Raw genomic sequence first — 72,089 nt, 5'->3', positions numbered from 1 at the left:
GTTATGGATTTGCATCCAGCTTTTGCCATATTTAGCTCCAGTAGTCTTTTAAGCTCGAATTAACAATATTTCTTCGATTAATATCAGAAAGTTCAGAAGCAGAGAAATTGTTCACAAGATTTGGTTTCTCATTTTGAGTTTCGCCGCACAAATCAAACGATGGTACTGAGAAAACACCAAGAGATGGCTCTTCAATATGTTTGAATTAATCATTCTAATCTTGTTCCACAACATCAGTTTCCACGTCATCATCAAGTGGAAAATAAAAAACAACAACATCACCAAGAATCTCCTCCGACACACCGTTAAAATTGTTGTCGAAAAACCAACAGTTCTTCATATTAACATTATCCGGAACTGAACTGGAAGTTTAAACGGCAGCGGCGATTTGGTGCGGTATACGGTTACCGACGGTAGCATGGATGAAGCACTTTGGCATTCATGGACTTATGTTAGAACTCACTTTGAGTCTTCTTCCTCCCCTAATAGGTGCATCTACAGTCCTTGACTGCATAAGGGCTGTCAAATGATCAATCTCAGACCTGGTGAAAGTCTTCTGCTTTAACAGTTTCTCAAGTTCAATTAATCCACCTTGATCTGAGTCAGAACAATTAATTTGAAGATTACTTTCACCAACTGCTCCTTGCTGATTTCCAGGAGATTCATTAGCAACTTGTCTAGCTTCTTCTTGAGGACTGTCCTGCCAGTAACTTCAGTAATATTTCCACTCCTCCAGGTTGAATTGTTGAGTTCCAGAATCCCTCAGCACTGCTGGAGAGATTTTTCAATGTTCCTGTCAATAAACTTTCAACTACAATTTCCATTTTCAAACCAATTCGCAACTGCTCCCAAAGCACGGCTACTACTCCTTCAGTTGAAAATATTTTGGAACCAACGTAACCTTTTTCACCACCTTGAGAGACATCATATATAGTCTTTGCAGCGACAATTCCCGTTTTTCCTTCCATAAGCCATCACAATAATTACAAGCTCATCACCTTTGTTTCTGTTTGAAGTTATTACAACCGGATTCTCCTTTATGATCTTGCTCTCCTGTACCATGAGCATGGCATCCATCAAGTATACTAGACTTATCACTTTGTTTCTGTAACTGGCCAGAGAGGGTAGTAACAATAGGAATTTTGGAAGCACCAAGAGTCATACTGAGCTCATTTGTTGTAGGTACTACAACTGGAACAGTAGACAAACTACATGGCATCCCTCTGTCTGAGTTTTTCTTCTACAGAAGCCCGAGCATCATTGTCGGATGATTTATTCAAGTCCTTTTCTTTTTCTAAAGCAACTATCTTAGAATTATCAAAATGATTTACATCAACAAAGCTATGACTAGTGTCAGTCGTGTCACTTCCAGAGGAACTTCCAACTTCTTTTCTGATAGAATTGCGTGCAGGGGTGGGTATGCTAGAGATTCCATATTGAACAGAAGGAGTAGTTCCAACTCGGCCAATTGACATCTGAGGCAAAGCAGGAAGTGTTCCAAACGGATTTGTAATGGGTGCTGCTTGTGCAACCACATAATTCTGGGGAACAGGCTGAAGTCCAAAATTATTCCGACCAAACATGCCTGGAGTCCCACCGAAGCTACTTGCACCAGCAGGTTGCGTCTGGCCAAAGTTACTAAAGGAAAAGGCACCACTTGACTGAGTAGGTTGCGCAGATTGGAATGGTGTTGACATTGACGGCGCTGTTTGACCAAAACCTGTCATAGCATTGGACGTGAGTGGTGCGCTGTTGACGTTGAAGAACCAAAAGCCGATGAACTGAAAGCAGGAGCTGAAGTTCCAAATCCAGAAGAAAATGTTGAAGTCTTTGGTGCAAATGGGTTAGAATTAGGTGTTGTGCTAGAGAAAAGATTGGCTGATGATTGACCAAATACAGGTGATGGAGAAAAGGCATTTGTTTGTGTCGTAGATGAATTAAAGCCTGCCATACCAGTTGGCTGTGGTGCAGAGGCAAGTGGTCCTCCTTTATCTCCCAATTGATAGTCCTCCCATCTTAGCTCCTTTGCAACCAGTTCACATTCCTTCCTGATTTTGGAGATGGGTTGGATTTTGTCCAAATGCTAATTTTTGTAAATTATGTATGTTTTTTTTGGATAATCTTATGATTTGCAATGATTGAAAATTGGTGTTTCTTGTAGCAAGACAAAGATCTCTCTTTGCATCTTAGAAACTTCAAGTATTCATGTGATGAGATGTTTTTTGATTATAAGTTATTCATATGCCATGTACATGGATGATTATGATTGAATGAATGAACGAAGGAATCGAACTATGAACGAGTATGTGGAAATTCTTGAATATGAATGGAATTTTTTTCAATGTGAATGAAGAAAATAAGAATGTAAATTTGGAATGTGAAAAATGTAAAAAATATGAAATAGTAAACATGAACATGAATGAAGAAAGAATGCAAACGAGTGATTGATGGGGAAAAATCTTCAGGGCCAAAATCGGGGTATGACAGTTGCCCCTATTTAAACATCCTCCACCAGAGGAAAATGAAGCAGCAATTTTCATCGGATCACAGTGGGGGATGGTTAAATACTATGGAGACCCAGATTTTGATCCTGAAAAATGCAAATGTTATGATATGATATGCATGGATGCATGACTCTTTATTTTTTGAATTTATCTGTTAGGGATACGGAGAACCTTTAACAAGAGATGTTATAACCGACAAACCACTCTGTGGGGAACTCTGATGGTACACAGGGAGACAGACGAATGGTAAAAACCAACTCGCCGGGGAAAACAATCCTGTTGGAGAGTCAGACACACATTGGAGAGTACTCAAAGTGAAATTCGATGAACGACACTTAGAATACAAGAGATTTCGGCAGTAAGTTCACACATGACTTACTAAACCCGAATAAGAAAAATTTCTACAACAGGTTCATACATGACCTGATAACACTGAAATGAAAGCTCAACAACAGGTTCATACATGACCTAACAATATCAGAAAAATCAAAGAGAGTGTATCAACAAGTTCATACATGACCTGTCAACACTGAAATAATCATAGAGAAAGATTCTTCAAAACAGGTTCAGACATGACCTGGTAACACTTGGAATAAAAGCTCAACAGCGGGTTCATACATGACCTGACAATGCTGGGGAATACCAAGAACGGTTCTGACAGCAAGTTCAAACATGACTTGACAACAATCGGAAAAATCAAAAAGAGTGTATCAATAAGTTCATACATGACCTGACAACACTAAAATAAACATAGAGAAAGATTCTTCAAAATAGGTTCATACATGACCTGGTAATACTGGAAAGAAAACTCAACAACAGGTTCATACATGACCTGACAATGTTGGGGAATATCAAGAATTTCTGACAGCAGGTTCAGACATGACCTAACAAACTCAGAAAAATTCAAAAAGAGTATATCAACAGGTTCATACATGACCCGATGACAAACTTAAATACTTTGAGAAAATTTCCACAACAAGTTCATACATGACTTGACAACATTGGAACAAAAGGTTCAGCAACAGGTTCATACATGACCTGATAACACTGGAATATATCAAGAAGTTCTGACAGCAGGTTCATACATGACCTAACAAGCTCAGAAAAATTCCAAAAGAGTATATCAACAGGTTCATACGTGACCTGATAACAAACTTGAACATTTTGAGAAAATTTCCACAACAAGTTCATATATGACTTGACAACATTGGAAATATTCTTCAAAAACAGGTTCAGACATGACCTGGGAATATTGGAATAAAAGCTCAACAACAACAGGTTCATACATGACCTAACAATGCTGGAACATCCAAAGAATTTTCAACAACAGGTTCATACATGACCTGACAACACTTGATTATTCAAAGAATTTTTAAAACAGGCAGGTTCATACATGACCTGACGACACTTGATTATTCAAAGAATTTCGATTAACAGGTTCATACATGACCTGACATCGCTTGGGAAAAATCCAAGGGAGTTTTACCAATAGGTTCATACATGACCTGAGAATATTGGAAAACATACAAAGCAAGTTTCATCAATAGGTTCATACATGACCTGACATCACTTGGGAAAAAAATCAAAGGGAGTTTTACCAATAGGTTCATACATGACCTGAGAATATTGGAAAACATACAAAGCAAGTTTCAATAATAGGTTCATACATGACCTGACACTTTAGAATACATATGATGGTTCTGGAGATTTCTCACAAGAAATTCATCCAATCACAGATTTTGGAGATTCCTAACAGGGAATTTATGCAAAACAAAGATAAGCGGGAGTCTTCTTATAAGTAGATCATCCACGCAAAAAGGCTACGATGATTCTTTATAGAGAAATCAAACAAAACCAACATCATTGGAGTTTTCTAACACGAAAAACCTCCAAGCTTCTAGGAACTCCTCAAGATGATGAGTCATACATGACTTTCACGGAACCATCAGGAAAGACAAGGTATTCAAACTCTATGTACGTGCCAACAACAATTGGACTTTGACTGTAGGCAATGGATTACAACAAGATTCTTTAACGGATTTTGCCAACAAAAATTAGACTTGATGAAGGTCAATAGTAAATAATTACCAGCCACAATGGAGTTTTCCAGCAACAACTGGACTTGAAATGATGTTGGCGACAACCAAACTTCAGATATCAATCACAAATGTATTTACAAACAGACTGACAGTGATGCCAACGACAATTGGGTTTAAGATAAATGCTGGTTACAACCCGACCTTAAAGGATAAAAGTTACAACTGGATTTGGTCAAAGACGCTGGTGACAACCAGACTTAACAGATGATGCCAGTAACAACTGGTCTCAGAGGTCAAGGGATACAATCAACAACGAGACATGAGATTATGCAAATGAGCGCGAAGCACTTCGGCTATGCATGATTTGAATTTTGCTTATATGCATGATGTATGAATGATCATGAAATGCAAATGCTAACAATATACAGACTGGAAATTAGGGAAAGCTTTATGGAGGTACTGAATCCTCAACACCAATAACTCAACTGAAGGAGTGAGTAAATGCATCAAAGGAGGATCTATCAAGCTGAACAGTTACAACTGGCCCAATAATCCTTCCAGAGAATGATAAATTTGTGCTCTCTGGAGATAGATGTTGATCATCCAAGGGGAGTCTTGCAACTTGATACATGCGGGGAAAGACGAAAGATTTCCTTTTAATATTTCCACATGTCAAAGCAAAATTGTGTTCCTCAATATGTTGAAAAATTCTTTTTTGAGTTCAAAATTTCATTATTAACAAATAAATGACATTTTACATAACAAAGAAAATTAGAGAAAAACAACAAATGATAGAATTTGATGGGCAAACTTGTATTTATTCAAGAATGGTAGCACACAAATGGCGTAGCTCCATGGAATGTTACAAATTTGAAAATGGCAATAGGGAAAGGTTTACATTGAATCACAATGACTACTACTATCCCTAATAACAATGACTCCACGAGACCTCGCTTCTGAAGGGAGTAACTAGATTGATCTTCCATTTTTAGCTCTTCTGTGTTGATCAGTGACGAACCGATGCAGTCTATGCCCTTTGTCCCTAATTTTTGCCTGGATCGCCCTTTCGGGTTTTCAATCCACCGGGACGCTCTTTTTTGCCTAAGTCGCCCTTTCAGGTTTTCGACTTAGCGAGCTACCATTTTTTATTATCCCTAACTTTTGCCTGGACCGCCCTTTCGGGTTTTCAGTCCACCGGGATTTGTCAGGCATAATATCTTTTGACTGCATCAGAGTTCACAGGGTGAATGAACTCTTCGCCATCCATAGTTGTGAGAAATAGAGCACCTCCAGAGTATGCTCTCTTTACAACATATGGGCCTTCATAGTTGGGAGTCCATTTCCCACGTAAGTCTTTGTGTACTGGCAAGATCTTCTTGAGCACGAGATCTCCTTCCTTGAACTCTCGAGGACGAACCTTTTTGTCAAATGCCTTCTTGATTCGTTGCTGGTACAATTGTCCATGGCACAGAGCGGTCATCCGCTTCTCATCAATGAGATTAAGTTGGTCATAGTTATTCTGGATCCATTCAGCTCCATCCAGCTTGGCCTCCATCAATATTCTCATTGAAGGTATCTCTACTTCGACTGGGAGAACTGCGTCCATCCCATACACTAAGGAGAATGGGGTTGCCCCTGTTGAAGTGCGGACTGAGGTCCGGTATCCATGCAAAGCAAAGGGTAGCATCTCGTGCCAATCCTTATAAGTTTTCACCATCTTTTGCAGGATCTTCTTGATATTTTTGTTGGCAGCTTCAACAGCACCGTTCATCTTTGGACGGTATGGAGAAGAATTATGGTGGTCAATCTTGAAACTCTCACATAATTCTGTCATTGTCTTATTGTTCAAGTTTGAACCGTTGTCGGTGATGATCTTGCTTGGGATTCCATAGCGACAGATAATCTCTTTCTTGATAAAGCGAGCAACCACATGTCTCATCACATTGGTGTAGGAAGCAACCTCTACCCATTTAGTAAAGTAATCGATGGCAACCAGGATGAAGCGGTGACCATTGGAAGCCTTAGGTTCTATAGCACCAATCATGTCGATGCCCCACATTGAGAAAGGCCAAGGTGATGTTAAAACATTCAACAGTGTTGGCGGTACATGCACCTTATCAGCATAAATTTGGCATTTATGACATTTTCTAGCATAGCTGAAACAATCGGATTCCATGGTCGACCAGTAATAGCCAGCTCTCAAAATATTCTTCGCCATGGCATGTCCATTGGCATGGGTCCCAAAGGATCCTTCATGAATTTCCTTGAATAACATGTCTGCTTCGTGTCTATCCACGCATCTGAGCAGAACCATGTCGTGGTTTCTCTTGTAAAGCACATCATTGCTCAAAAAGAATTTGGACGATAACCTCCTCAGAGTTTTCTTATCCAACAATGTAGCATCTTCTGGATACTCTTGACTTAAAAGATATCGCTTGATGTCATGAAACCATGGTTTACCATCAGTTTCTTATCCAATCAATTGACATTAGGTAGACTCATCTCTTTGCTCGATTCGAATAAGTGGAGCTTCATTATGGAATCTGACTTGGTACATGGATGCTAATGTTGCCAAAGCGTCAGTCACTTGATTTTCTACTCTTGGGATGTGATGGAAAGTGATATCGTCGAAGTATTCTATCATCTTCACAACATGAGCGCGATACGAGATCAGCTTCGCATCGCGAGTTTCCCATTCTCCTTTGACTTGATAGATCACTAAGGCTGAATCTCCATACACCTCAAGGATCTTGATTCGGAGATCAATTGCAGCTTCAAGACCAAGGATACAAGCTTCATATTATGCGACATTATTTGTACAATCAAAGCATAACCTCGCTGTAAAAGGAGTAAAGCCACCATTTGGATTCATCAAAACAGCCCCCACACTATGACCATTGTAATTGGAAGAACCATCGAACGCGAGCTTCCATCGAGATCCTGGTTCTGGTCCTTCATCTGGGCCGGGGGTCTCACAATCTTTTATCACCATTATATCCTCATCGGGGAAATCAAACTTCAATGGCTGATAGTCTTCAACTGGTTGATGAGCAAGATACTCTGCTAACACACTTCCCTTGATTTCTTTTTGGGTTACGTACTGGATGTCGTACTCTAACAAAAGCATCTGCCAACGGGCAAGTCTTCCAGTCAAGGCAGGTTTCTCAAAGATATACTTTATTGGATCCATCTTTGAGATCAACAAAGTAGTATGGCAAATCATGTACTGCCTCAAACGACGAGCGGCCCATGCTAGCGCACAACATGTTTTCTCCAAAAGTGAATATCGACTTTCACAATCGGTAAACTTTTTACTCAGATAGTAAATAGCATATTCTTTCCGACCAGTTTCGTCATGTTGCCCCAGCACGCATCCCATTGATCCTTCAAGCACATTCATATACATGATTAATGGCTTTCCCGTGACAGGTGGAATCAAAATAGGAGGCTCTTGCAAGTAGTGACGAATCTTCTCAAAAGCATTTTGACAATCAAAATTCCATTCAACAACTTGATCTTTTCGAAGCAATTTGAAGATAGGCTCACACGTGGCCGTCATATGTGAGATAAACCTTGAGATGTAATTCAAACGTCCAAGGAAACCTCTAACCTCTCGCTCGGTGCGTGGAGGAGGCATTTCTTGTATAGCTCGGACCTTGTCAGGGTCCACCTCAATTCCTCGTTGACTAACGATGAAACCAAGCAACTTCCCTGAACGGACACCGAATGTGCATTTTGCAGGGTTTAATCGTAATCTAAATTTTCTGAGGCGTTCAAAAAGCTTCTTCAGATGGCTCATATGATCTTCTTCATTCTGAGATTTAGCGATCATGTCGTCAACATAGACCTCTATCTCCTTGTGCATCATATCATGGAAAAGAGTGACCATAGCTCTCTGGTAAGTTGCCCCAGCATTTTTGAGACCGAAAGGCATCACCTTGTAGCAAAAAGTGCCCCAAGGGGTGATAAAAGTGGTCTTCTCCATGTCGTCTGGTGCCATCTTGATTTGGTTGTATCCCGAAAAACCGTCCATAAAGGAGAAGACAGCAAATCTTGCAGTGTTGTCTACCAGAGTATCAATGTGTGGTAGAGGGAAATCGTCCTTTGGACTAGCTTTGTTCAGATCCCTATAGTCAACACACATCCTCACATTTCCATCCTTTTTGGGCATAGGTACAATGTTAGCTACCCATTGTGGGTACTTCGCCACTGCGAGAAAACCAGCGTCAAATTGTCGTTTGACTTCTTCACGAATTTTCAGAGCCATATCTGGTCTTGTTCTTCGGAGTTTCTGTTTTACTGGCGGGCAATCTGGCTGAAGTGGCAGCTTGTGCTCAACGATGTCGGTATCTAGACCTGGCATATCCTGGTATGACCATGCAAATACATCCACATATTCTTGTAGCAGCCTGACCAATCTCTCCTTGACGCTTGCTTCAAGTGTGATGCCGATTTTGACTTCTTTCTTCTCTTCCTCTGTGCCAAGGTTGATTGTTTCCACCGGTTCTTCATGTGGCTGAAGGGCTTTTGACTCGTGCTCGAGCTGCCTTGCCAATTCGTCGGGGATGTAACAATCTTCTTCACCCTCTTCTTCCGCTTGGTAGATAGGGGAGTCAAAGTTATGAGAGGTAGTAAAGTCATTGGATTCAACGGGGTTATCATTTATTCTGCATATTTGAATGATTGATTTTTAGAAAAGTAAAAATAAAAGATGCATAAATGAAGAGTTTTTTGGTTTTTGAAAAGATTGCCATTTTCTTAAGAGAAAGCAAAATAAATGAATAAGAAGAATTTAACAAAATTCCTTTCATTCATTGATAATGATTATTTGAAAATGAAAAGGGGCCCTACAACATGATCCATTAGCCTTGGGCAGAGCTAAGGATTTGAAAGGAAAAAAAAACAACAATTATTACTTTGACAAAGGAAAAATTTCGGGGATCTCAACCGCCTTCCAGTTGTTCAAAGTTGTCTCACACCGGTAAACCAAACATGGCTCATCTTCATTTTCGGTGTTGTCTTCAATGGCGTTCACCGCAGGATCTCCATGGGGAGGAAGAGGATTGTTCTTCACATTCGGTCCCATGTCCTTAAAAGACAAGACCTTGCTCTCAATCAATTCACGGACCCTATGCTTCAGAGCGTAACAACCCTCTAAGTCATGCCCGGGGGCACCTTCATGGAAAGGGCAGTGTGCATTAGGGTTGTACCATGGAGGAAGACGATCAAGTGGAGGTCCCATAGGTCTGGGAACCACCAACCCCTTTTGCAATAGGGAGGGATACAACTCAGTGTACGACATTGGAATTGGATTGAAGGTTGCCCTCTCCCCTTGCCTCCTATTTTGGTTTTGAGCATTTTGCTTTGGCGCTTGAGCTCTCGGCTGTTGATAAACAGGAGCTGCTGGTGCTTGCTGATAAGCTGGAGGAGCCGTAGCACGTTGCTGAACTGGAGCTGGTCGGTAAGCTGGAGGCGCTTGATAAGCCTGAGCAGGCTGTTGATTGAATGCAGGCGTCACAGCAGCCACGTATGGTTGCGGAGCATACTGGACGGGATACATGGGTTGCTGATAGGGAATTGGTTGTTGAACATACTGCTGAGGTGGATATTATTGTGGTCTCCTTCTTGGAGGAGCTCTTCCTCGACCATCAGTCACAACATTCGTTTCCCCTTCCTTCTTTCTAGGAAACCCTCCAGAGAACTTCTTTGGATTAGCACTTGAAGTTCCAGCTACAACCGCCAGTTTTCCATTCCTTACACCATATTCAACACGAGCTCCTATAGCAACAAGCTCGGAGAATCCCAAAGAAGCACTTCCAACCATCTTCTCGTAGAATTGGGGTTGGACAGTGTCGATAAACAGTTCGGCCAATTCTTTTTCAGCAAGAGGTGGTTCAACCTGAGAAGCCAGTTCCCTCCATCTTTGAGCATACTCCTTGAAGGACTCCTTATCATGCTGAAACATGCTCTGCAACTGTCTTCTGTCAGGCGCCATGTCCATATTATATTTGTAATGTTTTATGAACGCGTCTGACAGGTCTTGGAAACACTTGATCCTGTTCTGATCCAGACTTAGATACCACTTGGAAGGAGCCCCACTCAAGCTGTCTTGAAAGCAGTGGATCATCAGCTTGTCATCCTCCACGTGTGCAGCCATTTTTCGGTAATACATGATGAGATGGCTCTTTGGACAAGTATGCCCCTTGTATTTGTCGATGTCTGGAGTTTTGAATTTGGCCGGAATCACCAACCCGGATACAAGGCACATTTCTTTGGCAGCAGATCCAAAGACGTGGTCTCCTTCTAGATCTCGGAATTTCTTCTCAAGGAGCTGCATGTTCTCCTTTACCTCCCTGAAGTCCTCAAATCTCACTTCGTCACCAGCAACAGTTGAGTCGACAGTCTGATACATGTGGTTTTGATCTTCATAATGAGGAACATGCCTAGCATAGGCAGTTGGTGGAACCACAGTATGGATGACTGGACGTGCGTCAGTGTGAACCGGTAATGGCACGGCTTGTTGGACAGATTGCCCCATGTCGTGCACCACCTCCACTCGGGGGACGAAGTCATAGGGTAGCCCATATGGAGGAATGGTTGAGGGTAACGTCCTCTGAGGTGGGACTTCTACTGCTGGGCCCGTGGTCTCTGAAATCACGGTCGCTTGTGGAACCTCAAACCTGAAGGTTAAAGCTTGCAGCATCTCTCGCATCTGGGACATGCCTCCTTTGATTTCGTCTAGTTCAGCTCTAACTCGGGCGCTCTCTTGTTCTTGTTCAGCCATTCTCTGTCTTGCTCTGGCGCGAGTATTATACTGGTGTTGAAAATTCAGCGTGAAACTGGTGGAAGAAAAGGCGGAGTGAGACTCTATTTTGGAAAATGTATGAATGCATGTATGGATGCATTTTGTTTGATAAAAACCAAGAGTTTTTCTTTTTATGCATATGCAATGAATGGATGGATGCAATGTTTTTTTTGGATAGGTTCAAAGGTCCGAGGTATGGATAAATTTGATTGCTTTCCAAAACGGGGTTCTCACCGGGTGTGATCTAGTGCTTTGTTACAAAGGATTCCCAGAGTCATTGATTCACAAGAATGTTTGACGCTTACGGGAAATACTTTCCGGTCGTTAACTCCATCAAGGGAATCTATTCTGAGTGAGGTTCTCGTACCGACTCTTAGAAGTATTCACCTCGGGAGTCCGTACTACGCAACCATCGACTAGGTTCTAGACAGGGTACTCAGAGTCATGGATTCAAAAGACTGTTTGACGCTTACGGAAAATACTTTCCGATCGTCAACTCCATCTAGAGAATCTATTCTGAGCGAGGTTCTCGTATTGATCCTTACGAAGTATTCACCTCGGGAATCCATACTACGTGTAGCACCTCAAATTTTCACCTACCCTTTGTACATACATTCTCATATTAGGTCATAACATTAACATAGTCCACTGCATAACATTGCATTGTCCCTTTTGCCCAAGTGCAAGCCATTCAGAAGAATTAGGTCAAACTGGTCAGGAGATCAGTCAATCAAGCAAGTCAGTGCATTTTCCTTTGAGGCAAGGCCCTAGGGTTTGTCCAACATGTTCACATGACCTAGGGGTCCTTTTGAAGTGTTTTGGTCAAAGATTGGGTGCCCAGAAGTCATCAGTCATGGCTCAGTTCACCAGAAACCCTAAAAAGTCAACCATGGTCAACTGTGGTCAACTGTGCCTGATTTTATGGATTTCAAGGTGGGAAATGGTTTGAAGGGGTTCATTCATGTCCATATAGGCCTCATATAACATGTCAAACATCATCATGGAAGAATTTGAAGTCAAACAAGAAATTTCCAAAAATAGAAAGTTGACCTGTAATTGGAATTTGCCAAAAATGGAAAGTCTTGATCCTCAAAATTACATCATGATACAAGCTTCAAATGAATTTTTGCCCAACATGAAAGTTGAAGATCTTGTTCTCCCATTTTCAAAAAGTCCAAGAACACTCAATTCCCATGAATGGTTGGCAAGTTATGATCAAATCATTCTCAAAAAAAAATTTGAACTTCAAAGTGGCATATCTTCCAAACCATTTGGCCAAATTGGGTGGGGTTTTTTGCTACAAGTCACATTTGATGCCCTCTTTCCAAATATGTCATCACAATTTACCAAAAACTCACCAATCAAAATGGCACTTTTTGAAGTGACTTGAATTATTTCAAGTGAGGTGAAAAAGTGATTTTACAATTTAAGCCTTTCCAATATATTTTGCCAATTGAAATTGCTAAGAAATCATATTTGGAGTGTGTACAAGGCCCACTTTCGCAGCTGTAACCACAGACCTTGCCATTTGAGTGAAAATTGACAAATTAACCAAAACACCTCCAATTACAAAAATCCAATTACCACATAACTAACCAAGCTTAAGGACACTAAAACACAGTATATATTCTTCATTTTCTGCAGAAGAAACCCTAGCAGCCACTATTCACAAAGAGACCAAATTGCATTTATCTCTCAAATCCTCATTTTTGCACATTGGAACTTTTCTTGAAAAATCTCAAAAGAGCTCGTGATTCTGAGCTTGCTTCCATCATTTGCCAACCTTTGTCAACCTTTTGCAAGCACAAGGACCCAGCTGTAAAGCCTTTCAAGCAACTGTTTCGACAAGAGCTCATCCATGGCAGATCGTGTTTTGAGCTATTTCCAACACTGTTGAGCTAAAACTCGTGCTCCATTCATCATCTGGAACTTGAAGCTTCATCTATTTCGAGCATTTGCAACCAAACAACAACTACATCACAACTGTTCTCCAAATCAAGTAAGAATTCGACCTTAACCATTCACTAAACCATGCTATGCTTTGTATAGGTCTTACTTTGCTGGTCATTCTGAAACTTAAATCGTGCAAAATGGTTGTTCATTGAGTGAGAAATTTGGTTTTAAAGTTTGATGTTCATTGTTGTTTTTGCATGATGCTTCCATATTAGCTCGATTCCATTAAATTGATTGTTAGAATGTTGATGAGCGTTGTTTGATGAGTCGAATGCCATGCTTATTGTTCATTTCTGGGCAGAAACTTTTTTCACGATTGTTGAAGGAGATGAAGATGACACTGTTACAAGAACCCTAATTGCCATTTCCAGAAAATCGTATTTTGGCTTTTGTCTGCATGTTGTCACTGTTTTATTACCATGAAGCAAATCACGGCCCAACACGTCACTAAGTGAAACGCAGAGTTTCACTTAGTGACTCCCTTAATTACCATAATGCCACCGGTCCCTCATTTTAATTCATTTTAATTCATTTAAATAATTTCATTTCAATTTTTATTCCATTTTATGCACCAAACTTGCAAAATGCATATCACATTCATTTTTCATCCAAAATTCATGAGATTTTTTGCAAAATGCTCTGCATGATCTCTACTTATTTATCATATTTTTTCCAGATTTTTGGCATGAGTAGATTTTAAAAGATGCTAGGGTTTTGTTCATGTGTCTATTTTTTGTACACTTTGCCAAATCAATTGTGAAATGATGATGCTTTATCCAATGGCTTCCAAATGTTTTTTTGCTTAAACTAGACACATATATGGTGATTTTGGTATAGAGTTTGTGAATTTATCATTGCTGGTTTGTGAGTTATGATTTTTTGAATTAGGGTGTGACAATTTGTGTCACACCATTGTTGTCCAACTTCTTTATTTCTTTCTACCATGCTTCTTGAATTCAAATTGGCTTGAATTTTTGCATAAATGTACTCTTGGATGTCTAGTTTACATGTGAATTTTCTTGGAATTATTTGTGGCATTTCCTAATTGTTTGGGATTTTCTCCCCTGTTTAGTCATATGTTGACTTTTTGTGACACTTGATGCCATATGCTTTGTGAAATTCTCATACATTATTGGATGGACATGAAATTTGACATGTGATTAGTAGACATCTTAAACTTTGCCATGGTTTTGATCCCATTCATTTCTCATATGTTGTCACTGATTTATGATTTATTGAAGTTGGTACATGTTTGGTTGACTTCTTTGAGCATGCTTGAACTTGCCTTGCCTTTCTGATTTTCGTTGACCAACTTCCCTTGATCCAAATGAGCTGAAATTTGATATGCATATCATGTTATGGTTGATGTTTGATCATGAATTATTTGATGATTGATTGAGATGTTTATGATTGGTTTTGAGTTAAGTCTTGCGGTTGACTTCTATGAGCTTCCATATGCCATGCTTTGACCTAATTTGCTTGTGAAATGATGATGATGATTGATATGAACATGGAACCACTTGAGTTTGTTTCTTGATTGTTTGAACTTGATTTTGGACACTTGTCACTTGCTGTTTTGACTTTCTCATCCCCTTTTGACCCTAGGCTTGTCCTAGTGGTCTTGTTGCTCATGTTTGAGTTCATTTTTTCAGGATAAGAAGCAATTGCCCAAAGAAACTTATACAAGTTGAATGAGTTTTAATTGATTATCATGACTAACTTGTTTGTTTTGTAGGTTGCTTGGTTCACATGCTTTGAGCCTTGTGCATTGCACATTTAACTAATTGTGTTGACTGTTGACTTCTATCTCATTTTGATTTAACTTTGGACTTGTATACTGATGTTGTCTGACTGGTTTCAGGTACCCTTAGTTGCTTATAGTTCCTTGTGAACTTTGCTTTGCTTTGCTTAAATAGAAATTTGCTTCGAGGTATAATTTCTTATCTTCATGTAGTCTGGAAGACCTGGCCTGTTACTTGGCCAGGCACCTGTCTGAAGTCCTCCTTAAGAGGCAATGTTTGTGACTGTTTAAAATTGTCCTTGTACATATGCAAAGACCTCCTAAGTGAAGAGGCAATTGGTAGAATCCAAGAGATAAGCAACCTATCTCCTACTATTCTGTGTGTCACTCACCTTGCTCACACTACCTGTGTTAATGCATAGTGAGTAAAAACCCAAGATCTATAGAGTCTAACTTGTGGAGAGAGTTCCTACTTTCTGAACTCCCACACCTTCTGATATTCAAATGCTCTCCCTGACCAGGGATAAGAGCAATGAGGCACACCCCTCATATCCTTTCATCTGCTTCACCTTGGCTCTCAATGTCAAGGTTAAGAGCACCATCCACCCAGTTCCAGTGGTTTGTTTGTTGAGGTTGATATGACCCCTCGACTAAAACCTAACCTTGTTTGAGCCCATTGCTTGCATATAGTGTGTGCTACTTGTGTTTGTGTGTTTGCTTGGCTTGCTTCCTGTGCAAGTTAGGTTTAGTTTAGCTTGCTTCCTGTGCAAGTTAGGTGTGGCTTGCTTCCTGTGCAAGTCATGTTTAGGATAGGCTTGCTTCCTGTGCAAGTTAGCTAGAAACCTTAACTTAGGGATGATTTTGCATGATAACATCTAGGCTCGAGTCGTAGTCTCCCTAGTTGTGTCTCCCTCTGTTATCTGGTTAGGCTAGTCCTGTATCCCCACCAGGGGAACTACGTCGCCCTGATTCTCATACCAGATGAGATACGTAGGCAGGAGATCGAGCGAGATCTCTGCGGGTAACCTTTTTGTTTCTTTTGACGTCCCAGCGTCTCATTTTGTTTGTGTGACAACTATTAGGCTCGAGTCAGTCTCCCTATTAGTTTGTTGTCTCCTTTCCCCTGTTAAGGGGAACTACGTTGCTCTGATCCTCATACCAGATGAGGTACGTAGGCAGGAGGTCGTACGAGATCTCTTCGGGCACCCTTTTCTTTTTTTGAGTGTGTTGTGCTTGCCAGCTATCAGGCTCGAGTTCCCGACTCCCTGTTAGTCTGTGTGTTCACCCTTTTTGTTTTTCACCCTTTTCTTTTTTTTGTGTGTGTTTGCTTGACAGTTGCTAGGCTCGAGTTCCCGACTCCTTAGTAACTTGTTGCTTGTTTGTTCTTGTGTGTGTAGGAGACGGATGTAAGCCCAGCCATTGGCATTCCGTATCCTCTTGTTGTGTGCTTGGAGTCCGGTATAAGTCCATCAAGTGGCATCTGGTTTCCAGTGTGGGTATGTTTGGTTCGGAAGCTGATGTAAGTCCAGCGATTGGCGTTTGGGTTCCATGTTTGCCTTTTTGTGCGTGTGTTTTGTTTCGGCGTGCGTGAGCCGAACTACGGCAACTCTGATTCTCATGTTCAGATGAGATACGTAGGCACAAGACGCGATGTCTTGCCGAGTTTTACTAATAACTAACAACTAATCCTTGTTTGCTTTCGCCCTCGTTGCGATCCTTTCTCTCGCCCTCGTTGCGATCGAGACTTTCCCTTTCTCTTGCCCTAGTTGCAATCGAGACCCTTATTCCCGTAGTTAGCTGAACTACGTTTTGCTCTGATTCTCATTCCCGATGAGATACGTAGGCATAAGACGCGATGTCTTAGCGAGCATACACATCTCTTTCACCCATAGGTACCCGAGCTACGAAGACTCTGATTCTCATATTCAGATGAGATACGTATGCAATGGATGCGATATCTGTGCGAGTCATTTTTCTCTTGACCCTTTTAGTAAATAGTACATTAGATAAACACACCCCCTTTAGACAAGAACAAACAAGAGTGGATCCCGTAGAGTACTACAGATGCGTAGGGGTGCTAATACCTTCCCTTCGCATAATCGACTCCCGAACCCAAGATTTGGTTGCGAGACCTTGTCTTTTCCTTTTCTTTCTCCAGGTTTACTTCGAGCGTTTCCTTTCCCTCCTTTGGGATAAATAACGCACGGTGGCGACTCTTCTGTCATATTTTTCTCGCCGGTTGTTTTTTCGCACCTCTGTATTTTTCGGGTTGCGACAGCTGGCGACTCTGCTGGGGACCCGGTTTCCCTAAGCGAGTCCCTCCTAGCTTTTGTAGGTTTCTTATTTGTTGGGTGTTTATTCTTTTGTACAGTTATTTATTTTCAGCATTTACCTGCTTTACCTTATTGCATTTATGTACATATGTTTGCTGTATCTGTGGGTTCTGTGGGTTGTTTGCTTGTTGGGTTGGGACTGTTCTATGAGAGATAAGCCCACTACCCAGGCTTGAGTGTACACATAGGTGTTAGAGTGGATAGTCATGAGGCTTGCGTGGCATGTTGCTATGATAAGTCGTTCATGAGACCCACATTCCAGACGAGGTTTCTTTTGGATATATTTTGTCCTATGGGTGTTCCATAACGACAGATATTCCTTTAGAAATCGTCGACTCTGGTGACCATTTCCCGAGAACTCAGTCGAGGCCTCTCCTCCGAGACGTGATTATGTTAGCTCTAGTGGGCGCATTCTCGCTGCTCAATCCGAGGACCCCGAGACTGGGAACTTGCTTTAGGATATCCTGTTAAGGGGAGTCAGCAGAGGTCTTTTATCCCGTAATAATGCCAAACCTTCAGTGGTAAACGTATTATTCTCGACTGAAGGGCTGAAGCTGACAAACTTCTGTTCTTAGAACCTACTAGTGAGGGGAGGGTTTGATCTCTACAGATACGGTTTCTGCCAGTGGTGCTGTGATAGTGACTTTGGTTCAGCCAAATTTATGGACATTTATTTCTGGGACGCCGGAGTTCTGTCCGTGGTTTATCAATGGGTTCCGTTTATTTCGGATCCCCGGGTTGAATTTGAAAGTACCTGTTCAGAGGATCTGACTGTCATCCGTTCAGTGGATGTTCCTGTGATGATAGTGATGTAATCTCCAGTTCCGTTTATTTCGGAACTCCCCAAGTCGGATTTATGGTGACTTAGTCCCGATGACTGTGACTAGTTCAGAGAATGGGTCTTCAGATGACTTGGTGGCGCAGTGACTTGCATTCATGCATTTGCATCGCATTCATCTGCATTCAACCCATGTCTATCCGTACTCAGGGTCCACTTTTTGATTAAGATTCTGGTTGAGAGATATCTAGATGTCAGAATGTTATTGATGAAAAAATTATCCGTCTCTGTGAAACCAAAATCAAAGGAATATTCCTGGTACGGATAGACATTGCATGCGTGAGTCATACTAACCCATTTGCTGTTTTGAAGGTGTCAACCGGTGCGCATAGCTCTTCCATTCAGACATACAGTCAGACTCAACAAATCCAAGCTGATGGATCTTCCCAACGCCGACATCCTTGAACTGAAAGAGATGATGAGGGGATTGTTCAGTATTGTGCAAGGGCTTGCCTTGGGGCAGAAAGCCATGTCTGAGAGATTGGAAAGGATTGAGAGCTGAATGATCAAGGAGAAAGTTCAGGGAAAGGCTCCATCATCCGATGTAAAAATCCCTCTGGCTCGGTAGCAAAGAAATTCTCTGACAGTGGTCCGCTCAAAAAGGAGGTTGAGTCAAGTGGTGTGCCAGCAAAGAGAGAACGCAGTAAGGATCGTTATCATCCTTATGTTGTTGCTGTAACCACTCTTGTTGGTAACTCACCCGTACCCCCGCAACAACCACCACCTCAACAGAAGGCACCGAGAGCTAGGAGCCAGGTGAAGAAAAAGAAGGAGGATCGTCAGTTTGAGGAGCCACCTGTGACCTACACCCTTCTGTTCAGGAGATTGAGGGATTTGGGGTTAGTCCAGCCAAGGATTTTGATTCCCATAGCACAACAGAAGAGGCCTGCACACTATGATGAGAATGCTAGTTGTGAATTCCATTCTGAGGCACCTGGGCACAATGTTGAGGGTTGTAGAGCTTTCAAGCATGTCGTCCAGGACATGGTGGACTCCAAGACCATCAGCTTGGCCCAGATAATGAATGGGGATGTCAACCCGGTACCCAGGCAGGGTCCTGTAAAAGTGAAGATGGTGAAAAAGGTCAAGAAAGGAATGGAGATGACTGAGGAAGATCAGCTAAAGGTTCCCCTGGCTGTGGTTCCAAAACCTCTGGTGCAGGATGGAGTCTTCCCTGTGGTTGATAATTTCTGTGCGGCCGTTGCCACAGAGGGGTGTGTATTGATGGGAGACACGACCCAGAAGATGAAAGAAGTAGAAATGGACATTGGAAAACTTGAAATACCCAGTCAAGCAATCGAAACCGTCCAGGTGGAGAGCGCTCTTGTTGTCGAGAAAGAGAAGAAGTTGTCCATTTCTTCTTATAAACAAGCTCTAGAGGTGGTGAAGAACCAAGAGGCCCGAGGTTGGGGCAGGATCATCGACATAGTGGTAAAGGCAGACATGTTCGGGATTGGTTATCCAGATCAAGAGTCGTCTAGACCAAACAGAGGACGTCGTCCACCGTACATCTTTGTCAGTGCAGGAATGTTGGATCCTGATCATGCTTGCTCAGTGAGTGAAGAGATTGATCGTGACCGCAAGCTCGAGTTGTGGATAAAGTCGTGCGTACTAGGCAACTGGAAGGTCTCCAAAAGCATCACTGTCGCTCATCCGGAAGTGTGGTATTTCTGTTTTAATTTTGTTTGCATGAAAGCCATACGTTTTGCCCGAAACGTACTGGTCCATTGTAAGGGCCATCTCATGTGTTTCATTTTGCAACGTTTTGCATCAGTAATAAATGGATGTTTTTATGATTAAAAGCGGTGTTCCCTGTTTTTCATTTTTTACAGTTTAAAAAAAATAAAAATGGCAATGTTTTTCGTTTTTCTTTTGAACTTGTCTCGTTCCAACCTCAAAAGTGATTACCCTCCTGATCTCATCGATAACAATTTGGTTACACCTTTGTATGACTTCGACAATTCGATCTATCATGTCGAAGGAGAAGGCGAAGAAGATTGTGATTTGTTGGAATTAGTCGGGTCGTTGAAACCAGAGGAGAAGGTGATTCAACCGCATGAGGAGTGCTCATAATTGTTGCTCCAAGCACCGCCGAGATCAGAAAGCGAATATTGAGGCCGCTTCAGAGGCAAGTCAAGAACAGGATGGTATATGTGCGCCTGGTTGTATCTAGATACACCAAGGTAGGATACCAATGTTGTGGAGGCACGAGTTACCATGGAGAAGACTGTCCTCCAGGGAAGTGGAAACTGGTGCTGAAAGATGAGAATGTGTGCGGACTGTCGAGACGTGAGCTGAGCTAATCTGAAAGATGAATTCCCGGTACGTCACAACGAGGTATTGGTTGATTATAATGCTCAGTTTATCTTCATGGATGGCTTCTTGGCCGAGACCAGATTGAACTGTTGCCAGATGATATGACGTAAACCATGTCCATCGCACAAGGGGCACCTTCTGGTTATAAGGTGATGTCGTTCAGTATCGAGAAGGCCGGTGCCAAGTATCAAAAGTCTAGGGTGACTTTGTTTCATGATATGATTCATCGTGAAAGCAAATGCCATGTTGATGACATGATGGCAGAGTCCCAAGCAGAAGAGGGGCATCCGGTGGACCAAGTTGTTTGACAGATAGAGATAACTCATACTGTTGAGTTCGAATTAGCGCACTTATGGAGTGCTGTCCAGCAAGCTGCCGAGGCATGTTGCAAACGAAAGAGGAGTCGAGGTCGATCCTGCAAAAAAAAAAGTACTAGAAACGCCTGAACCAAAAATAAACAAAAAAGAAAGAAATCAAATGGTCAGGTGGAATGAGGACTGCCAAGGGGCATGGAAAGACAAAAAAAAGGAGTAGCAGGAACCTTTGATTCTGATACCTTCCGGGGAAGAAACGACATGCTAATCTGGTACCTGACAGCCCTTAAGGGGTCTATGAGGTGCGTATTGAGTCAGTATGACTAGTCTTGTCGAAAAGAGAACGCAATTTACCTAAGCAAAAAGTTTATCGACTGTGAAACAATACACTCACTGCTCGAGAAAACTTGATGTACTTTGGCATAGGCTGCTCGCCGATTGAGACAATGTATGCTGGTTCATACCACCTTGTGGATGTCCAAAATGGATCTGATCAAGTATGTGCTTGAGGAGCTAGCATCGAACGGACGGGTTGTGAGGGGGCAAGTGATGTCGACTGAATACGATATTCAGTATACCTCCTAGAAAGCAACCAAGAGGAGGGTATTGTATGGTTATCTCGCCCAACAGCCCACTGATGATTGTCAACCAAGGAAGTCTGAAGTCCCTGATGAGGACATCTCGAGGTACTCGAATCGAAAGATTGAGAGTGACCGATCCCGGAGGAGGGGCCTGACCCCGAATCCGAACGGGTTTTGATGTCTGATGGGGAGAGTTTAAAGAGAGTGAGCTAGTGCTTCCCCGATAACATGTGAACGCACCAATGATAGTGGCTGAGTACGAAGTTGGTATCCTGAGTGTCGTACTTTGGTACGTGCATCTACTAGGGCAACGCCTTCCTCATGCGGTATGGGATGAAAGTGATCTTGCCTGCTGGAGGCTAGATTTCATTGTAAAGAGTCCGAATGGATGAGAAGTTAGAAAAGGGCGAGTGGATGAGGACTCGGTATAACGCGTTGAGCCTGGTTGAGAAAAGAGGCTGACAGTTACTTGTCATGGGGCAGTTGTACCCAGTAAATGAAGCGTGTTGTTGACCGAGAAGTGCGACCTCGTGAGTAGCATGGAATAGATGTGGTGTTGAAAAGGATCCTTCCTCCTCAAGACGATCGTGGGGCAAGTGGATAAACAATTATGAATGTCCGTTCATGGTCAAAAGGGGTTTTCTCTGACAGAGCCTTGTTGCTGACGACCACGGATGATGAGGATTTTCCATCCCCTGTGAATGCGGACGCAGTTAAAAGATACTTCGTGAGAAAGAGACCCCTTGGACAAAAAGAATAAAAGAGTCCAGGCAAAAAAGGGCATCCCGGCGAACCGAAAAAAAAAGAGGAGAAAAGGTTCGGGCAAAAGTTAGGGATAATGAAAAAACTGTACACCCGGCAAGTCGAAAACCCCACAAGGGCGACTTGGGCAAAAAAGGGTATCCCGGTGGACTGAAACCTGAAAGGGCGGTCTAGGCAAAAGAGGGAATGAAACGAACAATTGCGTCTAGCATGATCGTTTGGGCTTTGAATGACTTGGATAATCTTCGACAGAGACCGATTAGAAGCGTTTTGTTCAGAAGGCCGAAGGTGCGGAAGGTCTTGAGGACATATGAGGTGTAATCGAGTTGGAACCCGATGAGATCGGGGTTTCACATTGCCATTAGGATAGATTTTTCCTTTTGTGCGCAATCACCTCTTTCCAGGGTTTGCCTCCTGTGCGTCGCTCAGTTCTGAGCCACCTTTTTGTTTCAGTCAATAAATGCATGTTCAGTCAAATAATTTTGTTTTTGTTTTCACTACCGTTTTGATTACGAAAACATCCATTCGTTTTGATAAGAATAGTCGCATTTTGAAACATAGAGGTCCCTTCCGATGCGTGCTTATAAGATTGAAATCCGGAAATCTTATTCGGAAGTTTGGGTGACCTAGGTGTTGAAATATGGGGCACGCCTGGGGCACGCTTTTATCTAACAATCTCTTGTGCAGGTGCTTTTAGATATCTTCATTCGTTGGCATGTAGTGGTATGAAACCTTTTGACAAAAGAGATCCCTGCAGAGCCCGACCAGGGGCAATGGATAGACAAACGGTGAAAAGCCCGTGACAGAGTTGTGACGGCGACCCTGGAGGATTAATCATCTTCAAAGTCTAAGGACTGGAAAGTTTGTATGAATCCCAGGAATTCGATCTTCGTGGGATGAATCAGAGGAGTCTAGGCGAGTCTGGGTGTTCTCAAAAGAGGAAAGCTGACACTGTGGGTGGACGATGGATGCCGCTGTTCGGCGACTCGACAGGTGTTCCGTGTCTAATAAGCTGTATTTCCCCAGTGGGTGTGAGAGGGTTACCTCCCTCACAGATTTGAGATCAGTGTCTCCTCAGCGAGCCTAAAGGTTATTGCCTTCCCAGTAGGGTTTGTGTTGATGGTTTACCCTTAGCGAGGTCCCCAAGCGGATCGGGTTTGGAGAAAACCATCCCCAGTAAAGATAAGAATGGGTTGCCTCCCCTAGCAGGGTAATCTCTAATCAGTTTGGGTTCGATGGAGTGCATCCCCAGCAAGGTTTGTCTTTCCCCAGCAGGATGGAAGTTGACATGGTTATAGGATCCCCAGCACAGTTCCTGGAGTTCCCCGGTGTTGTCTCTGGAGGAGACGTGTGTTTATGCATTCATCATTTAGATAAGCATAGCATATTGCATCATTAGTGCATAGCATTTCCATGATCATGGGGCATTGTGTAAAACAAAAAAAAACTCAGGCATCAACATTGCAAACATATCCATTAGCCATAGGCCGTGGTGACCAGCCGAGTTTGGGTTGTTGGAAAGAGTTTAGCATCGCGCCATTGGATCGGTTTCAGAATTGGGTTCATCAGCATGGTTGAAAGGTTGGTGCTTTCCCAACAAGTGACTCCTTAGTTGAGTGGGTATCCCCAGCAGTATTACTCCCCGAAGTTGGCAGCATCTTGCAAGCTTGGGTCCTTTCCCTTAGCAGAAGTGGGTGTGTCTGATCTCTCCATGTAGAGTCTACCCCTTAAGCAGAAAGTGTCTACCATTTCCTTCTGCGCTCCCCACTGAGTTATATCCTCGTGGATGACGGTTGTTTCCGTTCCCTCCCTAACGGGATGGGTTTTCCCTATTGAGTTCTGTCCTCATTAGGATGAGTCCTGTTTCAGTCTGCCTTTTTGGATCGATCCTAAATTGGCTTCCTGTTGGCTGTCTCCCGTGCTTCCCTGGGGAATAAATGAGTAGTCGCTCGCTAACCGGCACTCATTCATCTCATCCTCAGCGGAATTTGTGGTTTCTACCAACGAACCGGTAGTTGTAAGTCCTATCTTTGTGGTTTTCTACCTACTAACTGGTAGTTGTAAAATCCCACTTTCATCCCCTAGCAGAGTTAACCCTTTGTGCTCATCCTGGTCGATGACTGGTTACTTTTCTGTGGTTTTCTGCCTACAAATCGGTAGATGTAATCCCCTCTTTGTAGTATTGATAGTCTTGTCCCCTTTGGATACTTGCCTTGATCAAGCAGTATTGTCCCCATTGGGTCTTCCCCTTCTTCTTGGATACTTGCTTCGAGTAAGCAACTTTATCCTCTTTTGATTGGTCATCTTTTGCATACCTAGTCTGGTACCCCGTTGCCTTTCTTTTCGGTCATTTATCCATTTAACAACCTACAACCCGGTTATGGATAATCTTCCATGCGAGTGTATGATCTACGTTTTGACGGCTATAGATAATATATCTCATTCACTCTTTGGTCAATCTTTCGATTGTTATCCCCAGCATGGGTCTTTGGCATGCGTGCCGACTCATTTATCACTGTTTTGTTATCTTCGCCGATGCTGATAGACATGAAGAATTTTCCGGTGTTCAGACCGAGGCGGTATTCAGACCGAAGTGGCGTTCAGGCCAATTTCCGATTTTCAGATCGAAGAAGTTTCCGACGATCAGGTCGATGTACTTATGGCATTCAGGCCAATTTTCCGGTGTTCAGACCGAGGCGGTATCCAGACCGAAGTGGCATTCAGGCCAGTAGTTCCGGTATCCAGACCGAAGTGGCATTCAGGCCAGTAGTTTCCGGTATCCAGACCGAAGTGGCATTCAGGCCAGTATTTTCCGGTATCCAGACCGAAGTGGCATTCAGGCCAGTTTTCGATATTCAGATCGAAGAAGTTTCCGACGATCAGGTCGATGTACTTATGGCATTCAGGCCAATTTTCCGGTGTTCAGACCGAGGCGGTATTCAGACCGAAGTGGCGTTCAGGCCAATTTCCGATTTTCATATCGAAGAAGTTTCCGACGATCAGGTCGATGTACTTATGGCATTCAGGCCAATTTTCCGGTGTTCAGACCGAGGTGGTATTCAGACCAAAGTGGCATTCAGGCCAGTTTTTCCGGTATCCAGACCGAAGTGGCATTCAGGCCAGTTTTTTTTTTTTCGGTATTCAGACCAAAGTGGCATTCAGGCCAGTTTTTCCGGTATCCAGACCGAAGTGGCATTCAGGCCAGTATTTTCTGGTATCCAGACCGAAGTGGCATTCAGGCCAGTTTCCGATATTCAGATCGAAGAAGTTTCCGACGATCAGATCGATGTACTTATGGCATTCAGGCCGATTTTCCGGTGTTCAGACCGAGGCGGTATTCAGACCGAAGTGGCGTTCAGGCCAATTTCCGATTTTCATATCGAAGAAGTTTCTGACGATCAGGTCGATGTACTTATGGCATTCAGGCCAATTTTCCGGTGTTCAGACCGAGGCGGTATTCAGACCGAAATGGCGTTCAGGCCAATTTCCGATTTTCAGACCGACATCAATATTCTCATGTTCCGGTGTTCAATATTCAAGACTGACGGGCGACGTTCAGGCCTTGGTTCTTGGTGTCACCAGTTACCCATATGTTTCTGTTTCGGTGATCAGGCCGACTTTCTCCGTTTCAGACGGATCATTGTTTCAAGACTGTTTCCTTGCCGATCCTGACAGGCGTTGTTAATTATTTTCCCAGCAGAGTGCAAATTTCTACGGTTCTTGGTATTCAATCCCTGTTTACCCTGAAAGTCTGACAGTCGTTGCTCTCATCCATTCGGGTTCCCAGCTGATTGAATAGGGGCAGCTGTAGCACCTCAAATTTGCACCTACCCTTTGTACATACATTCTCATATTAGGTCATAACATTAACATAGTCCACTGCATAACATTGCATTGTCCCTTTTGCCCAAGTGCAAGCCATTCAGAAGAATTAGGTCAAACTGGTCAGGAGATCAGTCAATCAAGCAAGTCAGTGCATTTTCCTTTGAGGCAAGGCCCTAGGGTTGGTCCAACATGTTCACATGACCTAGGGGTCCTTTTGAAGTGTTTTGGTCAAAGATTGGGTGCCCAGAAGTCATCAGTCATGGCTCAGTTCACCAGAAACCCTAAAAAGTCAACCATGGTCAACTGTGGTCAACTGTGCCTGATTTTATGGATTTCAAGGTGGGAAATGGTTTGAAGGGGTTCATTCATGTCCATATAGGCCTCATATAACATGTCAAACATCATCATGGAAGAATTTGAAGTCAAACAAGAAATTTCCAAAAAATAGAAAGTTGACCTGTAATTGGAATTTGCCAAAAATGGAAAGTCTTGATCCTCAAAATTACATCATGATACAAGCTTCAAATGAATTTTTGCCCAACATGAAAGTTGAAGATCTTGTTCTCCCATTTTCAAAAAGTCCAAGAACACTCAATTCCCATGAATGTTTGGCAAGTTATGATCAAATCATTCTCAAAAAAAAATTTGAACTTCAAAGTGGCATATCTTCCAAACCATTTGGCCAAATTGGGTGGGGTTTTTTGCTACAAGTCACATTTGATGCCCTCTTTCCAAATATGTCATCACAATTTACCAAAAACTCACCAATCAAAATGGCACTTTTTGAAGTGACTTGAATTATTTCAAGTGAGGTGAAAAAGTGATTTTACAATTTAAGCCTTTCCAATATATTTTGCCAATTGAAATTGCTAAGAAATCATATTTGGAGTGTGTACAAGGCCCACTTTCGCAGCTGTAACCACAGACCTTGCCATTTGAGTGAAAATTGACAAATTAACCAAAACACCTCCAATTACAAAAATCCAATTACCACATAACTAACCAAGCTTAAGGACACTAAAACACAGTATATATTCTTCATTTTCTGCAGAAGAAACCCTAGCAGCCACTATTCACAAAGAGACCAAATTGCATTTCTCTCTCAAATCCTCATTTTTGCACATTGGAACTTTTCTTGAAAAATCTCAAAAGAGCTCGTGATTCTGAGCTTGCTTCCATCATTTGCCAACCTTTGTCAACCTTTTGCAAGCACAAGGACCCAGCTGTAAAGCCTTTCAAGCAACTGTTTCGACAAGAGCTCATCCATGGCAGATCGTGTTTTGAGCTATTTCCAACACTGTTGAGCTAAAACTCGTGCTCCATTCATCATCTGGAACTTGAAGCTTCATCTGTTTCGAGCATTTGCAACCAAACAACAACTACATCACAACTGTTCTTCAAATCAAGTAAGAATTCGACCTTAACCATTCACTAAACCATGCTATGCTTTGTATAGGTCTTACTTTGCTGGTCATTCTGAAACTTAAATCGTGCAAAATGGTTGTTCATTGAGTGAGAAATTTGGTTTTAAAGTTTGATGTTCATTGTTGTTTTTGCATGATGCTTCCATATTAGCTCGATTCCATGAAATTGATTGTTAGAATGTTGATGAGCGTTGTTTGATGAGTCGAATGCCATGCTTATTGTTCATTTCTGGGCAGAAACTTTTTTCACGATTGTTGAAGGAGATGAAGATGACACTGTTACAAGAACCCTAATTGCCATTTCCAGAAAATCGTATTTTGGCTTTTGTCTGCATGTTGTCACTGTTTTATTACCATGAAGCAAATCACGGCCCAACACGTCACTAAGTGAAACGCAGAGTTTCACTTAGTGACTCCCTTAATTACCATAATGCCACCGGTCCCTCATTTTAACTCATTTTAATTCATTTAAATAATTTCATTTCAATTTTTATTCCATTTTATGCACCAAACTTGCAAAATGCATATCACATTCATTTTTCATCCAAAATTCATGAGATTTTTTGCAAAATGCTCTACATGATTTCTACTTATTTATCATATTTTTTCCAGATTTTTGGCATGAGTAGATTTTAAAAGATGCTAGGGTTTTGTTCATGTGTCCATTTTTTGTACACTTTGCCAAATCAATTGTGAAATGATGATGCTTTATCCAATGGCTTCCAAATTTTTTGTGCTTAAACTAGACACATTCATGGTGATTTTGGTATAGAGTTTGTGAATTTATCATTGCTGGTTTGTGAGTTATGATTTTTTGAATTAGGGTGTGACAATTTGTGTCACACCATTGTTGTCCAACTTCTTGATTTCTTTCTACCATGCTTCTTGAATTCAAATTGGCTTGAATTTTTGCATAAATGTACTCATGGATGTCTGGTTTACATGTGAATTTTATTGGAATTATTTGTGGAATTTCCTAATTGTTTGGGATTTTCTCCCCTGTTTAGTCATATGTTGACTTTTTGTGACACTTGATGCCATATGCTTTGTGAAATTCTCATACATTATTGGATGGACATGAAATTTGACATGTGATTAGTAGACATCTTAAACCTTGCCATGGTTTTGATCCCATTCATTTCACATATGTTGTCACTGATTTATGATTTATTGAAGTCGGTACATGTTTGGTTGACTTCTTTGAGCATGCTTGAACTTGCCTTGCCTTTCTGATTTTCGTTGACCAACTCCCTTGATCCAAATGAGCTGAAATTTTATATGCATATCATGTTATGGTTGATGTTTGATCATGAATTATTTGATGATTTATTGAGATGTTTATGATTGGTTTTGAGTTAAGTCTTGCTGTTGACTTCTATGAGCTTCCATATGCCATGCTTTGACCTAATTTGCTTGTGAAATGATGATGATGATTGATATGAACATGGAACCACTTGAGTTTGTTTCTTGATTGTTTGAACTTGATTTTGGACACTTGTCACTTGTTGTTTTGACTTTCTCATCCCCTTTTGACCCTAGGCTTGTCCTAGTGGTCTTGTTGCTCATGTTTGAGTTCATTTTTTCAGGATAAGAAGCAATTGCCCAAAGAAACTTATACAAGTTGAATGAGTTTTAATTGATTATCATGACTAACTTGTTTGTTTTGTAGGTTGCTTGGTTCACATGCTTTGAGCCTTGTGCATTGCACATTTAACTAATTGTGTTGACTGTTGACTTCTATCTCATTTTGATTTAACTTTGGACTTGTATACTGATGTTGTCTGACTGGTTTCAGGTACCCTTAGTTGCTTATAGTTCCTTGTGAACTTTGCTTTGCTTTGCTTAAATAGCAATTTGCTTCGAGGTATAATTTCTTATCTTCATGTAGTCTGGAAGACCTGGCCTGTTACTTGGCCAGGCACCTGTCTGAAGTCCTCCTTAAGAGGCAATGTTTGTGACTGTTTAAAATTGTCCTTGTACATATGCAAAGACCTCCTAAGTGAAGAGGCAATTGGTAGAATCCAAGAGATAAGCAACCTATCTCCTACTATTCCGTGTGTCACTCACCTTGCTCACACAACCTGTGTTGATGCATAGTGAGTAAAAACCCAAGATCTATAGAGTCTAACTTGTGGAGAGAGTTCCTACTTTCTGAACTCCCACACCTTCTGATATTCAAATGCTCTCCCTGACCAGGGATAAGAGCAATGAGGCACACCCCTCATATCCTTTCATCTGCTTCACCTTGGCTCTCAATGTCAAGGTTAAGAGCACCATCCACCCAGTTCCAGTGGTTTGTTTGTTGAGGTTGATATGACCCCTCGACTAAAACCTAACCTTGTTTGAGCCCATTGCTTGCATATAGTGTGTGCTACTTGTGTTTGTGTATTTGCTTGGCTTGCTTCCTGTGCAAGTTAGGTTTAGTTTAGCTTGCTTCCTGTGCAAGTTAGGTGTGGCTTGCTTCCTGTGCAAGTCATGTTTAGGATAGGCTTGCTTCCTGTGCAAGTTAGCTAGAAACCTTAACTTAGGGATGATTTTGCATGATAACATCTAGGCTCGAGTCGTAGTCTCCCTAGTTGTGTCTCCCTCTGTTATCTGGTTAGGCTAGTCCTGTATCCCCACCAGGGGAACTACGTCGCCTTGATTCTCATACCAGATGAGATATGTAGGCAGGAGATCGAGCGAGATCTCTGCGGGTAACCTTGTTATTTTATTTGACGTCCCAGCGTCTCATTTTGTTTGTGTGACAACTATTAGGCTCGAGTCAGTCTCCCTATTAGTTTGTTGTCTCCTTTCCCCTGTTAAGGGGAACTACGTTGCTCTGATCCTCATACCAGATGAGGTACGTAGGCAGGAGGTCGTACGAGATCTCTCCGGGCACCCTTTTCTTTTTTTGAGTGTGTTGTGCTTGCCAGCTATCAGGCTCGAGTTCCCGACTCCCTGTTAGTCTGTGTGTTCACCCTTTTTGTTTTTCACCCTTTTCTTTTTTTTGTGTGTGTTTGCTTGACAGTTGCTAGGCTCGAGTTCCCGACTCCTTAGTAACTTGTTGCTTGTTTGTTCTTGTGTGTGTAGGAGACGGATGTAAGCCCAGCCATTGGCATTCCGTATCCTCTTGTTGTGTGCTTGGAGTCCGGTATAAGTCCATCAAGTGGCATCTGGTTTCCAGTGTGGGTATGTTTGGTTCGGAAGCTGATGTAAGTCCAGCGATTGGCATTCGGGTTCCATGTTTGCCTTTTTGTGCGTGTGTTTTGTTTCGGCGTGCGTGAGCCGAACTACGGCAACTCTGATTCTCAAGTTCAGATGAGATACGTAGGCACAAGACGCGATGTCTTGCCGAGTTTTACTAACAACTAACAACTAATCCTTGTTTGCTTTCGCCCTCGTTGCGATCCTTTCTCTCGCCCTCGTTGCGATCGAGACTTTCCCTTTCTCTTGCCCTAGTTGCAATCGAGACCCTTATTCCCGTAGTTAGCTGAACTACGTTTTGCTCTGATTCTCATTCCCGATGAGATACGTAGGCATAAGACGCGATGTCTTAGCGAGCACACACATCTCTTTCACCCATAGGTACCCGAGCTACGAAGACTCTGATTCTCATATTCAGATGAGATACGTATACAATGGATGCGATATCTGTGCGAGTCATTTTTCTCTTGACCCTTTTAGTAAATAGTACATTAGATAAACACACCCCCTTTAGACAAGAACAAACAAGAGTGGATCCCGTAGAGTACTACAGATGCGTAGGGGTGCTAATACATTCCCTTCGCATAATCGACTCCCAAACCCAAGATTTGGTTGCGAGACCTTGTCTTTTCCTTTTCTTTCTCCAGGTTTACTTCGAGCGTTTCCTTTCCCTCCTTTGGGATAAATAACGCACGGTGGCGACTCTTCTGTCATATTTTTCTCGCCGGTTGTTTTTTCGCACCTCTGTATTTTTCGGGTTGCGACACTACGCAACCATCATTTCTAGTTGGCCAAAGGTTCAATGTTCTAAAAGGTCCTTAGAGTCATGGACCCCTTTGAAACATCGAAGCTTACGAGGTATACACCTCGGGCGACAATATTTGCAAAAGGATCTACTCTAAGTGAGGTTCTCGTACCGACTCTTACGAAGTATACACCTCGGGAGTCTGTACTACTCAACCATCATCTTATCTTATGTTTTTTCACTCTAGACTCGGGTGTAGAGTCTTTCCCACATGGTTTGCAATCAAATACCCAAATACCAACAATCACAATAGAACCAATATACAACAGATATATCAATATAATAATAAAGATAATAAAAAACAATAAATAAGGAAAAGCCACACAATTAAACAAACAAAGGCACACAAACGTCCTAACTAGGCTTGACTCGCTTAGGGATTGGGTATGATCCCCAGCAGAGTCGCCATCCGTCGTACCTCATTTGAAAATGAGAACATGAATTTAAAGCGAAGCGCGATCGCACGCTCGCAATGATGGACTGAACAGAGTCGCCACCGAAGCTTATTTATTCCTAAAAAGGAAAGGGGAAATATCGATAAAACCCAAGAAAGAAACGACAATGATTATTGGTCGTCGCAACCAAATCAGGGTTCGGGAGTCGATTACGCAAGGGGAAGGTATTAGCACCCCTCACGTCCGTTGTACTCAACGGGAACCATTAGGTCAGTTGTGCGCGTTAGTGTTAGTTCGAAATGTTAGGCTTTTCAATTTATTAGGTGGGAAAGAAAGAATAAAAGAGAGGAGAATGTTTTTTTTTGTTTTTTTTAACGAAGGACTAAACCTAAGTTTTTTATTAGTGGGCTTGACAAGATTTACAAATCCTGCTCCTACGTATCTCAACAGAGAAATCAAGGCTTACGTAGTTCTGGGTAGAAAAATGTTTGTTTGTTGGTCAATTTTAGCGAAAGCTACTTTGTGTCAAATCGAGGAAAACATTGTTGGACTACCCAAAACAGGTGGAGAAACATTGCCTTGCATTGTTTTGAAACAAAGTACCTTTCGTTTGTGAAAAGGTTTAAGAAATCAATCGCACGGCGGCGAGAAAAAAGAAATTGATTGGTTTGATGTGTTTTGAATAATGGCGAGAACTTGGATGAGCGAGATATGCATCTCGAATCCTAGTCTCAGGAGTGCGCGGTATACACCATGTTCCATTTCTGTCTTATTTGAAAAAAAGTGTTTAATAAAGATTAAGTGTTTTTGAGGTTTGATTGAGAAAAGGTTTGAAGAAACCACATTGACAATTTTAAATGATGGCGAGAGCTAAGATAGGCGGGACATACGTCTCGAATCTTAATCTCAGGAGTGCACGGTATACACCATGTTCCATTTCCACCTTTATTGAAAAAGTGTTAAATAAGAATTAGGTATCTTGAGTTTTGTTGTGAAAATGACTTGACACTAGATCAAGTATTGATGGACGTTTAAGAGAAATTTGGATGAGTGTTTGAGAGAAAACAAAGTGGATAAATTTGGATGATGGCGAGAGCTGGGATTGGCGAGATATACATCTCGAATCCTAGTCTCAGGAGTGCGCGGTATACACCACGTTCCACTTCCATCTTATTGAAAAGTTCTTAACTATGAATTAATATTTTTTGAGTTTTTATTAAGAAAATTGGCTTGACGTTGAATCAAGCGTTTGATGAAAGTTTGAAAGAAATGGAATAGAATAGGAGGGAGAAATGAATTGATTTGTTTATTGAGAAAATACTCGACGTTGGATCGAGTCATTATTTTTGATCTTTTGGAAATTGTTGATTTTATTCTTGTGTTAGTATCTAACTAAACAGTCAAAGAAATAAAACAGTAAAATTATTACACATCGGGGGAGTGGGGTACATTTTGTCAAATGGGGATTCAAAATACTGGAATAATTAAATCGGACCCAAACAACAAATAATGCAATTTATGAGTGTAAGTGCAAGCGAACTGTCTCATTGTAAGAAAGCCCAAGAGTAAGCCATGTGAAAATAACACAACAAGTTATATTTACAAGACACTTAAAAATTAAATCGAAAAAGGGATAAAATCGGGATTTGTACGGATGGAAATTGAGGAACACACAAAACCTAAATAATGTGCTCAAAGCCGGTTTGCACATATTGACAACAATTGAAATGTCATATGCGATTAATCGAAACGCGGCGAAATACTATTAATATATCGATAAAAATAATCATGGATAAATAACAAGAAAATTGTCAAATCCATAAATTTAAAATCGATGTTTAACATTAAAATCAACAAGTGTTTAAAAAAAAGAGAAAAAATAAAAATAAAAAATAAATAAAAGATTTAAAATAATAAAAAAAAATGGTAATAGTAATAAAAACTAGTAGAAAATAGAAAGTATGTTAAAAATGAGAATTGTTGAAAACCAGGGATTGAACCCAGAACCTAGAGTTTACCAAAGCGCCTCTTTACCAACTCAACCAGATAGTCATCCTTGTTATATAGTTTCAAACGCTAATACATAATATAACAAAAGACGCACCAGACCTTTTAAATAAAACACAAAGTTGAAAACAGTAACTACGAATAACCAAAGCTCATGTTGAAAACAGTAACGACGAATCCAAAGCTCAGTTTTCTTTCCATTTTGAAAATCAAAATCTTAACAGCAAGTTAACATCACAAGCATCGGTGTTGCTAAATCAAACATGGAGTTCAAAGCATAATCGAAACATGGAGTTCAAAGCATAATCGAAACATGGAAATAAAGCTCGGAAAGGAAACTAACCGGTTGCGGCGAGCTCGACAGGTGAATGTAGACAAGCGTTGCCTTGAAGTCTCTCCTTTTCTTTTCTGAATGGTAGCCGCCAATCCTCTCCAAAAACTAGGGTTTTTCAGCTCTCCTCTTCATGAACAGTGGTCTCTCTTATATATGACTCATCACCTCTCTGCTATGTTGCTATGTTTTCTCAGAGTCGTGGAGGTCTGCTGTGCAGTGGAGAGGTTTTGAATTTTGTCCATATCCAACCTGTGGTCCCTCTCTTCATGTTAACCTTTATGTCAGTAACAATTGCATTTACCACTGTGAATTTTTGAAAATGTTTTAATTACACCTCAACTAACTGTGTGCTAAACCAATGTTGTAGGGCCTGTTCGGGCACGATATCGTTAACTTGGCTTCACTACGGTAGCCTTTGATATAATGCTTTCTGCATCAGCAATGGGATCTGCAGAGCTCAACCTCAAATTCTAAGCTACATCAGCCAGCGAGATGCGAGAATATGATATACTGATGTTGCGCAAACCAGTCCTAGAGACATTATGATGCAGTCGAACAATCAAATTATTGGTCTCGTCTGTCTTGAAAGTGGTAGCATACTTCTCTGCAACATTCCGAAACCGCCCTAAATCACCAATCCTCACAGCATTGGTAAGTTCAAAGTATGGCCTCAAAGCTTTCTCCATTCCTTTCTGCAAGTCATACAGATACCTCCTCAATTGCACCTGGTCTAACAAGTTATCTCTAGAAGGATTAAGTTTAGATTGTCCATGCATTAACTGTTCAGGAACATCTTGATGCGTTAATTGAGCTTGGGACTGTTGTTGGAGCTGAAGTGTCAATTGTTGGTGAAGTGAAGTTTTTCTCAAATACTGACTTTGAATTGGCAAGAACACCTGATTTGGATGAAATCCACCGATACAGAGACACCGCTGATGGCCACTTTGTAGCAACTGAAATATTCTGCCGCCACTCATGCTTACACTGCCAACAGCTAGTGACCAGTACAAATTTAGCTGGCTCTTGAGATGGATGAGTCCAAATAGCTACCCTCTCATGGAAATTTGCTATCAATAATGCACGGGGGATAATAGACAGGGGACTATTTAATAAACTGGACGGAATCACAAGGAGAATCTGATATGACATTGAATACTGCACATTCAGTTGGCCTCTCTGGGATCACAATATGCACATGAATCCAAAATGATGGACTTAGAATTGAGCTTGGATCACTGATGCAAGCTTCAGAAGCATAAGTTATGGCATTCAATTTTCCACACCAAGCAACGGCACTGAAATAGCAACAAATCTGAGGAAAATCCATCTTGTGAAGTAAATAGACGTCTGGCTATTCAAGGCAAATTTGAAAAACGGTGGCAGGGGGTTTACTGCAAGCGATTCCGGGAAGTAAACCAGTGTTTTCTCCAATATCATTAGCAACACCAAGGAGTGTAACTTGTCTTTGGTTGAAACCCAAGACAGATTTCAAAGAGTGTGAGTAAATAGGAAAAGTAAAGGTGTTTCCTGATGCAATTTGAAAGTGCAACAGTGTGCTCTTTAAGCATTCTGTCTAGCCTGTCTACTTCGTAGCCACCAAAGATACGTACGAAAGCCTATAGCTCACTTAGATCTATGACTGACTCTGCAAAGTATCCACCAATAGGCCTTGTACTCATAAAGCATTTGTGAATTGGAACAAACAATATCCCAGCACCGGATACATCCTTGATTATATTTTCGATATACCAATTGCACACAGATTCAGTGGCCGATCCTGTATGTTGGCCTATTGGCTTCTCAAACAAATGCAGAGAAGAAATTGGTCCTGAAAAGGCTTCTAAAAGCAAAGCTTCACGAATACCCTGTGTAATGTCCATGCTGATGTGCTGCTCCGCAAGATGCACAATCCTAACATGTCTCCGAATCAGTGATTCCAGAACAGAAGGCCGTTGAAGATCATTATCCGTTTTCAAAACACCAAGCAACCTTCTTCTGAAATTACCAAGAACGCATTCTCTCATGTACTCTCTCAGAACAAAGACATGGTTTAAAACACATATGGGCTCCATATCATTTAAAACTGAGCACCAATTGGTCAACCTTTGCATTGCATCTTCTAACATTTTGATCGAACTATTATTTTTAGGAAAGCTTTCATGTCCAGGTAAAGGAAAGCCAGCAGTTCCTTTTGTAGATTTATATGATGGAATAGACACTCTTGATGCATAATTAAGATATGAAGCTGCCTTGTCATGGTTGAATTGGAAATCAGATGTTGATATAGATGGAAATGCCAGAGTTGGAGTATCATCCGAAGAGGCTTGATTGTGACAGGAACCGGAAGATTTATCAGCCATGGTCGCGGTTAGAGCGGATGAAAAAAAGAAACAGAGATGAGTGGCTGTGATTGATAATGGAAACAACAGGAAACAGTCCAGTTCCCAAAGGTCTCAACTCACTATCACAAATGACATGTGCATTACACGCAAGCTTGGCAAAAATGTCTGCAATCTCTTTAATATTGATTTCAGGCCATTGTAGTATCAAGTGTACAAGATTAGCCATTTGTGCGTACAACACCGGCTGCTCCTCCGGTTACGGTATCCTTGACTGTACCGTTTGCTGCAACTTGGTAAATTGCGAGGGAACAACCGATTATGGAATAGACGGAAGACATGATTGCTGCCACTATCGAAAGCAAACATGTTTCATGAAACTCAGGAATTTGAGAAGCGGAAATTCGAATCACTCCAAAACCGATCAGGTATTGATTGCTTGAAATCCTACATGGATCTTTTCCTCCCGATTTATGAAGGCATCTGATCTTCTTATTTCCGTCATGCCAGATACGATTTTGACACCCGTTTCTACACTCTTTGGTCTGCTCTTTGGAGTTTTTACAGTACGCTTTGCTAACAGGTCGTATGCGAATATCCTTTCTGTCAGGCTTAGAGTACTCTTCTCCGCAGTATGTTGTTGTTGAATTGGTTAACTCATTCTCAGGCCAAGCTTCAGATGCAATCACATCATTGTTAATTTGTGCTTCGTGCATTACAGTCCCACTGTTGGGTTGAGTGTCAGAGAAAACCACCTCACTGTTCAGTTGTTTCTGTCCTTCATAATCTTCCCATGTTTTCATATCTGGTACACAATGCCCCTGATAGAAAATGAAGATTGTAGCATTATGCAGTTCACGTTTCTGGTTAATAATGAGAATTAGAAGACGACAATGGTTGTTCCGAGCCAACTCTGTGGTTCTCATCCTACGTCGGCCACTGATTGACCATTTGGAGTCTGCAACTTAAATCACTCTGCTTTGTATGCAGATAACATATTTTCTTCATCGGGTAGGTGATGGCAAACTGTCAGGAGTGAGCTAAGAGAATTCATCTTCATGTAAGGACAAGATGCGCAACCACCATGAATGGAACAACCCTCCCCGCTAGTTACTCCTGGTACAACAGGAGGTATGATATCACTGACTTCAACTGAATTTAGACTAGAAGTTGTTTTCGAGATTGAGTCTGATGAAACTGGAAACATAATTTCAACAGTAACTTTTGCTCCATGAGAAGAGGATTTTGCAGGCTCTAACAGACTACAAACTACTGCCACAATTGCAGTCACCATCCCAGATTCTGTTCCTAAAACAAATTGAAGATGGTCATCAATGTTTCTATCCAAAGATTCTTGAACCCTGTCTTTTATGAAATCCAATATATTCTGGGTGGACCCTACTACTCCCATTCCTCTTCTTTTTGCTTCCATTGCCAATGAAAACATCTCTCCAGGTACCTCAAGATGGGCAGTAAGGAATGCATCACAATACATTTCTTTTATCGAATCCACAACTTCATGGCCAAATAGGTGATGAACAATGCATGATCCATCCTGATAAAAGTAAAGTCGTGGTAGTAAGGATTTAATAGAGTCTGCATTGTGCTCAGGATGTATCGCAGCAATCTCTTCATCGGTCATTACTGCCATCTGTTAGAACAATTCTACAATATTTGCACCCATGTAAGAATCAGGCCCATAATATATGCTCAAATCTGGCACTTGGGCAAATGCCTGTAGAATAGTCTGGATAACGTTTGATGAGGTACAGGTTATTGTTGGCACAAGCTCATGAGCATATGCCTTTGTCTCTAACTTAGTGTTAATGTATATGACATGCAAAGAAGTAGACCTAGAAGTTGGCTCAAGATACTCCATATAAGTAGAGGTAGCTGCAGCATCAGCCAGTGAACAACCAATACGCTCATTTGACATTCTATAAACATCGACCTCATTGAAACCGGCTTGATCAAGGATGGCGCGCACATTTTCCGACATAAAGTCCACACCTAGCACTGTTATGGATTTGCATCCAGCTTTTGCCATATTTAGCTCCAGTAGTCTTTTAAGCTCGAATTAACAATATTTCTTCGATTAATATCAGAAAGTTCAGAAGCAGAGAAATTGTTCACAAGATTTGGTTTCTCATTTTGAGTTTCGCCGCACAAATCAAACGATGGTACTGAGAAAACACCAAGAGATGGCTCTTCAATATGTTTGAATTAATCATTCTAATCTTGTTCCACAACATCAGTTTCCACGTCATCATCAAGTGGAAAATAAAAAACAACAACATCACCAAGAATCTCCTCCGACACACCGTTAAAATTGTTGTCGAAAAACCAACAGTTCTTCATATTAACATTATCCGGAACTGAACTGGAAGTTTAAACGGCAGCGGCGATTTGGTGCGGTATACGGTTACCGACGGTAGCATGGATGAAGCACTTTGGCATTCATGGACTTATGTTAGAACTCACTTTGAGTCTTCTTCCTCCCCTAATAGGTGCATCTACAGTCCTTGACTGCATAAGGGCTGTCAAATGATCAATCTCAGACCTGGTGAAAGTCTTCTGCTTTAACAGTTTCTCAAGTTCAATTAATCCACCTTGATCTGAGTCAGAACAATTAATTTGAAGATTACTTTCACCAACTGCTCCTTGCTGATTTCCAGGAGATTCATTAGCAACTTGTCTAGCTTCTTCTTGAGGACTGTCCTGCCAGTAACTTCAGTAATATTTCCACTCCTCCAGGTTGAATTGTTGAGTTCCAGAATCCCTCAGCACTGCTGGAGAGATTTTTCAATGTTCCTGTCAATAAACTTTCAACTACAATTTCCATTTTCAAACCAATTCGCAACTGCTCCCAAAGCACGGCTACTACTCCTTCAGTTGAAAATATTTTGGAACCAACGTAACCTTTTTCACCACCTTGAGAGACATCATATATAGTCTTTGCAGCGACAATTCCCGTTTTTCCTTCCATAAGCCATCACAATAATTACAAGCTCATCACCTTTGTTTCTGTTTGAAGTTATTACAACCGGATTCTCCTTTATGATCTTGCTCTCCTGTACCATGAGCATGGCATCCATCAAGTATACTAGACTTATCACTTTGTTTCTGTAACTGGCCAGAGAGGGTAGTAACAATAGGAATTTTGGAAGCACCAAGAGTCATACTGAGCTCATTTGTTGTAGGTACTACAACTGGAACAGTAGACAAACTACATGGCATCCCTCTGTCTGAGTTTTTCTTCTACAGAAGCCCGAGCATCATTGTCGGATGATTTATTCAAGTCCTTTTCTTTTTCTAAAGCAACTATCTTAGAATTATCAAAATGATTTACATCAACAAAGCTATGACTAGTGTCAGTCGTGTCACTTCCAGAGGAACTTCCAACTTCTTTTCTGATAGAATTGCGTGCAGGGGTGGGTATGCTAGAGATTCCATATTGAACAGAAGGAGTAGTTCCAACTCGGCCAATTGACATCTGAGGCAAAGCAGGAAGTGTTCCAAACGGATTTGTAATGGGTGCTGCTTGTGCAACCACATAATTCTGGGGAACAGGCTGAAGTCCAAAATTATTCCGACCAAACATGCCTGGAGTCCCACCGAAGCTACTTGCACCAGCAGGTTGCGTCTGGCCAAAGTTACTAAAGGAAAAGGCACCACTTGACTGAGTAGGTTGCGCAGATTGGAATGGTGTTGACATTGACGGCGCTGTTTGACCAAAACCTGTCATAGCATTGGACGTGAGTGGTGCGCTGTTGACGTTGAAGAACCAAAAGCCGATGAACTGAAAGCAGGAGCTGAAGTTCCAAATCCAGAAGAAAATGTTGAAGTCTTTGGTGCAAATGGGTTAGAATTAGGTGTTGTGCTAGAGAAAAGATTGGCTGATGATTGACCAAATACAGGTGATGGAGAAAAGGCATTTGTTTGTGTCGTAGATGAATTAAAGCCTGCCATACCAGTTGGCTGTGGTGCAGAGGCAAGTGGTCCTCCTTTATCTCCCAATTGATAGTCCTCCCATCTTAGCTCCTTTGCAACCAGTTCACATTCCTTCCTGATTTTGGAGATGGGTTGGATTTTGTCCAAATGCTAATTTTTGTAAATTATGTATGTTTTTTTTGGATAATCTTATGATTTGCAATGATTGAAAATTGGTGTTTCTTGTAGCAAGACAAAGATCTCTCTTTGCATCTTAGAAACTTCAAGTATTCATGTGATGAGATGTTTTTTGATTATAAGTTATTCATATGCCATGTACATGGATGATTATGATTGAATGAATGAACGAAGGAATCGAACTATGAACGAGTATGTGGAAATTCTTGAATATGAATGGAATTTTTTTCAATGTGAATGAAGAAAATATGAATGTAAATTTGGAATGTGAAAAATGTAAAAAATATGAAATAGTAAACATGAACATGAATGAAGAAAGAATGCAAACGAGTGATTGATGGGGAAAAATCTTCAGGGCCAAAATCGGGGTATGACAAATGTTGAAGTTCTTGCACACCTCCTTCATTATTTTGTTATTGAGATTAGAACCATTATCAGTAATGATTCTTTTGGGAACCCCATAACGACAAATGATTTCTTTCTTAATGAATCGGGCAACCACATGTCTGGTGACCTTTGTAAATGATGCTACTTCGACCCACTTGGTGAAATAATCGATGGCAACAACGATGAAGCGATGCCCATTGGAAGCAGTCGGCTCAATCTTTCCAATTATATCAATGCCCCACATAGAAAACGGCCACGGTGAAGACATCACATTCAGAGGAATTGGCGGCACATGCACCTTATCAGCATAAATCTGGCATTTATGACACTTCCGAGCATATTTGAAACAATCAGATTCCATGGTCATCCAGTAATAACCTGTAACACCCTTCTAAATACCCCAAATATTATAATTTAAAATAACAATACATTCATCAGAGTAATTATGCCCCGAAGGGTGTCACACAATCATTTCACCACAATTATCAAAATGTCCTGTCATGCTCATTTATTAAATCAAAATAAGGTTCTTTTGCATAATTCGCAGCGGAATAAAATCCAACATCAATGTAAAGCATGTAACACGATACATGTAAATCATTCAACAACCAATATCAAATTAATTAAAACATCCCCTCCCGATGTTACATCTATCAGAGCATGACCCGCTAAAGACGACATTAGACTTCAAAAATAGCTTCTACTCAACTCACTGCTTGTTACCTGAAAAATAGTTGTAAGGGTGAGTTCCTCAATCAATGTAATAGGCATTATACAACATTATGTAATGTTAAGTAGATAACGCAACAATTCACCATAACCAGACTACACACTCCATAACGGCAGTATTAACTCCAACATCATACTCAATAATAATATATATCATATGTATAATTTTCAACCCATATTCAACACCAACAACACAACACAACGATTTACTCACTAATTCCTCACAATGGGAATTAGCTACAGCCCCACAGGCTATGCCATGCATTCACTATGCAATGAGACTCCATGAAATGCGGTACCGACTCTTCTTGAACATACAGTTCAAGCTCACCGATCCCTCCGGATACGGCTACTAAGCTCACTAGTCCCACTCATTGAGATCTAATGACTCACTCACTAATTCCTCACCATGGGAATTAGCTACAGCCCCGAAGGCTAGACTATGCAAGCTAATCATCTAGCATGCAAACATCAACAACAATTATCACAACAATTCACTCACTAATTCCTCACAATGGGAATTAGCTACAGCCCCAAAGGCTAGAACATGCCTGCTAATCACCTAGCAATGCAACAACAACAACAATTCAAGAATAGACATAAGCTCACACTCTAAGCCATAAAACAGTCTATTTCACCAATGCATACATAACTGATACATTCACAGCATCATGCATATCCACACATGTCATCAACACATTATCACAAGAGCACATCATCTCATGCCATATAATTAAATCATAGTATTAGCACACTCTACTAATACCTACGCTACTCAAAACAACGGGAAATGATCCCTACAATATCATACCTCAGCTAAGTACATCACTCAGCCTAAACAACCAAAAACTGCATAACAACAGCACAGAAAAATCACAATTCTGCCCATACGCGTATTGCCTCTGCCATACGCGTATTGCCCAAACCTGGCCAAACCCATACGCGTAATGCCCACTCTCATACGCGTATTGCGCATTTCCTCGCCCAACTCATACGCGTATCACCTATTCCATACGCGTATGCTACGCGTAACAATCTCCCCTTACGCGTACCAACAGAGACCAATTTACGTTCAAAATGTCATCTTTTTCTCCCATACGCGTAAGGCCTCCTCCATACGCGTACCAGCCAGCTCATACGCGTATTGCCTAGTGCCATACGCGTATGACCAGAAACCAGAACTCTCAGATCCGCTATGGCTTTCTCTGCTACGAGATCTGCCAATTCAACCTTCCACAGTCCAGTTTTTCTCAATAATTCCTTCCTATTGTCTACCACAAAACAGATCCTATTCGAATTCACGAAGTCAAACATTTCCACATCTAAATCCTACGAATTTCCTCAATTATAACTCATTTCCGTTCATCAATTATTTTCACAAGTTCATCATAATCATCCAATTCAAAGGATAAATCGAAGGTCTATCACTACCCATGACATATTCTCATATAATACCCTTTAATCAACGATAAACCCCCCTTACCTGAGTAATCCGGCAAATTCCGCAGCTTCAAGCTCCTCCTCTTCTCTTGCTCTGCCTTTTGCCCTTTCTGCCTCTTTTCCCTTTTCACGTGAAAACCTTTTTCCAAAAAATTGGGACTTTTTATTATTCCAACTTATATACTCCAATAATATTATTCCACTAAATAATTATCCCAATAATTATTATTCCAAAATAATAATAATAATTCAAATATTCTAATTAAATTAATAAACATATTATTAATTTAATTTAAATAAATACATATTATTATCGGGGTGTTACAACTCTCCCCCACTAAAAGAGTTTTCGTCCTCGAAAACATACCTCAAGCGAACAACTCCGGATAAGACTCCTTCATCTGACTCTCGAGTTCCCAAGTCACATTGCCACCTGCTGGTCCTCCCCAAGCTACCTTCACCAAGGCAATCTCTTTACCCCGCAACCGTTTCAACTCTCGATCCTCAATCCTCATAGGTGATGTTTCAACAGTCAGGTTATCTCTCACCTGTACATCATCTACTTGGACAACATGCGACGGATCATGAATGTATCTCCTCAACTGAGACACATGAAAAACATCATGCAAATTCGCAAGCGACGGTGGTAAAGCGATACGATAGGCTACCTCTCCTATCCTCTCCAAAATCTGATAAGGACCAATAAATCGAGGTGTCAACTTCTTCGACTTCAAAGCCCGACCAACACCAGTTATCGGAGTAACACGAAGAAACACATGATCTCCCTCTTGGAACTCAAGTGACTTCCTCCTCTTATCATGATAACTCTTCTGACGACTCTGAGCAATTCTCATCTTCTCCTGAATCATCTTAATCTTTTCCGTAGTTTGTTGAACAATTTCCGGTCCAACCACAGTACCCTCACCGGACTCATACCAACATAAAGGCGTCCGACATCTCCTACCATACAAAGCTTCAAACGGTGCCATACCAATACTCGAATGAAAACTATTGTTGTAGGTAAACTCAATCAAAGGCAAATAACAATCCCAAGCACCTCCATTCTCCAAAACACACGCTCTCAAAAGATCCTCTAATGACTGAATCGTCCTCTCAGTCTGACCATCAGTCTGCGGATGATATGCAGAACTCAACCTCAGCTTAGTTCCCAAAGCCCTCTGCAAACCTTCCCAGAACTTCGATGTAAATCTAGGATCTCTGTCCGAAACAATACTAGACGGAATACCATGCAAACTTACAACCTTCTCAATATACAACTCAGCCAACCTCTCTAACGGATAATCCATTCTGATCGGAATGAAATGAGCCGACTTCGTCAATCTATCAACAATCACCCAAATAGCCTCAAAATTCTTACTTGTTCTCGGCAACCCAGAAACAAAATCCATACTGATACTATCCCACTTCCACTCTGGAATAGCCAACGGTTGCATTAGTCCAGACGGCTTCTGATGCTCAATCTTTGACTTCTGACAAGTCAAACAGGAATAAACAAAACTCGCAATTTCTTTCTTCATTCCCGGCCACCAAAACAACTTTTTCAAATCATGATACATTTTCGTAGCTCCAGGATGAATACTCAAACCACTACGATGTCCTTCTTCAAGAATACTCTTCTTAAGCTCAGTAACATCCGGAATACACACCCGACTACCAAATTTCAAAACACCATTCTCATCAACTCGGAATTCACCACCCTGACCTTGATTCACTAAAGTCAACTTATCCACCAAAAGCATATCAGATTTCTGACCCTCTCTAATCTCATCCAGAATACTACTCGTTAACTTCAACATTCCCAGTTTAACACTATTGTGAGTACTTTCACACACCAAACTCAAATCTCTAAACTGCTCAATTAAATCCAATTCTTTAACCATTAACATAGACATATGCAATGATTTCCTACTCAATGCGTCAGCCACTACATTTGCTTTACCCGGATGGTAATTCAAACCAAAATCATAATCCTTCAGAAATTCTAACCATCTCCTCTGTCTCATATTTAGCTCTTTCTGATCAAACAAATACTTCAAACTCTTATGATCACTGAAAACCTCAAATCTTGATCCGTACAAATAATGCCTCCACAACTTCAGAACAAACACCACAGCTGCCAACTCTAAATCATGTGTCGGATAGTTCCTCTCATGAACCCTTAGCTGTCTCGAAGCATAAGCTATAACCTGCTTATTCTGCATCAACACACCACCTAAACCCAACAATGAAGCATCACAATAAACCTCGAATAGTTCCGACGAACTCGGTAATATCAGAATAGGAGCAGTAGTTAACCTTCTCTTTAACTCTTGGAAACCTTCTTCACATTTTGAATCCCAAACAAACGCTTGCCCCTTTCTAGTCAACATTGTCAACGGTAACGCCAACTTAGAGAATCCCTCAATAAACTTCCTATAATAACCTGCCAGTCCAAGAAAACTTCTTATTTCAGAAACTGACTTCGGAGCTTCCCACTTAGATACCGCTTCTATCTTAGAAGGATCAACAGCAACACCACCTCTTGAAATCACATGACCAAGAAAACTAACTTCTTCCAACCAAAATTCACATTTAGACAGTTTAGCAAATAACTTCTTTTCTCGTAGAACTCCCAAAACCACTCTCAAATGCTCAGCATGCTCTTCTTCAGATTTCGAATACACCAAAATGTCATCAATAAACACCACCACAAACTGATCTAGGTACGGATGGAAAATCCTATTCATATACTCCATAAATACTCCAGGCGCATTAGTCACACCAAAAGGCATTACGGAATACTCATAATGTCCATACCTTGTTCTGAAAGCAGTCTTCTGAATATCTTCAGTTTTCACACGTATCTGATGATACCCAGATCTCAAGTCTATTTTGCTGAACACACAAGCACCAACCAATTGATCCATTAAATCATCAATCCTCGGTAAAGGATACCGATTCTTGATCGTCACTTTATTCAGTTGCCTGTAGTCCACACACAACCTCATAGTACCTTCTTTCTTCTTAACCAATAACACTGGTGCACCCCACGGTGACACACTCGGACGAATAAATTTCTTATCCAACAGATCTTCCAACTGACTCTTCAATTCAGCTAACTCAACAGCAGACATACGATATGGAGCCATCGATATCGGTCTAGTACCAGGTACTAAATCAATTGAGAACTCAACTTCACGCTCTGGCGGTAATTCATTCACTTCTTCCGGAAACACATCAGGAAAATCACACACCACAGCTAGATCGCCAATCACCAGTTTATCTTTAGCCTCCAAAGTTGCTAACAGCATAAACAACTCTGCCCCATCAGCTACTTCCTCATTCACTTGCCTTGCCGATAGAAACAAACTCTTTCCTTCCTCAGTCTCAGGAAATATCACAGTCTTATCAAAACAGTTGATAGAAACCCGGTTAAACACCAACCAGTTCATACCCAAGATAACATCAATCTGCACTAATGGAAGACACACAAGGTCTATCCCAAAATCTCTACCAAAAATATTCAAAGGACAACTCAAAAAAACCGAAGTAGTAGTCACTGAACCCTTCGCAGGAGTATCAATCACCATACTTCCATGCATCTCAGATATTTCTAACTTAAGCTTCACAGCACAATCCAACGATATAAAAGAATGAGTAGCGCCTGTGTCAATAATAGCTACAAGAGGAAAGCCATTAATATAACACGTACCTCGGATCAACCGATCATCTGCAGAAGTCTCAGAACCCGATAAAGCAAAGACCTTGCCTCCTGACTGATTCTCTTTCTTCGGCTTAGGACACTGTGGACTGATATGACCCAACTCTCCACAGTTGAAACAAGTGACAGTCTTCAACCGGCACTCTGCAGCCAAGTGACCACCTTTACCACACTTGAAACACTTCATAGCAGCACTGGTACACTCGTGAACACGATGTCCAGCCCGACCACATCTGTAACACTTAACAGGAGCACTAGAGTCTCCCCCACTAGGCCTCTTCATCCCACTCTGACTCTGAAAACCTTTGCCAGCTGCATACGGTTTTCCACGATCGTTCTGGTTCTTACCTTTCCTATCAACCCTTTGCTGATAGCTCTCTGCTCTAGCCTTGGAATCCTGTTCAAAAATCCTGCAACAGTCAACCAAGTCGGAAAACACTCTGATCCGCTGATATCCAATAGCCTGCTTGATCTCGGGACGCAGCCCGTTCTCAAACTTCACACACTTTGAAAATTCTCCCGCAGCCTCACTATAGGGAGTATAATACTTCGACAGTTCTGTAAACTTAGCAGCATACTCCGTAACAGACTTGTTACCCTGCTTCAATTCCAAAAATTCTATCTCTTTCTTCCCTCTAACATCCTTTGGAAAATACTTCCTCAGGAATCTCTCTCTGAACACAGCCCAAGAGATCTCAGCATTACCAGCAGTTTCTAACTCAGTGCGGGTAGCAACCCACCAATCATCAGCTTCCTCTGACAGCATATGTGTACCGAACCTGACCTTCTGGTTATCAGCACACTCAGTTACTCTGAAGATTCTCTCAATCTCCTTCAACCACCTCTGAGCACCATCTGGGTCGTATGCTCCCTTGAACATTGGAGGATTGTTCTTCTGGAACTCACTCAGTTGACGAGCAGCTCCCATTCCCATAACATTTGGATTCCCTCCAAGTACTCCAGCCAGCATACCCAGAGCTTCAGCAATCGCAGCATCATCTCTACCTCTTCCAGCCATCTCTATTCTGAAACCCAAACAAGCTAAACAATAAGTACTGATAGGGTTACACAACACCTATCCCGTACAGGGGAAACAGAATAATTACGACTCGACACGACCGACTATGCTCTGATACCACTAATGTAACACCCTTCTAAATACCCCAAATATTATAATTTAAAATAACAATACATTCATCAGAGTAATTATGCCCCGAAGGGTGTCACACAATCATTTCACCACAATTATCAAAATGTCCTGTCATGCTCATTTATTAAATCAAAATAAGGTTCTTTTGCATAATTCGCAGCGGAATAAAATCCAACATCAATGTAAAGCATGTAACACGATACATGTAAATCATTCAACAACCAATATCAAATTAATTAAAACATCCCCTCCCGATGTTACATCTATCAGAGCATGACCCGCTAAAGACGACATTAGACTTCAAAAATAGCTTCTACTCAACTCACTGCTTGTTACCTGAAAAATAGTTGTAAGGGTGAGTTCCTCAATCAATGTAATAGGCATTATACAACATTATGTAATGTTAAGTAGATAACGCAACAATTCACCATAACCAGACTACACACTCCATAACGGCAGTATTAACTCCAACATCATACTCAATAATAATATATATCATATGTATAATTTTCAACCCATATTCAACACCAACAACACAACACAACGATTTACTCACTAATTCCTCACAATGGGAATTAGCTACAGCCCCACAGGCTATGCCATGCATTCACTATGCAATGAGACTCCATGAAATGCGGTACCGACTCTTCTTGAACATACAGTTCAAGCTCACCGATCCCTCCGGATACGGCTACTAAGCTCACTAGTCCCACTCATTGAGATCTAATGACTCACTCACTAATTCCTCACCATGGGAATTAGCTACAGCCCCGAAGGCTAGACTATGCAAGCTAATCATCTAGCATGCAAACATCAACAACAATTATCACAACAATTCACTCACTAATTCCTCACAATGGGAATTAGCTACAGCCCCAAAGGCTAGAACATGCCTGCTAATCACCTAGCAATGCAACAACAACAACAATTCAAGAATAGACATAAGCTCACACTCTAAGCCATAAAACAGTCTATTTCACCAATGCATACATAACTGATACATTCACAGCATCATGCATATCCACACATGTCATCAACACATTATCACAAGAGCACATCATCTCATGCCATATAATTAAATCATAGTATTAGCACACTCTACTAATACCTACGCTACTCAAAACAACGGGAAATGATCCCTACAACATCATACCTCAGCTAAGTACATCACTCAGCCTAAACAACCAAAAACTGCATAACAACAGCACAGAAAAATCACAATTCTGCCCATACGCGTATTGCCTCTGCCATACGCGTATTGCCCAAACCTGGCCAAACCCATACGCGTAATGCCCACTCTCATACGCGTATTGCGCATTTCCTCGCCCAACTCATACGCGTATCACCTATTCCATACGCGTATGCTACGCGTAACAATCTCCCCTTACGCGTACCAACAGAGACCAATTTACGTTCAAAATGTCATCTTTTTCTCCCATACGCGTAAGGCCTCCTCCATACGCGTACCAGCCAGCTCATACGCGTATTGCCTAGTGCCATACGCGTATGACCAGAAACCAGAACTCTCAGATCCGCTATGGCTTTCTCTGCTACGAGATCTGCCAATTCAACCTTCCACAGTCCAGTTTTTCTCAATAATTCCTTCCTATTGTCTACCACAAAACAGATCCTATTCGAATTCACGAAGTCAAACATTTCCACATCTAAATCCTACAAATTTCCTCAATTATAACTCATTTCCGTTCATCAATTATTTTCACAAGTTCATCATAATCATCCAATTCAAAGGATAAATCGAAGGTCTATCACTACCCATGACATATTCTCATATAATACCCTTTAATCAACGATAAACCCCCCTTACCTGAGTAATCCGGCAAATTCCGCAGCTTCAAGCTCCTCCTCTTCTCTTGCTCTGCCTTTTGCCCTTTCTGCCTCTTTTCCCTTTTCACGTGAAAACCTTTTTCCAAAAAATTGGGACTTTTTATTATTCCAACTTATATACTCCAATAATATTATTCCACTAAATAATTATCCCAATAATTATTATTCCAAAATAATAATAATAATTCAAATATTCTAATTAAATTAATAAACATATTATTAATTTAATTTAAATAAATACATATTATTATCGGGGTGTTACATAACCCGCTCTCAACAATTTCTTAGCCATTGCATGTCCGCCGACATGAGTACCGAAGGAGCCTTCATGAACTTCTTGCATTAATATGTCCGCTTCGTGTCTATCCACGCAACTGAGCAAAACCATGTCAAAGTTCCTCTTATACAGCACATCGTCTTTGTTCAAGAAGAAACTGCTTGCCAATCTTCTCAAAGTCTTCCTATCATTGTTGGATGCCCCTGCAGGGTACTCTTGATTCTTTAGAAAGCACTTGATGTCGTGATACCAGAGCTTGTCATCGACTACCAGTTCAGCAGCAAACACATATGCGGCTCTATCAAGTTGCATCACATCGATCCTGGGAGCATGGTTCCACCTAATCACCTTGATCATGGAGGATAGAGTAGCAAGAGCATCTGCCATCTAGTTCTCATCACGAGGTATATGATACAACTTTACTGTTGTGAAGAAAGTCAACAGTCTTCTCGTGTAATCTCTATAGGGGACCAGGTTAGGCTGGAGAGTATTCCAATCACCATTCACTTGATTAATCACTAGAGCTAAATCTCTGAAGATGTCCAGAGTCTTGATTCTCAAATCAATGGCTTGCTCAATACCCAAGATACAGGCTTCGTACTCAACTTCATTATTGGTGCACTCGAAAGTCAGGCGAGCGGTGAAAGGCATGTGGGCACCTTTCGGAGTGGTAATGACAACACCAATTCCACTTCCTTTGGCATTGACGGGCCCATCAAACATTAAAGTCCATTTTTCATCTGGATTAGGTCCCTCCTCAACAACTGGCTCTTCACAGTCTTTCATCTTGAGGAACATGATGTCTTCATCCGGAAAATCAAACTTCATCGGCTCATAATCGTCAATCGGTTGTTGAGCAAGATAGTCTGACAGAAAACTCCCTTTGATGGCTTTCTAGGATGTATACTGGATGTCGTACTCTGTCAGTACCATTTGCCAACGAGCAACCCTTCCGGTGAGAGCTGGATTCTCAAATATATACTTGACTGGATCCATCTTGGAGATCAGTAAGGTTGTGTGAGTCAACATGTATTGTGTCAATCGCTTAGCAGGCCATGCAAGTGCACAACATGTCTTTTCAAGCATTGAGTATCTCGACTCGCAATCTGTGAAATTTTTACTCAGGTAGTAGATGGCATGCTCTTTCCTACCTGTCTCGTCGTGTTGATCGAGAACACAACCCATGGAATTGTTGAGTACTGTCAAATACATAATCAGCGGTCTTCCTGGGACTGGAGGCATAAGGATTGGAGGATTATGCAAATAGTCTTTTATTTTCTCGAAAGCCCTTTGGAAATCATCATTCCACCTGATAGCCTGATCTTTTCTCAACAACTTGAATATTGGCTCACATGTGGCTGTTAGGTGAGAGATGAACCTTGCAATGTAGTTCAACCTTCCTAAGAAACCACGAACTTGTTTTTCTGTTTTTGGCTCAGGCATTTCTTGTATCGCCTTCACTTTGGCCGGATCCACCTCAATCCCTTTTTCACTATCTCACCCTGAAAGTACACTTGTTCGGATTAAGCCTCAGCTTGAATTTCCTCAAACGCTCAAACAGTTTATGCAAATTCACCAAATGTTCTTCTTCTGTCTGAGATTTGGCAATCATATCATCCACATAAACCTCGATTTCATGATGAATCATATCATGGAAAAGAGTCACCATAGCTCGTTGATATGTTGCCCCAACATTTTTCAGACCAAACGGCATCACCTTGTAGAAGAAGGTGCCCCATGGGGTTATGAAAGTTGTCTTCTCCATGTCTTCTAATGCCATCTTAATTTGATTATAGGCAGAAAAACCATCCATGAAGGAGAATACCGAGAACTGAGTCGTGTTATCCACCAAAATCTCAATGTGAGGTAATGGGAAATCGTCTTTAGGATTAGCTCTGTTCAGATCCCGGTAGTCAACACACATCCGTACCTTTCCATCCTTCTTAGCTACGGGGACGATATTTGTAACCCATGGTGGATAATTTGTAACCGCTAGAAACCCTGCATCCAACTGTTTTTGCACTTCTTCCTTTATCTTGACAGCCATCTCTGGTCTTGTTCTTCTAAGCTTCTGCTTGACTGGAGGACAGTCCTCTTTGAAAGGCAAACGGTGTACCATAATGTCTGTGTCAAGCCCTGGTATTTCCTGATAAGACCAAGCGAAGATGTCAACGTACTTTTGCAACAATTCAATCAACCCCTTCTTCACATCATCTTCTAAAGCAGCCCCTATCTTGATTTCTCTCATGACGTCCTCGGTGTCGAGATTAATCACTTCGACAGACTCTTGATGCGATTGAATGACCCTTTCCTCTTGTTTCAACAACCTGGCAAGTTCTTCAGGGAGTTCACAGTCTTCATCACCCTCTTCTTCAGCTTGAAAGATCGGATTTTCAAAGTCGAAGCAAGTCATAGCAGAACTGTTATCAATAGGATCCGGTGACGTGTATCTGCATGAGTGATGGTATGTGCTTATGAGTGTAAACAATGAGTGAAAACTAAACAAACATTGCCAAATATATTTTTTGTTTTTGATTTTTTTTGAAAACTGCAAAAATAGAAAGATAGTTAACAAAATGTTTGAATGCAAAAAGACGTCCTTTATTTATGATAAAAAATGCAGGTATTCACATAGATGAGCCCTACAATGAGTCATTATGCCCTGGGCGCAAACGTAAGACTTGGATATGCATGAATAAACAAAGAAAATTACTCCTCAAGAAGAGTGACTTGGATAATCTCTTCAGAAGACCAATTGTTGATGACTTCACCCGAGATCCTTGGACGCACCTAGTTGTCAATGTCGCAATCACTATCCCGATCTTCTTCGTTGATTGCAGAGATCTGGCCATATTGAATGATGCCAGCACTGGAAAAGGTAATCGGCCCCTGACGAGTCTGAGGCGCTGAAGTTGTAAAAGTCAGAGCTGGCTGATACCCAATCCCGAACTTGTCTTCCTTAACAGGTAAATCCAAAAGACATCCCCAACCGGGAGCAACACCTGAATCTACCAAGGCATGTGTCTGCTTGAAGGATGAGATAGAGGCACCTGCTTTAACCTCTTCCACCGGAGCTGCATCCTTGACCTGAACTGCCTCAAAGGCCTGACATAGGGTCTCATGAATTTCACCTTCTACCTCTACATACTTGAATGTAGACAGGTTACTTACCAGAATTTCCTCCTCACCATAGACAGTGATAATTCGTCCGTTGACCGGGAACTTTATCTTCTGATGCAAAGTTGAGGAGACTGCCCCAACATTGTGGATCCAAGGACGACCCAGCAAGCAGCTGTACGAGGGACTGATATCCATCACATAAAAGACAGTGTTGAAGGTTTGTGATCCAATCTGAATTGGCAATTCTACCTCTCCAAACACCGACCTCTTAGAACCATCGAAGGCTCTCACAACAAGATTTGAAGGCTTCAAGTTCAAACCTTTGACTTCTAACCTTGACAGGGCTCTCTTGGGTAGCACATTGAGAGAGGAGCCTGTATCCACCAGAACATGGGATAACACGGTGTCTTTGCATTCCATCGAGATGTGCAAAGCTTTGTTATGATTGCGTCCGGCTGGTATTAAGTCAGAATCAGTAAAACCCAACCCGTTGCTTGCATGAACATTCGCAACGATCCCTTCTAGTTGGTTCACTGAGATCTCCCGAGGCACATATACAACATTAAGGACCTTAAGTAGTGCCTCCCTGTGTGCCTCCGAACACAGCAGGAGTGAGAGAATAGATATCTTGGACGGGGTCTGAATCAATTGATCGATTACCTTGTAGTCGCTTTTCTTTATGATCCTCAAGAGCTCGTCCGCATCCTTCGCAAAAGTGGGCTCAAAACCAGCCTGTGGTGCAGAGGTACCCTCATTCACAGCTTGCTTGCCATTGGCCTTCGCCGCGGCATCAACACTATCAGTTTGGGTAACCGGTGGTGAGAACAATCTATCGCTTCTGGTGAATCGCCCGATTCCACCAACATTGTCCACTACGGGATCTTTTATTTCAACCTCAGATTCAGATTTCTGATCTTGCACCTCTTATGTTTTCAATGGTTGTTCCACTCCATGATCATGCGTGTATACACTCCCCCCATAATGCCAAGGAATAGCCCTTTCGCTGGTGAAAGGTAAAGGACCAGGGGTCGTGATGGTCATAGTGGATGGTCGCACTGGTGGTACCGGTTGCGCTTCTGGCACACTGATCTGAGCAGTTGGGTAGAAAATTGTGATAGTGGCAACATCACAGTCATACTAAGAAATCTCGTTCATCGAAAAACAAGCATCTGAAACATCGGAATCAAGTTAAATAAGTACATCGGAATTAAGCACATTGTTTGGAATATCAGCAACAACATCAGAAAAATTAAATACACCAATGGGAATTACACAATCAACAGGATCATCATTTGTGAATTCTTCAACAGCATCTTCAAACACCTCTTCAGCAACCCCTTCAACAGACTCTTGGATAGACAAGTCTTCAGCCTGGAGGATACCATTGTCAAGCAAGGCCTGGATACCCTGCTGCAGCTTCAAACAACCTCTGCTCTGCGCAGCACAACCCAAACAACCGTTCCCACAACCGGGGAAAACATCGGCCTTCAGCAAGTAGTCTTTAATCTCCAACAGCGGAGTCTTCAACTTCAACACATCCTTGACGGACTTGACTTCTTCTTCCACCATGTTAACATTTGCACCACCATGTTGCGGCATGGGATTGTTGACGACATTAGGGGCCGGCGCAAAGTTAATGGCCTTCGAGTCGATAAGGTCCTGAACTACGTGCTTAAAAGCTTTGCAGTTCTCAATATTGTGGCCAGGTGCCCCAGAGTGGAAATTACACCTAGCATTGGCGTCATAACCCACTGGAAGCCTGCCAACAGGAGGAGCCAAAGTGTACAACTGCATAAGTTGTAATTGTTGAAGGCTAGGAAGCAACTGGGCGTACGACATCGGTAGAGTGTCGAAATGCCTATCCATCATCTTTTGTCTCTGTTGGTAGACGGGTCTGTTACCATGTTGTTGTTGGTACTGAGTTTGTGGACGTTGTGGTTGTTGTTGTTGCACTGGTGCTGCAGCCGGAATAGTCACAGCCGCAACATAAGGCTGCTGATGGTAAGTCTGAAAGTTGTTCCTCCGGATACCCCTGCTCTGATATGAATACAAAGAATTCGCATCCCCCTCTCTCCGCTTCTGTCCTCCAATGAACGACTTCTTTGTCCCTGATGATGATTCAACTCCATTTTGGATCTTACATGTCTTCAAGTAGTTCTCCACCCTCTCACCGGTAGAGACCACATCAGCAAAGTTGGAAGCGTTGCAACCTACCAGAAGCTCCAAGTAGGACCCAGGCAGAGTGTTCATGAACATGTTGGCCATCTCCTTCTCCAACATAGGAGGCTGAACACGGGAAGCTGTCTCTCTCCAGCGTTGAGCATATTCCCTGAAGCATTCGTTGATTTTGAGAGACAGATTCTGGAGTTGAGTTCTGTCGGACGCCATGTCTGCGTTGTATTGATATTGCTTTACAAAAGCCTCAGCCAAATCTCTCCAGCAGCGAATATGGGCTCTGTCCAGCCTCATATACCATTCCAGGGATGCCCCAGCTAGGCTGTCCTAGAAGAAGTACATAAGCAGCTTCTCGTCATCGGAGTATGCAACCATCTTGCGAAAGTAGGCCTGCACATGAGTCTTTGGGCAAGAGTTGCCATTGTATTTGTCAAAGACTGGAACTCTGAATTTTGGTGGAACTCTCACACCTGGGACCAGCCCCAAGTCAGCAATGTCCACACCAAGAACATTCTGCCCTTCCCCAGCCTTCAGCCTCTCCTGCAATCTTCTAAACATGGGGTCCATGCCATGGCCCATGCCAAAGTCCTCCTGCAGCAAGGTGAACTGATCTTCCTGATCATCATGAATGGGTTGTTGGTCAGGGTTGGCACGTGGGGTCGGGATAGGCCCCGGTCCATGGGGTCCGTTAACCTCTCCAACTGGAGGATCAATTACCGTCTCTGGTTGAGTAGTGGCGGGATTCCTCTGTATCATCTGTCTAAGCTCTTGCTTCCCTTGAGCCACTCCTTGAACCATATCCATGAATTGGTTCATGCGAATTCTCATATCGGCGAGCTCTGCTTGTAGGCCTTCCATCGCTCCCTGTTGATTCCTTCTAGTACCGTACCGGTGAATGCTTGAATCAGCTATCCTGCTAGTGGGACACCAAACAGAATGAGAACCACTGCGGCGGTACCTGTTATGCAAGACATGCAAATGAATATGTAAATGCAATGACATGTTTATCAATTCCAAAGGGTATTCTACCCCCTTGATTCCAGTCTCACATCAGGTAAATGGTGCAAGAAGATCGAGTCATGGATAAGCTTCTGAGATCAAGATGCAATAGAGAGAAAACCTTCATACAAATAAGTTCAAAGAGAAGGGCCTTAGCCAACAGTATATCAAAAGAGGATTCCCACAACAAGCCTGTGGATCATCACTACAACACAACAAGCAAAAAGAGGAACAAAAATCAAGAATCAGCCTCTTGTATGCAACCCATAGGGACTGCTCCTAACTTCAGCCACTAGTGCCACCGTGTCATGATGATTTGGAGATTCTGTCAAATGCCGGATAAGCATATTCCTCTTGTGAATAACCCCATCCAGCTCGTTGATGTGCTCCATGTATTAATTCCTATCATCCTCTCTGAATACCTCTTCAAGTCTGGATTTCTTCAAACCCGCCATCACCTTGAGTTCTTCAATCTTCTCTTGAGCCTTGTCGAGTTGATCTGTGATGTAACCATTGGTGGTACGGGCACATAGGAGATCATTGTTCTTCTCTTTCAGCATAGTCTTCAACTTCTCCAACTGATCAGTCAATTGAGCCACCATCTCCTCCTCTTTTGCCTTCCGAGAATCTGAAAATGCATCCCATTGCTCTTGCCACCCAGCTAACTTACCATGGGCATCTGTTAACTGCTGCTTGACTCGCCTCAACTCAGAACTGGATGACCCTAAGGCTTTGTCAGTTTTCCTGAAGAAGTCCACCTCCACAGCCAATTTCTTCTCTGCTTCCTTTTGCAATTTGATAGCTTCCCCCTTCTAATATTCTGCCTCATGGAATATACGTATACAGTCTTGCAGCTTCACACTCAACTCCGAGTTTTCAGTTTGAAGTTCCTCCATGGCATTCTTCAATTTGTCATACTCCTCTCGGCTCACTATTGTTGACTGCTCAGGAGTTGGTGGATACAAAGGTTCTTCAATAGGAAATGGTAGACCAAACTCTTCGAATCTTCCCTGAAGCCAATCTTCATACTGAGGATAAACCCTACAATCTCCTTTTCCAAGCACAGTCCTTCCTCTCTTGATTACCTTGAGCCAGGCCTCAGCTGCCTTATGGGATACAGTCAGATCAGATGAAGAATGGAAAAACAGAGATTCTTCCACATCTTTTTCCAAAGGCGGAGTTCTTAGAGCATACCCAAACTGTCTGACTGCTAGAAAAGGATTATAGTTGATTCCTCCTCTTCTTCCTACCAACGGTACATTCGGGAAGTTCCCACAACTATGAATAATATCCGCCTGAAGCAAGTTCTGGTCTGACCACCAAGAATATCTTTAGCTCTTATCCCCATCATTCTCTTCGACCAACTCAACGAGTCCTTGAGATCAACGAACGCTCCTGACTTGGGCAGGTGAGAACTGAACCACTTATGAAACAAGGGTGCACAACAATTCACCAATCTTCCTTTTCTATTCTCATTCATGTGATGCACTGAATGAAAGAAATCTCTCAGCAAGGTCGGCACTGGATGTCCCAACACGAAGAGGCGTATTGCGTCTACGTCCATAACTTTTGCAACATTAGGGAACAGGACAATCCCGTATACACAAAGAGCCAACACAACATTGAAACCTCTCTGATCACCATCTCCAAGCTTCTTCTCGGCCTCTCCCACTAAGAAACTCAGATGAAAGCCACTGACTCCTCCCTTCTGACACATATTAGACTTCAAGACTGATTTCCCCAAATATGTGGCTGAAGCAACAATGCTGAGATCGGGCAGAAACTCGGAACTGTAGAATAGCGACTGCGGCTTGATAGGAGCTCTGAGAAAACTGGCAACCTCCTCCAGAGTAGGGACCAAGATATAATCCGGGAACGTGAAACACCTTAATGGAGGGTCATAGAACTGCAACAATGTAAAGAGAGCATCATGTTGATCTTTGGAGAGAACCGTGACGAAGCTTAGAATCAAACCATAATCCTTCCGAAATCTTTCTAGAGAATCATGATCCATTGACTTCATCAGCTGTTTAATGGGATCCAAACAAACCACCGGAAACTTGTAGGCGACGTGTCTCTTTCAGCCAATATCCATCTTAGGAGAACCAGAGAACCCCGACCAGAATCAAGAAGAAGATATAAACCCCTAGAAATAGATAAACATGTGTTAAATGATGTGAATGCAAAATGATGTGATGCAATGCAGTGACATGGGAATCAGGATTGTTGTATCTGCTTGAACAACTATCTGGTCGCACTGTCTAAAGAGAAACCCACTGGGGAATATAATACGAGATCAAAGCTCTGCTCTAGAAAACCGGGTTGGTTGAAGGTTAAGGTTTCCTGAATTTTAGCCCGCCCCTCACTGGTAGGTTCTAAGAACAGAAGTTCATCAGCTTCTTGCCCTTCAGTCGAATAATACGTTTACCACTGAAGGTTTGGCATTATTACGAGACAAAAGACCTCCACTGACTCCCCTCAACAGGACATCCTAAAAGCAAGTTCCCAGCCTCGGGGTCCTCGGATTGAGCAGCGAGAATGCGCCCACCAGAGCTAACATAATCGCGTCTCGGAGGAGAGTCCTTGACTGAGTCCTCGGGAAATGGTCGCCAGAGTCGATGATTTCTAAAGGAACATCTGTCGTTATGGAACACCCATAGGACAAAATATATCCAAAAGAAACCTCGTCTGGGTGTGGGTCTCCATGAACGACTTAACGTAGCAACATGCCACGCAAGCCTCATGACTATCCACTCTAAAACCTATGTGTACGCTCAACCCATCCCAACAAACAACTAACCCAACAGCAAATACAGCAATCATATGTACATAATGCAATAAGATAAAGCAGATAAATGCTAGAAATAAATAACTGTACAAAAGAATAAACACCCAACAAACAAGAAACTCACAAAAGCTAGGAGGGACTCGCATAGGCAAACCAGAGATTCTGGGTTCGTTTCCCAGCAGAGTCGCCAGTTGTCTAACCTAAAAATGCAAAATGAAACAACCGGCGAAAAAAAGAAGAACAGAAGAGTCGCCAGCGTTCGTTATTTATCCCAAAGGAGGGAAAGGAAACGATCGAAGAAAACCTGAAGAAAAAGGAAAAGACAAGGTCTCGCAACCAAATCTTGGGTTCGGGAGTCGATTATGCAAAGGGAAGGTATTAGCACCCCTACGCATCCGTAGTACTCTACGGGATCTACTCTTGTTGTTCTTGTCTAAAGGGTGTAGGTATATCTAATGTACTATTTACTAAAAGAGGGTCAAAAGAAAATGACTCGCACGGATGTCGCATCCACTGCATACGTATCTCATATGAACATGAGAATCAGAGTCTTCGTAGCTCGGCTACCTATGGGTGAAAGAGATGTGTGCTCGCTAAGACATCGCGTCTTATGCCTACGTATCTCATCTGGAATGAGAATCAGAGCAAAACGTGGTTCAGCTAACTACGGGAACAAGGGTCTCGATTGCAACTAGGGCAAGAGAAAGGGCAGTCTCGATCGCAACGAGGAAGAGAGAAAAGAATCGCAACAAGGGTGAAAGCAAACAAGGATTAGTTGTTAGTCGTCAGTCAAACTCGGTAAGACATCGCATCTCGTGCCTACGTATCTCATCTGAACATGAGAATCAGAGTTGTCGTAGTTCGACTAACTAGGGGTTAAGGATTGTCATCTGCACATGGACTTACAAGAGAGGACACCAACTGTGTCAAAGGAAAGTGGGAAATGAGTTCAACGTCCTAGCAGTAGGTGTCGCAGCTCGCTAAATCGAGTCTTAGGCAGTTACCTCTTTGCAATAGAACGGATTGACATGCTATAGGATCGGAGACGCACAGAAGGTCTAAAAAGCGGGGAACTTCTCAGTGAATCCCCAACAGAGTCGCCAGCTGTCGCATTCGCGAAAAACAACCGGCGGGAAAAGACACAGAGCCGCCACCGTGCGTTATTTATCCCAAAGGAGGGAAAGGAAACGCTCGAAGTAAGCCTGAAAAAGGGAAAGGAATGGTCTTACGACCAGAGATTGCTAGGATCGTTAGCCGGTTATGCGAAGGGAAGGTATTAGCACCCATACGCATCCATCGTACTCGACGGGATCCACGCTCAAAAAGAATAAAATAAGGTTGCTGAATAACTGCAAAAAAACTGCACACACACTGGAATAGAAACAGGAGAGATAAAATGGAGAAAGCGGACTCGGCAGGATGTCGCATCCGGGGCCTACGTAGTTTGTCAGACACAAACATCAGAGTCGACGTAGTTCGGGGAAATGGGAAACGTGCTCTCTAGGATATCGCATCCTATGCATACGTATCTTCTCTAACCAGAGTAAGAATCAGAGCACTCGTAGCTCGGCTAACACACGCTGAAACAAACACTGAAAGAAGACGCTGAGACGTCAAAGCAAAAACCAACAGGAAACAGACTGCCAATGGCTGGTCTTACATCTGACTCCGAACAAACAAACGCAAACAGGAAACCGAATGCCAACCGCTGGACTTACATCAGACTCCAAACAAACAAACGCAAATAGGAAACCGAATGCCAATCGTTGGACTTACATCAGACTCCAAACAAACAAACGCAAACAGGAAACCGAATGCCAATCGCTGGACTTACATCAGACTCCAAACAAACAACAAACACACGGGAAACCGAATGCCAATCGCTGGACTTACATCGGACTCCAGACAAATGCATAAAGCAGAAGGGTCTCGATTGCAACTAGGGCAAGAGAAAGGGAAGGTCTCGATCGCAACGAAGGCGAGAGAAAAGAAGGGATCAAAGTTAGTTGTTAGTCAAACTCGACAAGACATCGCATCTCGTGCCTACGTATCTCATCTGAACATGAGAATCAGAGTTGCCGTAGTTCGGCTAAACTATTTCTATTTGTTTTGTGTTTTTTAGATGAACAACGTCACTACGCAATCTACCGGATGCTCGACCTTTGGAGACTTACTCACCTGTAGTAGAAGGAGTTAACGTGTTCTTAAGGGAAGATAAAGTTTGTTGGTGTTTTAGGAAAGCTCACGCAAGAAAGGAAGTCCTAAACGCAGGAACCGTGCTACCTTAATTGACATGCAAACGAGAGACTATGCGAAGTCTAGCAATCCTATGGGGATACAATCACCACAAACAAAAACATACAACATGAAGTAAACACACCAACAAGGGGCTTAAACATCCAAGGGTGAGGCTTTAGTCAAGGGGTCATATCAACCTCGACAAACAAGTCGGGCTTTAGTCAAGGGGTCATATCAACCTCGACAAACAAGCCAACTGGAAGGGTATCAAGGCTCTTAACCACTGACATTGACCGTCAGGGTGAGCAGATGAAAGGTAATGAGGATAAGACCTCATAGCTCTTAACCCGGGCATGGGTGAGCTTGAATCAATGAAAACATGGGGATCCAGAATGAGGGACCCTACTCCACTTGACTAACTCTATATACAAGGATCTTGGGTTAGGTTCAAGAGCCTCAGCACGTAGTGCGGGCATAACGAACGACTCAAATGATTAGCAGGGGATTGATTGCTAATCCCTTTTATCTGCCAATTGCCTCTTCACTTAGGAGGACTTGAAGTACATGGCACAAATATAAACAATCACAGTCATTGCCTCTTAAGGAGGACTTCAGCCAAATGCCTGCCAAAAGAAACGACAGGGCTTCTAGACTACATGGAGTTAGAGGATGATTACCTAAGTGGTATGCCAACCACAAGCAAAGCAAACCTTAAGCAATGAGCTAAAGCGACTAATGTACCTGTAAGAAAGTCAAACAAGTCAATATTCACATCCAGACAAACCAAACAGTCAACAACAATGTTACAACCAATATGTTCACAATGCAAGTCAACAACAATGTTACAACCAATATGTTCACAATGCAAGTCAACAACTCAAGTGAGTTCATCACCAAGGGACCTACAACACAACAAAGTTAGTGCACAAAGCAAATTTGCATCTCAAGTCATAAGATTGCATCAACCACTAGAGCTAATAGCTTGATCTTGAAATACAAAGCTCAAAAGATGAGTACAAACCACTAGTACCAAGACTAGGGTCAAAGGCAAAGCAAAAAGTCAAAACAGCAACCAATATTCAACATGAAGCACATTTATTCAATCAAGAACATGTCCTAAAAAGGACAAAGTCTAAAGCATAAAGCAAGGTCATCACATGAGCAAGATATGGCAAAGGCAATTACAAAGCTCACAATTGGACATCAAGAGTCAAAATTCCATATTAAAACCGAAATGAATCAAACAATCATGAAAATTTTTATGTGCACACAACATATCAAACAAAATCATCATGCCAAAAATTAGAATCAACAGAGCTCAATTGACCTAGAAATGAAAATGCACAAGTATGACATCAAATTGTGTGACACACATTGTCACACCATACATTCATGTGTCCAAAACAGAAATGAAAAATGCTAAAAATGCACAACCAAGCCTCAAAAATCATGCAACATGTTAGGAACCACCATATCAAATTCCAAAGCAATTAGACAATGTATGAGCATTTCACATCAATTTGAATCCAACATGTCACATTTGCATAAATGATCAAATAACAGCTCATCATAAAAAATCCAGAAATGATAAAATCAGGAAATGGACATTATAAAATACTAGACATCAAGATGAACATGTGGGAAAAAATTTCATTCAATTCGGATCAATATTCTATTTATTATGATTTTTTCAATTTAAGGAACAAAATGAAATAATGTTGAAGATTATATGGAAATGATATTAAGAATGGAAATTGGGAAACAACCATCAGCATGGATCGAACTCAGTACACACAAAAATAGAGGCGCCGAAACAATAAAATCCACAAATGTTTGTAGCCATGAATCGAAGCGAGGTTGCAAGCGCCTCATCAAAACGCTGTCGTTTCAGGCAAGGGAAATCAAAATGAAAATAAAAAAAACACGCAGGGAGGAATTGAACACGCGAGGCAAATGTTATGGGTGTCCAAACAGTGAAGCCCTAGGCGCTGAACCAAAGCTATACAGCATTGTTCATGGCGGTGGCTGGAGCGGTGGTTTCCACCGTCTCCTTCGTTGAGACGGTGGTGCTACAGTGCACCTTCAACGAAAATTTTGCAGAATTTGGCATGGTGCATATCATTCAAACCGCCTCACTGAGTAGAATAAGGATCTAACATCATTTAATCCTAAAAGTCCATGGATAATGCAAATCGATCAAAAACATTATCATGCATCAAACTTTAAACATTCATATCTCACTCAATATTCCACCATTTTCAATGAATTTTATATCAGAATGATCAGTGTTCCAAGATCTACACAATTATGGTAATAAAAACAAGAATTAAGATGATCGAATTTCTAACCTCTCGAAGAACAGTCAATGGAAATTGTGGATTCAGGGCCTTGCAAGTGTTCAAATCTGCTTTATCAACCTTGTTATGCAGTCTGGTGCACGAATCAATGCTTGGAAGGGCTTGGATCTTGATCAATTCGCAACTTCCATCTTCATGCTCTTGAGCTTGATGTGCTTGATTCTTGGCCACAAGCTTCAATCCAACGCTTGATTCTTCATCATTCACACTCAGTTATCCAGAATATGCAATAAAATCAATGAATTGTATGCAAAAATTTGAAGTTTCAATTGAGAGAATTTTTGGAGGGAAAATGAGATCTAGATCTAGAATGTGTTAGAATGATAAATTTTGTTATGATTAAGGCTTTATACTACCTCCTAATTACTTTGCTAATGGTAATTTGCAATGGCTAATGAAAATTTAATGCAAAATGAGGTGTAGTGCACAAATGGTAAAATGCACCCTATGCATGGTGAACGAACATGAACAGTACCATGTGCATGCTCAAAATCACTTAAAATCATCTCATGCACATGTTGGAATTGGAATTTTGTTCATATGATGCACCAAACTTGAATTTGGTATTTTCCCTCCAAAATGTTCATGAATGAGCAAATGGTCATGTGATGAAATTTCATGCAATGTGAAGATGGATTTGGAAAATATATGTCATAACAAGCAATATGCAAAAAGAGTGACTCAAATTGGAGTTTTGAATCAAAAGTTATGGCATTTTGAAGTTTCATGTACACATTGCAATCATTTGCTCATAAGTTCTCAACCATTCATAAGATGCTCATGATCTTGGACTTTTTGGAAATGGGAGAGAAAGATCTTCAACTTTCATGTTGACCAAAATTTCATTTGAAGCTTCTTTGATGTTGGAAAGTCAAGTTAAATGTGGTCCAAAAACTTGCCATTTTTGGAAACTTGAAATTACAAGTCACTTTCCATTTTGGGAAACTTTTGATCTGGCTTCAAATCCTTCAATGTAGATGTTTGACATGATGAATAAGCCTATTTTGGACATGAATGAAGTGTCTCAAACCATTTCTCCACCTCCTAGCCCTCAGTTGACTTTTATGGGCCCCAGATGACCTGGACATGCACTGATGACTTTGAGCCTCTAACACTTGGTCAAGTTGCTTCAAAATGAACCTTGATTCATATAAGCCCTCTAGAACAACCATGTGGCCTTTATCTCAAGGAAAAACCTTGCTCTTTTGCACTGAGGAATTCTCCTGATGCCAGTTCTAGTTGCCAAGGTGCAATGCAAGATGCAATGTTAATGCAATGTTAATGTAATGTCAATGACCTAAAACATGAAATGAATGCATGAATGAGGGGGTGCAAATTTGAGGTGCTACAGCTGCCCCTATTCAATCAACTGGGAACCTGGACGGATGAGAGCAACGGCTGTCAGACCTTCAAGGTAAACAGGGATTGAATACCAAAAGAACCGTAGAATTTACACTCTGCGGGGGATGACGTGAAGAAAGCGAGGCCATTTACCGATGGTGGCTTCAAAATAGTCGACTTGATATACATTGATATCAAGGAAAGCGGGGCCATTTACCGATGGTGGCTTCAACTGGGAATTCGATATTAGAAGGAAGCGAGATCATTTACCGATGGTGGCTTCAAAACAACATTTGATATTTACCGATATCAAAGTCAGCGATGCCATTTACCGATGGCGGCTGGGGAACGGATATCACAGATACCGGGGCCATTTACCGATGGCGGCTAAGCCGGGCACTCGATATTTACCAATATCGAAGGAAGCGAGACCATTTACCGATGGTAGCTTCAAAGCAACATTTGATATTTACTGATATCAAAGTCAGCGATGCCATTTACCGATGGCAGCTGGGAAGCAGGAAAGCGAGGCCATTTACCGATGGCGGCTTCCACTGGGGAGGAAAAAGATATTTGCAACTGGAACCAGACAAGACGTTTACCAACGACTCTACTGGGGATTTTGAAAAGATACACGACCAGACATTTACCGATGACTGGAAAGGGACTCGATGTTTACCGACATCGAAAGATGATGTTTACCGACATCAAAAAGGGCGACCAGACATTTACCGATGACTGGGAAGAGACTCGATGTTTACCGACATCAAAAAGGGCGACCAGACATTTACCGATGACTGGGAAGAGACTCGATGTTTACCGACATCGAAAGATGACCAGACATTTACCGATGACTGGGATCCACAGATAATAAATCTGCTGGGGATTTGACACAACAAAACCATTTACCGATGGTTAACAAACGAATCGATGTTTATCGACATCGAACGATGATGTTTACGGACACCAAAAAACAGCCCTTACGGGGGTCGACACGACACTTACCGGTATCGCCAGGACGACATCCACATGTGTCAGAACAAAGCAGACACCTGCCGGAGACCACACTGGGGAGAATCAAATTTTCCTTTCACGGACGGGTGAGGAAATAAACCTCTCTGGGGTTTATCAATTCTGAATGCTGTCAAGAGCAACCGCTGCAAACGTGTAATACGGATGTTGAAAATGATCCGCCTCTGCTGGGGATATAATCCAATCTGGTTTAACACATGTATGCATATGTTTGAGTTTTCTATGGCGTAATGCTCCATATTGAATGGAAATGCTACACATTCTGAGGATGCAAATGCAAACGATGCAAATGGAGGAAAACTCCTGCTGGGAGAGCAAATGATCACTGAAATTCTAGTTATCAGACTTTCGATGTCACACGGGTTGTTATGACATCCAATTCTGCACAGACAAGAATTATGCAGAACTTAAAAGTAAGTGCAGTAAATAACACAAGTAATTGTTTACCCAGTTCAGTCCAACATGACCTACGTCTGGGGGCTACCAAGCCAGGGAGGAAATCCACTATCAGTAGTATTAATTCAAAGCTAAACTCACCCGTTTACAACTCTTCACTTAATCCCTACCTAATGCAATTTCAATCTTACACTAAGATCAGAGTTCCTACTCACTCCCCCTCAATCACCTCAGTGATTACTACCTTTAATCAATATTAAAGACAATTTTGAAGTCACACTTCAAACAACTCTTGATTGTGCTTAACAGCTTTTAATCAAGATACACAGCACTCACGCTTAAAAGCTTAGAGTGACACAACACTTACAACTCAATGAACACCCTACACCAAAGTAATTATCTACGAGATAACAGCTTGGTTTACAAGATATGTCTAATACAAGACTCACAAAAATACAGCAGTGAAGTATGATGGACACACTAAATCTTCACGCCTCAAAATCCCCAATTCTGAATGAAGGAACGACTTCCTTTTATATTGCAGTACTTGGGCATTTGCACTTGTATTTTCTTGAATTTAAGGTCACCCGAGTTTCCCTAAATTCCACATCTAGGTTACTAACAAATAGGCTATTTGTTAGGTTCATTAAATGTAGCTTGGTTGTTGATTTCCTAGGTTTTCTCTCAGCTGTTGAATCCCTGAAGAATAGCCTGAGAAAAAGCTGAAACAGAAAACTAAACAACCTACAATATAGCATATGTTGTCAGGAATGAATGTCACAACATTCAGCTTGACATCAAGGACCATATGCTAAGTCTGTTTTTCCTGAAAGCAGACTGTACAATTTTGCTGAACTGTACAGGACCAAACTGTCCATTCTACAGTAGCAGCTTACATCAATACATGTCAAAGTATCCAATTTGACATTTACACATTTAGCCTTAAGTCAGTTTTGTTATCCTTTTGAAGGGCAGACTGATAAACATACTGAAGTGTAGCAGAACACCACTCTGTCAATTATTCAGTATATGCTGTCCATGATGAATGTCATAACATCCAGTTTGACATTCATATAGTAGGCCTTATGCCAGGTCTGGTATTTCCTTGATAACCAGACTGCAAATGAATACTGAGCTCTAACAGAACACCAACTGTTCTATTCCTCAGTATCTGCTGACAGGGATGAATGTCACCACATCCAATTTGACATTCAATAAATCCTGTATTAGCTAATCCTGCAGTAAGTTACTCAGGTATGTCATGACATTAGTCAAGATATCAGAGTACAGTTAGATACTCTAACCTCCAATGTAGTTACACATACGCCTTTACAACATGTCATGACATTAGTCAAGACATTAGAATCCAGCTAGTGTTTTACCATATAATGTAGCCAATTAAACACCTACAAACTCCCCCTTTGGCAAATTTTTGGCTAAAACACTTTGATCCCACAACAGAGTTCATAGCAGCGGAAATCACACATCTAGCAGGTAATAGACCTAGCTAATACACTCAGAGTGACAACACACTCACACAGATGGAAGTTAAATAAAAACTTCACACACACATCAGCACACATACAGAAGTTAAATAAAAACTTCATCACACATCAACTGCAGGGGAGGGGATGTTGAATCTGTCATGAATATCTGTTTCAACACACTAATCTGTTGTCCTGGTGTATCACCTTTACTCCCCCTTTTTGTCAAAAATGTTGCCAAAGCAACACTTTAAATTATAGACCACAGAAAACGAACAGAATTACACACAAATGACAGAATTACAGACTTGGTTTGTCTCTCAGTTTCAACCAAGTTAGCACTCACTTGATCTTTCTTCACAGCTTTGATCAAGTAATCACCCACTTTTGCTTTACAGTAGGTACAGCCATATCAGATGCCATGACTTTGTTTCTGACATCTAGAACCACTCCTGCATGAACAGCGTCCTTGAACTCCTGCAGGTGCATAGATCGCCTCACGTTAGGATATCTCCTTATCCTCTTGTTTCTACACTTGCTGTAAGTGGCATAGCTATGATCTGGTGACCAATCAGAGCATAGTTCGAATTGTTTAATAGGCAGAGATATTAAACAATACATTCCAAACATCATTGGTTGCTATAAGTTCTCAGAGAGACATATTCCCAGTTTGCCCCTTAGGTTTTCAAACTGAGTAGCATCCAGAGCCTTTGTAAATATGTCAGCCAGTTGAAGTTCCGTGGCTACATGTACCAAGGTAATCACCTTGTCTTCCACCAGATCTCTGATGAAATGATGTTTAATGTCAATATGTTTGGTCCTGCTGTGTTGGATGGGATTCTTGGAAATATTGATGGCACTGAGATTGTCACAGAACAATGTCATGACATTTTGAGTGACATTGTACTCAGTGAGCATCTGTTTCATCCAAACCAGTTGGGAACAACTGCTTCCAGCCGCTATGTATTCAGCCTCAGTAGTGGATAGGGATACACAATTCTGCTTCTTGCTGAACCAAGATATGAGATTGTCTCCCAAGAAGAAACAGCCCCCTGAAGTGCTTTTTCTGTCATCAGCACTCCCAGCCCAGTCAGCATCACAGTACCCAGATAGGACAGGCTCAGACCCATGAGGGTACAACATCCCATAGTCACAAGTCCCATTGATGTACTTGAGGATCCTTTTGACTTGATTCAAGTGGCTCACTTTAGGCTCTGCTTGGTATCTAGCACACACTCCAACTGCATAAGAGATGTCAGGTCTACTTGCAGTTAGATATAGTATACTGCCTATCATGCTTCTATACAGACATTGATCAGCACTAGCCCCTGCATCATCTTTGGTTAACTTTAGATGAGTAGGAGCAGGAGTTCTCTTGTGCCTAGCATTATCCATGCCAAACTTCTTGACTATGTTTTTGGCATACTTGCTTTGAGAGAGAAACATAGAGTCCTCCATTTGGTTGACTTGCATTCCAAGAAAATAAGTCAGCTCCCCAACCAGACTCATTTCAAACTCAGATTGCATTTGGTGAACAAAATGTTTTACCATTTGTTCTGATATTCCACCAAAGACTATATCATCCACATAGATTTGAGCAATCATGATTTTCCCTTCTTCATCTTTCACAAACAAGGTTTTATCTATCCCACCTTTTCTGTATCCATTTGAGGTTAGAAATTCAGTCAACCTCTCATACCATGCTCTAGGAGCTTGCTTCAACCCATACAAGGCTTTCTTCAACTTGTACACGTGCTTAGGTTGGTTAGGATCACAAAACCCTTTAGGTTGTTCCAGATAGACTTCTTCATTCAAGTAGCCATTCAAGAATGCGCTCTTCACATCCATTTGGAACAGTTTAAACTTCAGAATACATGCTACACCTAACAGCAATCTGATGGACTCAAGCCTGGCAACAGGGGCAAACGTCTCATCAAAATCAACCCCTTCAAGTTGAGTATATCCTTGAGCTACTAGTCTTGCTTTATTCCTAGTAATTACTCCTTTCTCATCAGACTTGTTTTTGTAGATCCACTTGGTACCAATGATATTGGTCCCTTCAGGTCTTGGAACTAGCTCCCATACTTCATTCCTTTTAAACTGTTCAAGTTCCTCTTGCATGGCATTGATCCAATATTCGTCAGTCAGAGCTTCTTTCACATTCTTTGGTTCAACCTTGTATACAAAGCAGGAATTTGAGCTTATTCCCCTTGACCTGGTAGTCACACCACTATTGGGATCCCCTATGATGAGATCCTTAGGATGGTCTTTCTGAATTCTGATAGATGGCATTTTGGTGGTTGCATCTACTTCACATTCAGGAGGAGGTTCCTGTACTTCTTCAGACTTGGATGGAATGTCTGTTGAACTATCAAGGAATGTTTCAACATCCTCTATGACATCGATTCCTTCCTCTTTATCATCCACAATAACATTTAGTGATTCCATCAGGACATTGGTCCTGAAGTTGAATACTCTGTAAGCTCTGCTGTTAGTGGAGTATCCTAGAAATATACCCTTATCACTTTTGGGATCCAGTTTCCTTCTCTGTTCACGATCTATGAGAATGTAACATTTACTTCCAAAGATATGAAAGTACTTTACAGTGGGTTTTCTGCCTTTCCATATTTCATACAGAGTGGAGGAGGTTCCTTTTCTCAAGGTGACTCTGTTGTGAACATAGCATGCGGTATTCATAGCTTCAGCCCAAAAGTGCATAGGGAGCTTCTTTGCATGAATCATAGCTCTGGCAGATTCTTGAATAGTTCTATTTTTCCTTTCAACTATTCCATTATGCTGGGGAGTTATAGGGGAGGAGAACTCATGACTTATTCCTTCAGACGAGCAAAATTCATCAAACTTGGAATTTTTGAATTCCGTCCCATGATCACTCCTAATTCGGACAACACAACTGTCCTTTTCCCTTTGGAGTCTGATACACAGGTCTTTGAAGACATCAAATGTATCTGACTTCTCTCTGATAAAGCTTATCCACGTGTATCTGGAATGATCATCAACCACCACGTATGCATATCTCTTTCCACCCAGACTTTCAACCTGCATAGGTCCCATTAAGTCCATGTGCAACAGTTCCAGAACTCTGGAAGTTGTAGGATGTCCCAACTTCGGATGTGACATCTTGGTTTGCTTGCCCACCTGGCATTCTCCACAGACTCTTCCTTCATAAATAAGCAGCTTTGGAATTCCTCTGACTGCTTCCTTGGATATGATCTTCTTCATTCCCCGTAAGTGGAGATGTCCAGGCGTCTATGCCACAGCTTCACCTCCTGTTCTTCCTTGGCTGGAGAGCAGATTATGGAGAAGTTTGAGACTTTAGGTTCCTACAGATAGCAGTTATCTTTGGACCTGGATCCTCTAATAACTTCCTGATTGTCACCATTCGTCACAATACATAGCTCCTTAGTAAACTGAACATAGAACCCTTGATCACATAGTTGGCTTATGCTGATGAGGTTTGTAGTTAGTCCTCTTACTAACAACACATTATTCAGTTTTGGAACTCCAGAGCAGTCCAGTTTACCCACACCTTTTATTTTTCCTTTAGCACCATCACCAAAGGTCACATAGCTGGTAGTGTGAGGTTGAATCTCTACCAATAGATTTTCCATCCCTGTCATATGTCTTGAGCATCCACTGTCAAAGTACCAGTCTTCTTTGGTAGAAGCCCTTAGAGCTGTGTGAGCTAACCTAGCATACCATTGTCTCTTCTTGTTGGGGACATGGTGCCTATATGCCTTATGCTTAGGCCTGACATGGGGGACTTGGTTCGGGTAGCCCTGAAGCTTGTAGCAGAAGGCTTTTATATGCCCAAGCCTTCCACAGTGGTGACATCTCCATCTCTGGAATTTCCTCTTCTGATGATTATTCATCTTGGCTCCCCGATGTTGAGACATTGGATGTGACCTCCACTTATATTTCTGAACTTTAGCCTTTGGGCGTTTGCGTTCAGCTGAGGATATT

At 41.7% G+C, this 72,089-nt stretch overlaps 5 protein-coding genes and 1 pseudogene across 5 annotated transcripts; all 6 read right to left on the bottom strand.

Moving 5' to 3' along the window:
• The window catches only part of LOC127118029 (quinolinate synthase, chloroplastic-like), a 3,679-nt pseudogene extending 3,289 nt beyond the window's left edge, over positions 1 to 390 (bottom strand).
• An 818-nt stretch (positions 391 to 1,208) lies between these two features.
• LOC127121875 (nuclear pore complex protein NUP98A-like) lies at positions 1,209 to 1,727 on the bottom strand. The gene has a single exon (XM_051052306.1). It carries the CDS (start codon positions 1,725 to 1,727, stop codon positions 1,209 to 1,211), a length of 519 nt encoding a protein of 172 aa, XP_050908263.1.
• An 8,424-nt stretch (positions 1,728 to 10,151) lies between these two features.
• On the bottom strand, positions 10,152 to 11,327 carry LOC127121874 (uncharacterized). The gene has a single exon (XM_051052305.1). The coding sequence runs from the start codon at positions 11,325 to 11,327 to the stop codon at positions 10,152 to 10,154; it is 1,176 nt and encodes a 391-aa protein (XP_050908262.1).
• Positions 11,328 to 37,290: 25,963 nt separating this feature from the next.
• LOC127118028 (quinolinate synthase, chloroplastic) lies at positions 37,291 to 38,909 on the bottom strand. The gene has a single exon (XM_051048161.1). The coding sequence runs from the start codon at positions 38,150 to 38,152 to the stop codon at positions 37,472 to 37,474; it is 681 nt and encodes a 226-aa protein (XP_050904118.1). The 5' UTR covers positions 38,153 to 38,909; the 3' UTR covers positions 37,291 to 37,471.
• Positions 38,910 to 39,727: 818 nt separating this feature from the next.
• Positions 39,728 to 40,246, bottom strand: LOC127121873 (nuclear pore complex protein NUP98A-like). Its single transcript, XM_051052304.1, has one exon. The coding sequence runs from the start codon at positions 40,244 to 40,246 to the stop codon at positions 39,728 to 39,730; it is 519 nt and encodes a 172-aa protein (XP_050908261.1).
• Positions 40,247 to 41,498: 1,252 nt separating this feature from the next.
• On the bottom strand, positions 41,499 to 47,737 carry LOC127118027 (uncharacterized). Its single transcript, XM_051048160.1, has 2 exons — positions 46,898 to 47,737; positions 41,499 to 41,739 (listed from the first exon to the last, which is right to left on the bottom strand). Exons 1-2 carry the CDS (start codon positions 47,670 to 47,672, stop codon positions 41,726 to 41,728), a joined length of 789 nt encoding a protein of 262 aa, XP_050904117.1. The 5' UTR covers positions 47,673 to 47,737; the 3' UTR covers positions 41,499 to 41,725.
• Positions 47,738 to 72,089: the final 24,352 nt, after the last annotated feature.

This window comes from Lathyrus oleraceus, chromosome 2, assembly GCF_024323335.1.
Source record: "Lathyrus oleraceus cultivar Zhongwan6 chromosome 2, CAAS_Psat_ZW6_1.0, whole genome shotgun sequence".
Taxonomy (NCBI): Eukaryota; Viridiplantae; Streptophyta; class Magnoliopsida; order Fabales; family Fabaceae; genus Lathyrus; species Lathyrus oleraceus.
The sequence above is the reverse complement of the archived record's forward strand: the minus strand, read 5'-3'. Positions and strand labels throughout refer to the sequence as shown.

Excerpts from the sequence above, each read along its gene's own strand:
- LOC127118028 (XM_051048161.1), bottom strand. The coding sequence starts at position 38,152 with ATGGCAGTAATGACCGATGAAGAGATTGCTGCGATACATCCTGAGCAC.
- LOC127118027 (XM_051048160.1), bottom strand. The coding sequence starts at position 47,672 with ATGCTGTCAGAGGAAGCTGATGATTGGTGGGTTGCTACCCGCACTGAG.
- LOC127121873 (XM_051052304.1), bottom strand. The coding sequence starts at position 40,246 with ATGACAGGTTTTGGTCAAACAGCGCCGTCAATGTCAACACCATTCCAA.
- LOC127121875 (XM_051052306.1), bottom strand. The coding sequence starts at position 1,727 with ATGACAGGTTTTGGTCAAACAGCGCCGTCAATGTCAACACCATTCCAA.
- LOC127121874 (XM_051052305.1), bottom strand. The coding sequence starts at position 11,327 with ATGGCTGAACAAGAACAAGAGAGCGCCCGAGTTAGAGCTGAACTAGAC.